The 72,089-nt window shown below is 39.0% G+C and overlaps 4 protein-coding genes and 1 long non-coding RNA gene across 5 annotated transcripts; 2 read left to right on the forward strand and 3 right to left on the reverse strand.

The window, feature by feature from the left end:
- Positions 1–5,126: 5,126 nt before the first annotated feature.
- Positions 5,127–5,495, reverse strand: LOC138887643 (uncharacterized). The gene has a single exon (XM_070169411.1). It carries the CDS (start codon positions 5,493–5,495, stop codon positions 5,127–5,129), a length of 369 nt encoding a protein of 122 aa, XP_070025512.1.
- Positions 5,496–34,607: 29,112 nt separating this feature from the next.
- On the reverse strand, positions 34,608–35,060 carry LOC138887644 (secreted RxLR effector protein 78-like). Its single transcript, XM_070169412.1, has one exon. The coding sequence runs from the start codon at positions 35,058–35,060 to the stop codon at positions 34,608–34,610; it is 453 nt and encodes a 150-aa protein (XP_070025513.1).
- A 589-nt stretch (positions 35,061–35,649) lies between these two features.
- On the forward strand, positions 35,650–38,058 carry LOC104210430 (uncharacterized). Its single transcript, XR_011405827.1, has 2 exons — positions 35,650–35,972; positions 36,182–38,058. It is a non-coding gene; the product is annotated as an uncharacterized lncRNA (long non-coding RNA).
- Positions 38,059–46,949: 8,891 nt separating this feature from the next.
- On the reverse strand, positions 46,950–47,513 carry LOC138887645 (uncharacterized). Its single transcript, XM_070169413.1, has one exon. It carries the CDS (start codon positions 47,511–47,513, stop codon positions 46,950–46,952), a length of 564 nt encoding a protein of 187 aa, XP_070025514.1.
- Positions 47,514–52,809: 5,296 nt separating this feature from the next.
- Positions 52,810–56,522, forward strand: LOC104210434 (protein BEARSKIN2). The gene is made up of 3 exons (XM_070168564.1): positions 52,810–53,176; positions 54,359–54,636; positions 55,827–56,522. Exons 1-3 carry the CDS (start codon positions 53,014–53,016, stop codon positions 56,406–56,408), a joined length of 1,023 nt encoding a protein of 340 aa, XP_070024665.1. The 5' UTR covers positions 52,810–53,013; the 3' UTR covers positions 56,409–56,522.
- The last annotated feature ends 15,567 nt before the right edge of the window (positions 56,523–72,089 follow it).

Here is a 72,089-nt window from a genome sequence, read left to right on the forward strand (position 1 = left end):
AACAGAGTAAACAGGGAAAGGGGTGCTGGGAAACAGTTACAGAGTTAAGGACTTCACACAAAGGGGTTCAGGGATTGGGGATTGCAAAGAGCCTATGCACTTAGGCATTAGTTAATTCTGGGCATGCACAACAATAAGGAGTGTTGTTATGCTTACAAAATCAACCAGAATACACAATCACATAATGGTAACATAGAGGTTATGATCCCAAGGGAATCACGTTTGAGTCATAGACAGCAATACTTAATACTGTCATGCCTCAAACAAACCATCAGTATCAAACACATTGGGGTAGGGGATTAGGACACATAATAAATTCAAAATAGGTATAAGGAAATTACAGCATGCTAAATTAAGTACTGGGCTAAACACAAGCAGTAGGCAAACAAGAAGGCAAACGTATTAAGTAAACATATTATTATGGCACTGAAATCTTAATCAGAACATACCAATCCAAAGAAGCAAAATATAGTAAAAGCAGGTAGCAGGACTTTGAAGACAGGCCATAGTACAAGTAGCAAGAGAGAATATTTTGAGTGTAAGCGATTTCAGAAATAAGTCTATTTTTTTCCTATGTTAATGAAAGAGCAGGGTATTTATAGTTTGAAGACAGACAGAAAATAAGGCAAGGATCATAGTTTAGCAGTAATTATGGAACTATGTACCAATTAAAATCAAATCACTACAAGGACTTCCTATAATTAAGGAGTTAAAATCAAACGGTAATGGGCAGAAAACATTTAAGAAAAGAAATCAAGTAAGCATCATGTGCAGAGTAGACAATTAGGGGTAAGTGCATAGAGGTTTAATTAAGGAAAGAATCTTTGAGATACTCGGTTTGCCAAATAAGGTAAGAAAACAAAGTAAAGTTGAAGCATATGGAGACAATCGAAAATCAGTACATAGCAAATCAGGGAGTCAAGGATTTCAAAATCACTTATTTAAGGAGAGTGACATGGGTTCACAAGAAGAAACAAGTAAACCAAGTTAAATACAAGAGAATCGAAAGTCTAAGGGGAAGTTTTCAAACCAATTCAAAAAAAAACAGGGAAATCAGTAAAACAAGGAAAGAATCAATTACACGAGTGCAATCATAATTACACGGGAGGTTTGAAATCAGTCCAAAAATTGAAGGTCATTTTAGAGGGGAATTTAGCATATAAAAGAGTGCATAAACATTAGGCATGTGAGACTGAACTTGTGACAAAGAGAATAACAATCACAAAATCAGTAGATAGTGAATTATCGCAACATGGTCGTCACATAGGTCAACTTAGTAATAGGTAAAGAGGGTATCAGAAGCATGCAAAAGTCCGGGTAAAAAGATTTTTTCTGAAAAACATAGTCTAGTTTCAATGCTTGCAAGAAACCAAATCACATAGAGAAACAGAAGTTGAAACAAAAAAGACTTCTAATCCAGTCGAGCTAATTCAAACAGATGGAGCAGTTTTCAGAAGTTCGAATAGGTCCAGAGAAATTAGGGTGTTGAAATTAATCGAATTCAGAGCATGACGAACAAGTAAATCACGTAGCAAGTAGTCTCAGGACTCGAATGAACCCAAAATTTTAGGGTTTTCACCATCAATCGAGTTCTAGAGTTGAAAAGCAAGTAAATCGGACAAATAATAACAAAATAGATTCAGAATTCTCAAAAGGTCAAAACCCTTAACATGCAAACTCGAGTAAAAGAACAACATAAGGAAACACAGTAGAACATATTAGAAAATCATAGAAAGCTTCGAAATAACTTAACAGAAACTCAAATCGGAAAAGGTAAGGGTTCTTAAAGGTAGAGTTTTGAAAGAAACCTTGAGAGCTTTTAAAAGTTTAGAGTAAACACAGATCTAAAACAGATCTAAAGAAATCGAAAGAACCTCAAAGGTTAGGGTTTTAGAAGAACCCCAAATGGTGAGAAAGGCTTGGAAACCATCGATCTAAGTAGGAGAAGTCAATAGTCCGGCGTGAATAGCCATGGCTGGCCGGAGCAAAGTCAAAGATGACCGAAGACAGCCATAAGAATTGAAATCGACCATGGTCTGGACCGAGCTTTCCCAATTTGGCCTTGAAACCATAGTACTCGAACACATAGAAGCCAAGGGAAGTGGATACAAGCCTCCAATGGCTTTGGAGGCCATGGATTTGGGAGATTTTTAGGTGGTAATTGAGGGTGGCGGCTAGGGCTTGAGAGGGGATTGAGAGACGATTGAGAGAGAAGGGGGGTCATAGGCAGTTGTGGGCGAGAAATGGTTAGGGTTTGGGGGTAGTTGGGAATTAATTTAGGAAAGGGTTGGTAGTGGTCGTTGATCATTTTGATCAACGGCCTGGATTGAATGGGTAGATAGGGGATCCGGGCGGGTTGTTCTAATTGGGTCGTGGTTCGGGTATGGCTAGGATTTGGGCTGGGTAATTGGGTTTAAAATTGGGGTTCAATTTAGGCTATGATTGAAACACAATTGGGCTATATTTTAAATAGCCACTCTTCGCTTATTTATTTTATAAAAATAATAGAATAATATCTGAAAATAAATTAAAGCTACTAATATGATTAATAACACATAATTGTCAAATTAAAATATCGGACCTAATTTTTATAGACCTAATGTAATTAATCTAAAAGAGGCTAATGTTGCAATTATATGCAATTTAACTTTAAAAATACTAAATAAGTTTGTAAAAATATGCAAAAATTACATTAGCTATATTTTAGTATAAATATGAGAGTCTAATAAATGAATCACCAAAAATAATAATTTTAGTAATAATTATTGGGTTTTTTCTAGATAAGATAGGGCAATAAATTGATTTAAAAATCTTTAAAAATTAATAAATAATAATAAAACATTTGGACATACTTATATATTCATACATATACTATTTTGAAAGTATTTTGCATATTAAAAATATATAGGGAAAAATTGGGTATCAACAGCTGCCCCTCTTTACCCGGGAAGAATGAAAGAGTTGTCGGGTAAAGACATGATGGTCAATTTTGACCGAACGAAATAGTTTGAGGAGACTTAGGCCGTGCTCTGGCTTCTGAGCTACCTACATATCCCTGGTCTTACAGGAATCAGGTCATATGTAGTTTAGGATCCGTCGGCGGAGTATGCCGATGGAGACTTTTCAAGAACGGACGCAATATTAATGACGGGGTGAATGGTTGAAGTCTGATAGGGCTGCAGGAACTGGAGCGGGATCGCTCCTGCCGAGACGGTCATTGCTCGCCGGATTTCCTGCAAATAAGCAATACAAGCATATATGGTGTGTAATTTAAACATGATGCACATTCCTGTCTGACCATGAATGTTGTCTTTGGACAGTTAGGATGACGTCCTTAGACCGTGATGTCCTGGGCCATGAAGCATATAATAAAGGATTCGCAGGCCATGAAATGACGCTCTCGAGCTATAAGAATGATGCCTCCGAACCATGATGCCTTTGAATAATGATATGCAAAAGATTGAAAGGGGTCCTCAAGCCATGGCATGGTGTTTTCGGGCTATGAAAATGGTGCCTCTGAACAATGACGCCTTCGGATAATTTGGCGATCTTTCAGCTCATGAGATACAGTATTTGGCGATCTTTCAGCCTATGCAATGCATGAGGTGGCGATCTTTCAACCGTGCAAAATGTAGAGGTGGAGATCTTTCAACCATGCAAATGTAGAGGCGGCGATCTTTCAGCCATGCAAATGTAGAGGCAGTGATCTTTCAGCTATGCAAATGTAGAGGTGGCGATCTTTCAGCCATACAAATGTAAATAAAGTGGCAATCTTTCAGCCATGCAAGCATAAATAAGACGGTGATCTTTCATCCATGCAAATGTAAATAAAGTGGCAATCTTTCAGCCATGCAAATGCAGATAGAGGTAGAGCCTAACCTTGGAAGGCAGAATGGTAGCCTTATGCGATGCAGAAATGCAGATGGAGACAGCGCTTAGTCTCGGAAGGCAGAATGGTAGCCTTATGCAATGCAAGAAGGCAGATGGAGACAAAGCTTAGTCTCGGAAGGCAGAATGGTAGCCTTATGCAATGAAGAAATGCAGATGGAGACAGAGGTTAGTCTTGGAAGGCAGAATGGTAGCCTTATACAATGCAGCAATGTAGATGGAGACAGAGCTTAGTCTCGGAAGGTAAAATGGTATCCCTATACAATGCAGAAATGCAGATGGAGACAGTGCTTAGTCTCGACAGGCAGAATAGTAGACTTATGCAAAAAATAAGATAACAAATGGTAATAGAGCTTTCTTAGCTTATAGCAGATTGCGATATTGTGACTACTGGGGATATTGTGCCTGCTGGGGACACTGTTGTGTGCGGATAGCATCTATGAGTAAGTGCAATGGTTCTAAGAGTTGTATTCCTGAACAGTGTTTGTCTCGTGAGTGTATAGTATATTTGATGATTTTGTAATTCAAGTGCCTGCATCCAAAGAAAAATTGTGAGTTTTGTAAAAAGGGGGCTGTTAGTTCGTATCCCCCGCTGGCTCTGCTTGACCTTCTCGGCTTTGAACTGGTGATACTATATGTATCATTGGGGTAGTGTTGTTAAACAAGGCAATTTCAGTAATAGACATGCATGATTTAGTAAAAATATGACATAATAATAATAATAATTTTTTAGATGAACCGATAACTGTGACGTGGTTCAGGACATTGCAACCTCTCTTGCTACGGAATTTTGAGGGTCCTCCTCAAAATTCTGCCCCAGTTTAATGGGTTAATGTTTTTGATTGTTGCTTGCGATGATTGGCTGAAATCAACTTCGGAATTTCGAGGGTCCTCCTCAAAATTCCTCAGTTTCCAATTGCGGGGGAAATTGGAAATTTTATTGAATTGTGACCGAACCCATAGGGCTGCCTACGTATCCCCTCTTAAATGGGAATCAGGTCAGGCGTAGTTCAGTTTACATCATATAAAGGAAGCATAAGATTATACATAGTAATGCTTGACTGTATCTGAGTTGATCGGCTTCGGCCAAACTTCTCCGTCCATTTCTGCAAATATGAGGGCTCCTCCTGTCAGGACCCGGTGAACCATGTACGGACCCTGCCAGTTGGGAGAGAACTTCCCTTTGGCTCCTCTTGATGCGGGAAAATCTTCTTTAACACCAGTTGCCTCGGTGTGAACTATCTCATCTTGACTCTTTTGTTGAAGGCTCTGGACATTCTGTTCTGATAAAGTTGACCATGACAGACTACATTTATTCTTTTCCCGTCTATAAGGGCTAGTTGCCCATAATGACTTTCCACCCACTCTGCGTCATCAAGCTCAGCTTCATGTATGATCCTTAGGGAAAGAATTTCTACTTCGGTGGGAATGACGACTTTTGTACCATAAACCATAATATAGGGGGTTGCCCCAAGTGATGTGCAGACTGTGGTGCGATACCCCAATAGAGCAAATGACAACTTCTCGTACCACTTTTTATTCTTATCTATCGTTTTCCTCAATATCTTCTTGATATTCTTGTTGGCGTCCTCGACAGCTCCATTCATCTGAGGTCTGTAGGTTGTAGAATTCTTATGCCTGATCTTGAAAGTTTCACACATGGATTTCATCAAGTCACTGTTGAGGTTGGAGCCATTATCGATAATGATTGATTCTGGAATCCCGAATCGACAAATAATGTGGTCGCGGACAAAGTCTTCCACGACTTTCTTAGTCACTACTCTGTAAGATGCTGCTTCAACCCATTTGTTGAAATAGTCGATTGCTACTAGGATAAACCTATGCCCATTGGAGGCGGCATGCTCGATTGGTCCAATAACATCTATTCCCCAAGCGGCGAACGGCCATGGTGAGCTTGTTGTATTAAGCTGGTTTGGAGGTACCTTTATCATGTCTACATGTATCTGGCAGTGGTGGCATTTTCGGACATACTGGATGCAGTCCGTTTCCATGGTCATCCAAAATAACCAGCTCGGAGTATCTTCTTTGCTAAGACAAAGCCATTCATATGTGGATCACAGGTCCCAGCGTGAATTTGCTCTAGTAGCCTGGATGCTTCCCTTGCGTCAACACACCTTAGCAATCCCAAATCAGGAGTCCTCCTATACAGGATTCCTCCACTGTGGAAACTTTTGTTGGACAACCTCCAAAGGGTGCGTTTCTGAGTAGGATTTGCAAGTTCTGGGTATTCTCCCCTTGCCAAATATTTCTTGATGTCATGAAACCAAGGCTTTCCGTCAGCTTCTTCTTCAACATGGGCACAATAAGTGGGCTGATCATGGATCTTTACTGGAATGGGATCAATGAAGTTCTTGTCTGGATGTTGTATCATGGATGACAAGGTAGCTAATGCATCGGCGAACTCATTCTAGATTCTATGAACATGCTGGAATTCCGTCTTTATAAACCTCTTTCTCAATTCATGTACATGATGCAGATACGGGAGTATCTTGGAGTTCTTGGTTGCCCATTCTTCTCGTACCTGATGTATAAGCAAGTCTGAATCTCCAATCACTAGCAATTCTTGAATGTTCATGTCGATGGACATCTTGATCCTTAAGATGCAAGCTTCGTATTCGGCCATATTGTTGGTGCACGGGAATCTGAGATTGGCAGACACCGGGTAATGTTGACCGGTTTTCGATACTAGGACTGCTCCTATGCCAACTCCTTTGAAATTTGCTGCTCCATCGAAAAACAGTCTCCAACCATCATAGGATTCTGCAATGTCTTCTCCTATGAGCGATACCTCTTCGTCGGGAAAATACATTTTCAGGGGTTCGTATTCTCCGTCCACGAGATTTTCAACAAGGTGATATGCTAGTGCATGTCCCTTGATTGCCTTCTGAGTCACGTAGACAATGTCAAATTCACTCAATAGGATTTGCCACTTGGCTAGCTTGCCAGTGGGCATGGGCTTCTGAAAGATGTACTTCAAAGGATCCATCCTTGATATGAGATATGTAGTGTAAGCACAGAAGTAGTGCCTCAGCTTCTGAGCTACCTAAGTCAAAGCATAGCAGGTGCGTTTTAATAGAGAATATCGGGCATCGTACGGGGTGAACTTCTTACTGAGATAATAAATGGCCCGCTCCTTAATCCCTATTTCATCATGCTGCCCCAAAATGCAACCGAAAGCTCCATCCAATACTGCAAGGTAGAGTAATAAAGGTCTACCTGGCTCGGGCGGGACCAAGGAGGGTGGTGTCAACAGGTATTCCTTGATTTTGTTGAAAGCTTTTTGGCAGTCATCAGTCCATTTGGTAGCGGCGTCTTTCTTTAACATCTTAAAGATTGGCTCACAGATAACTGTAGATTGTGCTATGAACTGGCTGATGTAATTGAGTCTCCCCAAGAAATTCATCACGCCCTTCTTATTTTTTGGCGGTGGCAATTCTTGAATAGCTTTGACCTTTGATGGATCTAGTTCTATTCCTTGGAGACTCATAATAAACCCAAGTAGTTTTCCGGCAGGAACCCCAAATGCACATTTTGCGGGATTTAGTTTCAGGTTGTACCTTCGCAATCTATTGAAAAACTTCCTCAAATCTTCCATGTGATCAGTGGCTTTTTTGGACTTGATAGTAACATCATCTACGTACACCTATATCTCCTTGTGTATCATATCATGGAAAATGGTAGTCATGGACCTCATGTAGGTGGCCCCTGCATTCTTTAACCCAAACGGCATCATCTTGTAACAGTATATTCCCTACGGCGTAATGAAAGCCGTTTTCTCAGCATATTCTTCATCCATCCAGATCTGATGATACCCAGAGAAATAATCTACAAATGATTGCAACTCATGCTTGGCACAATTGTCAATCAGGATGTGAATGTTTGGCAAGGGGAAGTCATCTTTCGGACTAGCCCGGTTGAGATCCCGGTAGTCGATACAGACTCTGACCTTCCTGTCCTTCTTTGGTACTGGCAAGATGTTGGCTAACTATGTCGGGTATTCTACTACCCTGAGAGCCTTAGCTTTGACCTGCTTAGTGACCTCTTCCTTGATTTTCAGACTCATATCAGGCTTGAATTTCCTGAGCTTTTGCTTTACCGGCGGTTATGTTGGATCAGTTGGCAGTTTGTGAGCCAAAATAGACGTACTTAGACCAGTCATGTCATCATACGACCAGGCGAATATGTCCTCATATTCCCTTAGAAATTCTGTGTATTGCTTCTTTTCTGATGGTGATAAGTGGACGTTGATTCGTGTTTCTTTGACGTTTTCTACATTTCCTAGGTTGACAACTTCTGTTACACCCTATATTTGTGCACATGAAAGTACGCCATAAATAAATTAATAAGAGCCCGGAAGCAAGGTGTCACGTCCCGCAGTATTATATTACGATAATGTTATGCTCTGCAGTAATATGTTACGATAATGTCACCTTGTAGTATTACATTACAGTGATGTTACGCTTCGTAGTAATAAGTTACGACAATGTTGCACCCTGCAGTATTGTACATTGAATTTGTCGTAAGGTAATTGACATCAGTCCAAGGAAAAGATTATTTGGGGATTATAAGGATTGTAAGTGATGAATAAATTCGTGAAGGTGAGAAGGGAAGCAAGTCGAAGAAAATGAATTTTCGTCCAAGTTTGGCATTTTGAGATAAAATATGGCCCGAGCTAAAATACGCAGTATTTATGAACTAGTACTATGTAAGGTACCATATGACCATGGTAGTATAACATATAAAATATATATGAAGTATTTTAGTAATAAATAGAATTTTAAGTAATTTGGGGTAATTTTTAAATTATGCGGGTAATAGATTAATTACCGGGTAACGAAACATTACCCGTTTAACTAATAAGTGGTTAAATATTTATAATTATTTTCAAGTCCATAACGTGGCAGCCAATACAAAAACAACAAAATGACTCATGGCCCAAATTGAAAGGTGGCAACAAATCTGTACACATGATTCTGTGCCCCAAAGATTATAATTCCTAAATTCTTTGATGGCCACTAATTTTGTTAGTGACTCTATGATAGGTAAAGTAGGAATCAATTTTAATAATTTATAAATTCTAGTATAGTACTTCTGAAACAGATAATCTTCAATCAAGGATTGTTGCTAAAGCACTGCTGTAAATATAGGAATCTGTCTTCTCCAAAAATCAATATTTTTTGTTTATGGCTTAATGATCTCTCACTTTCACGTATTGGGTCTATGGAGGAACTTTTGTGGGTTCAATTCTTAGATCTCAGCAACTACCAACTTCAGTCACTTGAAAATGCAACTAGCTCTTTAATATGCTAATACAAGAATGTGGAAATGGTTAGAACGATTAGATATCTCTTTCATGGATTAAAATAACACACGATGGAGCATTTAATTTCCTAGCATCTTAAGTTAATGTGTGATTTTGCGATACTAAGGGAATACGGTGCAATTTTCCCAAGAATATCATACGGTTATTCCACACTCCAGGTATGTTAAGGCTAAGCTCTTCTTTCATTTGGCATGATCTTATCATTACATTCATATCCCAGAATTTACGTATATTTTGCTAGTTTCGCAAATTGCGTATATTTTCCTAGTATTGTAAGTTATAATATTCTCCTTATCGGGACTTCATATTCAGTTGAGTATTTCCTTCTTCCAGTCAAGAGAGCAGAGAGTTTATATATATACAATATTAAAAGTATTTTCATTACCATCGGGCTATAATCGATGGGCAGGCCCCTATTGGGCAACCTCTGATCAGATGGTAAGTTATATGACGATCCTACTGTGGCCAAGCGCTTATGAGCAAGCCAAGTTGGTCGAGATAAAGAGCCTAGTATGGTCGAGTGCTTATGAGCAAGCCTACTACGGCAGAGCAGATATATATGTATACCGAGCCTTACTGGGCCGGACAACTATTTTACTTACTATATTGAGAGAATTGAATCAATATCAGCAGGTAAGCATATCATCAGATTATCTTTGACTTCCAGCTACTTGCAGCTATTATATTATCAGTTTAGTTTCAGCTTTCAGTATGTTGCCTTACATACTCAGTACATTATTTCCTACTGACGTCCCTTTTCTGGGGGCGCTGCATTTCATGCGTGTAGGTCAGACAGACAGATGAGTAGGCCTCTTCAATAAGTGTTTCCCGAGCTCAGCTTGATCGGTAAGCTCCATGTCTTTCGGAGTTTCCGGGTCTAGAGCCTTATGTATATCTTGTATATATACGTATATATGTCATGAGTAGGTCAGATAGTCGTTCCGATCATAGTATATCCATTAGTAGAGGCTTGTAGACATATCTTGTCAGTTAGTGCAGTATGTTGGGCTTTCAGGCCTTGTATGTATATTTGGTTGGTTTGTCAGTTGTAATAAATATGACGGCCTTGTTGGCCAAGCTTTATATTCATATTTAGTCAGCATTCAATGTCGTCTTGCAATGTGGCCCATGGCCAAAAGTATGACATCATATGTTCAGATTCCCTTAGTTGCAAGTTAGTACGCAAAGATAGGTACGGCACCGGGTGCCGGTCTCGCTCCCCCAAGTTCGGGGAGTGACAAAAGTGGTATTAGAGCAGTTTTGTCCTAGGGAATCTACAAGCCGTGTCTAGTAGAGCCTTGTTTATAGGTGTGTCATGCACCACACTTATAAGCAGGAGGCTACAGGGCATTTAGGATTGTCACTCTTACTTCTTACTCTAGATCGTGTGGTAAAGCTCACTTATAAGAATTCAAATTTCGAAATTCTATTTTATTTGTAATAAGACGATGCCTACATTCAGAAAGACGATCTATAAGGGATATAGTTATGGAAGTGTTGAGTTAGAGGAACTCGATTTTGCATCTTGCTTATGATGAGTAAATATGAGATCTTCGGCAGATCATGTGTGTACTAAGGAGCTTTAAGGAAAGAATACTTATCCACTCTACGATAAAAAAAGAATAACAGAATCGGAAGTTAGATACAAGTTTCAACAAGTAAAAGAAGCAAGATGAAGAAGGGTACGAGGCGCCCAGTTAATGGAGGTTAACAACGTTTATAATGAGGCAGAGGAATATAAGATTTTTGAGTTATATTCAACAGTAACAGAGGTATATACAATTGGTCGCACCCATTCCAGATATGCCCTATGGATATTAATAGAAGTAGTATAAGAAGATTTGATATATGAATTGTTTCTGTCAGTTGACCTTTCCGAAGGATATTGCAAGTGTTGTAAGAGATCTCCTAGTGAGACACTCAGATGGTACACTTTAAAATAGTGCAGCCAGATATGAGTACTACAAAGACATGCACTATAAGCCTTGAAGGGATACATATTACCTTAGTGTGGATCGCGTCCCTAGTAAAGCAAGAACGTTAAGTAACTTGAAGAGCCACTAGATAGAGCAAAGGAAATCTAAAAGCGAAAGAATATCATATTGAAGTTTTCACAAGAAAAGGGATATGTAGAAATATCAGCAGAGTAATGAGAAGAGAGATAAGGAAGCATTATGAATAAGGTGTGATACATAGATGAAAATGGTAGACTGTTACAGAACCTATAATCAAATGAAGGAAGAGATGAAAGGTGATAGGCCTTAAGACAACAAAAGAGTATAGGCCATAAGGTTATATCCTCATTTCGAGAAATAAGTTCGTGACTCCAACGCGACTACCAAAGGGGAGAGTTAATCACCAGAGTAATAGAAATCAGTATGGACTGGTAAACAAGATAAACTAAACATGACTTAGGGACTGAGTGACTGATGATAGTCGCCATCATAAGAATTTCAGATTTTGTTCCGCCAATAATATAATGGATGACAAAAGAAGATTCATGAGAAATTCCGAGAATGGTCATTCAGAAAGATGCTTCCCTACAGCAAGCAATGCGAGAAAAGTTCAGCTTAAGGGACTGTATGTGCCAGTTATACTAACTGTCACCTTCGCGAGTAAGGAAATTTGTTATCCTTGGTACAAAAGGATTACTGCATGGTGAGTAAGGTTCATGGATGATGTGAAAGGATGTCAAAGATGAAAAGGTGAAACATCTATAGGCAGGTCGTCGTAGCTCCAACTCTTAGTACTCCCCTAAAAGGGGGAATATAGAATGATAAAGGAAGAATGCGATAAAAATGAGAAAGGGATGAGATTGCACTTATTCGAATCCTACAGTTATGCTATGATTCCATAATGTTACGTAAGCACGATGTTAGAAAAAGGAAGTAAGGTTTCTTGCACGGAAGGTTATTGATAAAGAAGGAGCTAGTGCAAGAGGTAAGTTAGACAACGAAAATGACCTTAGAGAGTTTACGGCGAATATGTATATGAGAATATGTCGATGAGTAGTTAGTATTTGATTCAGAAAGAGCCTAGTCATGGCAGGACAAGAAGTTACAGACAAATCAGCAGATCATGCAAGGTAAATGTAGTAAACCCCAACATGGAGATTTCATCCTCGCAGTAATGTTGTTATAATACTTAAGATATATTCAGATAGGAGTCAGGGTAGTTAAAGGTACCGTATGAATGTTACGGGAATAAAAAAGAGTGCCACTGGGGAGACAGTCAAAATATCAGTTCAGAAGCAACCCTATAAGTGCAAGGGCATGGAGGTAAGCAACTACGTATAATTATAAGGAAGGAAAGGCATCAAAAGGTCCATAAAAAGCTTACAACTTTACAGGAATCAAGGGTTCTCCCCAGGTACTATAACGAAAGACTAGCTGAGGAAATAAGGAAAAAGACTTCAACCTAACCACAACGACCTAAAGAGGAAAGGGTCGTGTAACAACAGTCTCACAATAACATTGTAAGCACTCTAAAGGAAAGTGGCCCCTACCGTGGATACTGAACGGGAAGAAAAATTAAAAGTAATATTTAAAGGTCATATGACTTGCACGAAAACTCTAGCATGCGTGGGAACTAAGATAGGCTACGTATGCACGCAACAAGGGGCAGAAAGACTAGGAAAAGTAATAGCTTACGTTGAAAGAAAGCTAATATGGAACAAAAGAATTAAGCCCAGGACATGGACAAAGGATTAAATTGTTAGAAGATTGTATCATAGATATTCCATAACTCCAATGAAAGGCTAAGGTAATAAATAATATCATGAACCACAGATTGGAAGATAGCTTAAGGCGACATAAAGGCCAATCAGAAGAAGGAGGAAACTAAAGAGTTACATCACTCAAGTAAAAAGTTTGATTATTCGACCCAGAAAAATAGAAACATCGTGATCGAGAACATTGCAAGATCTCTCTTAAAATCAGAGGTATGAAAAAGATAGAAGACGTGATGTGAGGCTTTAAGGAAAGTAAGGTAAAGGTGAACAATGTATGAGATACTCAAAAACAGAAGGTTGAGGATATTCCATACTTGGGATAGAAGGCTAGAAGCGCGAGGATTCAATATCCAGGAATGATAGCGGCATCGTTAGTGGCATATCTTCTAGTCAGTGATTTCTGGGTATCAAAAGGTCTAGTTAAGAAAGTAAAGAAGAGTTAGAGACGATGTGATGTCTCGCTTGATGTTCTGAAATAACACAAGGAAATTCAAGCAAGTTGAAGGAAGATTACGAGTAGTATAAATAGATATGTATAGGTCACAAGCTAAAGTATAGTAAAGCGATAAAGTTTTATGACAGGATGTAAGAACAAGAAAAGGCGAGTGAGAAGGTGACTAGAATGGATTAGTCCTCAAGATTAGGCCCATGAAAACAAGGGATCTAATGGATTCTCTATGTTATACAAAGCTCACTATAGCCTTAATGAACTCAAAGGAGAATAAAATTAATAGCATTTAGAAGGAATGAAATGCTGACCTGGTAATAAAATGAGGGTATAATTGTGATAGATAAAGGATGACATTGGACCTTTCGATTAAGTAAAGAATTGAAGAGGATTTCATGAATTCTACGGGATTAAAATACCCACATAAGGTGAATCACATTAGGATACTATAAAATACGGTTATGGAAGTATAGTATCGCTCCTAAGTGGATCAGTCTAACTACTCCAGGTGCCCCCGATGAGACATGGGCCCTAGCGGTAATGTATTACGTAAGAAGTTTCAAGTCTTCAAATGGTAGGTTGTAGAAAAACATTAAAGTGGGTAAAAGTTGCAAAGTACGAGATGAGATTGGGCCATCAGTCTTAAGATGAACAGTGATGAAGAAGCCTTAAAGGATTTAGCTTTATGCATATAAGATAAACAACAAGAGTAACATGGAGTTCAGTAGCAGACTTCAGTAACAATAAATCGAATTAAGAATTATGGTATAGTATGGCCTACTTAGATATAGTAAAGCTAATGATGCCCAGAGGGACAGCTTGACATAATTTTGTATATGTTCATAAAGTGAAGCCTAAAGATTGGCTAAAAGCTGGAGGAAAGAGAAGAGAAGAGTCGCATAGGCGCACATACAAAGTTAGAGTCGTAAAAATTGCATGATAGAAGGTAGCAACAATTACAAGATCAGAAGAATTCTGACTACAAGTCGTGGTATGAGAAAGAGGCTTAAAAGGGGGGAATACCCTAGCTTTTAGACTTATTCACAAAACAGTTACCTAGATGGAAAAAGGACTACTAAAGTATTCGCAAGAGCTATGGGATATGAGGACGATAAGCACATCAGTCAACATTCGAGGATGAATGTTCCAAAGGGGGGAATGATGTTACACCCCATATTTTCGCACATGAAAGTATGCCATAAATAAATTAATGAGAGCTCGGAAGCGAGGTGTCACGTCCCGCAGTATTATATTACGACAATGTTATGCTCTGCAGTAATATGTTACGATGATTTCACCCTGTAGTATTATATTACGGTGATGTTACGCTTCGCAGTAATAAGTTACGACAATGATGCACCCTGTAGTATTGTACATTGAATTTGTTGTAAGGTAATTGACATCAGTCCAAGGAAAAGATTATTCGAAGATTATAAGAATTGTAAGTGATGAATAAATTCGTGAAGGTGAGAAGGGAAGCAACTCGAAGAAAATGAATTTTCGTCCAAGTTTGGCATTTTGGGATAAAATATGGCCCGAGCTAAAATACGCAGTATTTATGAACTAGTACCCTGTAAGGTGCCATATGAGCACGGTAGTATAACATATAAAATAGATATGAAGTATTTTAGTAATAAATAGAATTTTAAGTAATGTGGGGTAATTTTTAAATTATACGGGTAATAAATTAATTACCGGGTAACGAAACATTACCCGGTTAACTAATAAGTGGATAAAAATTTATAATTATTTCCAAGTCCATAACGTGGCAGCCAATACAAAAATAACAAAATGACTCATGACCCAAATTGAAAGGTAGCAACAAATCTGTACACATGATTCCATGCACCAAAGATTATAATTCCTAAATTATTTGATGACCACTAATTTAATTAGTGACTTTGTAATAGGTAAAGTAGGAATCAATTTTAATAATTTAGAAATTCTAGTATAGTACTTCTGAAACAGATAATCTCCAATCAAGGATTGTTGATAAAGCACTGCTGTAAATATAGGAATCCGTCTTCTCCAAAAATCAATAACTTTTGTCTATGGCTTAATGATCTCTCACTTTCACGTATTGGGTCTATGGAGGAACTTTTGTGGGTTCAATTCTTAGATCTCAGCAACAACCAACTTCAGTCACTTGAAGATGTAACTAGCTCTTTAATATGCTAATACAAGAACGTGGAAATGGTTAGAACGATTAGATATCTCTTTCATGGATTAAAATAACACACGATGGAGCATTTAATTTCCTAGCATCTTAAGTTAACGTGTGATTTTGCGATACTAAGGGAATACAGTGTAATTTTCCCAAGAATATCATACGGTTATTCCACACTCCAGGTATGTTAAGGCTAAGCTCTTCTTTCATTTGGCATGATCTCATCATTACATTCATATCCCGGAATTTACGTATATTTTTCTAGTTTCGCAAATTGCATATATTTTTCTAGTATTGTAAGTTATAATATTCTCTTTATCGGGAATTCATATTCAGTTGAGTATTTCCTTCTTCCAGTCAAGAGAGTAGAGAGTTTATATATATATAGTATTAAAAGTATTTTCATTACCATCGAGCTATAATCGATGGGCAGGCCCCTATTGGGCAACCTCTGATCAGATGGTAAGTTATAGGACGATCCTACTGTGGCCGAGCGCTTATGAGCGAGCCCAGTTGGTCGAGATACAGAGCCTAGTATGGCCGAGCGCTTATGATCGAGCCTACTATGGCAAAGCAGATATATATGTATACCGAGCCTTATAGGGTCAGACAACTATTTTACTTACTATATTGAGAGAATTGAATCAGTATCAGCAGGTAAGCATATCTTCAAATTATCTTTGACTTCCAGGTACTTGCAGTTATTATATTATTAGTTCAGTTTCAGCTTTCAGTATATTGCCTTACATACTCAGTACATTATTTCGTACTGACGTCCCTTTTCTAGGGGCGCTGCATTTCATGCGTGCAGGTCAGACAGACAGACGAGTAGGCCTCTTCAATAAGTGTTGCTCGAGCTCAACTTGATCGGTAAGCTCCATGCCTTTCGGAGTTTCCGGGTCTAGAGCCTTATGTATATCTTGTATATATACGTATATATGTCATGATTAGGTCGAATAGCCGTTCCGATCACAGTATATCCATTAGTAGAGGCTTGTAGATGTATCTTGTCAGTTAGTGCAGTATGTTGGGCTTTCAGGCCTTGTGTGTATATTTGGTTGGTTTGTCAGTTGTAATTAATATGACGAACTTGTTGGGCAAGCTTTATATTCATATTTATTCAGCATTCGTTGTCGTCTTGCAATGTGGCCCATGGCCAAAAGTATGACATCATATCTTCAGAGTCCCTTAGTTGCAAGTTGGTACGCAAGGATAGGTAAGACACTGGGTGTAGGTCTCGCTCCCTCAAGTTCGGGGTGTGACAACTTCTGTTTCGTCTAGGTTGGACTTAGGTCTGTTCTCGAAATTATCTACTTCTTTAACAATCTCTTCTGGTATGTCATCTTCCTCTGAATCTATTTCCATTTGTTGCGTTGTCTCGTTGCATGTCACAGTCATCGGTTCATCAAGATAAGTAATAGTAATGTTGTATAAGTAAAGTAATGAATGAAAATGATAGTAATAAGTGTTGATTCATAAGAAAAGTCAAAATGCTTTGATAAATTGCATAATAATTGTTTTGAACATTGGAGATATTATTGTAGGAATTGAAAACATGCGAAAAATAAAAATCTTTTAGTAAATCAAAACAGTGCTTGTTTTAGCCTTGCTACCCCGAGGCTCGTCGGGCCTTGGTTGTTCTGATGGTCCAGTTATTGAGGCATGCTCCTCTTCTTATAGCCTATACAGAAGGGCCTTCCTCCCCTCCTCCTCGAGAACAACACAACAATCTATGTCATTGTCCTCTTAGAACAAGTTTTTCACAGCTGTCAGTGCTTCCTCTTCTTCTGACCCGTAGATAACATTAGCCGGTTGGAAAGTCTGCTCCAAATGTGGTATTGGCTGCTCCAGCGGATAGTAAGGACCGCGCCATGGTGGCGACCAGTTGTTGAATTCCTCCCAGGTGTACTCATATCCTAGACCGAAGTAGTGCCATGCTTCTTGAGCTTTATGGGCTTAGCGATTCCTTGGAGGTTCTTGCCGAGCCCTTTGCCAGGTTCGTACCCACTCCAATTCAGTATACTCTCGATATTGTTATACCACCATTTGTCTTTGTCAATAGCATTTACCCGTCCGATATAATGGTAAGTCTCTCCTCCCAGCTTCTTTCACCCCTCGATTGATGGAATGGTCTAGCAACTGTATATAGGATTGTTACCATCACCGTGAATGATCACTTCCTGGTGATTCCATTCAAACTTTACTGCCTGATGCAGTGTTGATGCTACGGCTCCGGCATCATGAATCCATGGCCGTCCCAATAGTATATTGTAAGATACAGGCACGTCTATCACCTGGAAATCAACATCGAACCAAGTTGTCCCCATTTGCAGATACAGACTAATCTCCCCAATGGTGGACCTTTGGGAACCGTCGAAAGCTTTCACCTTGATGGCTTCATCCTTTATCTCATGCAGTCCCTTACCCAACTTCTTGAGTGTTACCAGTGGACAAATGTTGAGACTAGAACCCCCATCAATCAGGATCCTGGTGATGAAGTAGTCCTCATACTGCACAGTGATGTGCAGTGCTTTATTGTGTCCCAACCCTTCAGGCGGTAGCTCATCTACATGAAAAGTAATTTTGTGACTTTCAAATACCTGTCCTACCATGTTGGCCATTTCCTCGCCAGTGATGTTGTTTGGCACGTATGCTTCACTCAGCACCTTCAACAGAGAATTCTTGTGTGCCTCAGAATTTTGTAGCAACGCAAGTATGGAGATCTGTGCAGGTGTTTTGTTCAACTGGTCGATGACCGAGTATTCCTTGGCCTGTATCTTTCTCCAAAGATCATATGGACCCGTCTCAATGATGGGAGATCTATTGGAGGCCTGCTTGCTTGACTCAGCTGGGTGTTCCGGGGTATATGTCCTACCAATTCTCGTCATACCCTATGCGGCAACAGTTTTCTCGAACCTAACCTTGCCTTTCCTCCTTGCCTCAGCTGTATTGTCCCATGGTATAGCCTTTGTGTGGAATGGTGTCATGGTTGACATTGTCACTGGGATCGGCCTGGCTATCTTTACTCCGAATGGAGCATGGGCCTGGGGTGGAAAAACTGCAACTTCGAATGGCGTAGGTACATTCGCTGGAGACATAAATTCGACCTCAATTAGCACTGGTGTCTTTGCAGATGGCGTTGTTCCAAACTCAAGTGGCACGGACATATTTACCTCGGTGTTCCCCGAGGGTTGGATCTGGACCACGATCGGATTAAGAGTAAATATTGGCTTTTTTGGGTCATCACCTTCTGCGATCAACCCAATAGACCCCGCGGGATCCCAATCATCCTCTATTTCAATCATATGAATGCCTCCACCCTTATGGTCTGGCATAGGGTTGTTGCGGACATTCGGAGCGGGTTCCTTTGCCACAATAACTTTGTTGTCAATCAGAGCCTAGATCTTGTCTTTCAAAGAACGACATTCGTCGATGGTGTGTCCTTTCATGCCGGAATGGTATGCACAGGATTTATTTAGATTAACCCACTGAGAAGGGTTCTCAGGAGTTATAGCAGGGATAGTGGTGACATAACCAGCAACCTTGAGTCTCTCGTATAATTGGTCAATATCAATGGTTGTATACTGTTTAGGAGGTCTACGGTCAAAATTTGGTCAAGGTCTAGGGAAGTTTTGGCGTGTAGAAGGTGATTGATAGTGGGATGGTTGAGCATTGTAGGCTTTATAAACATGTGCGGGTTGGAAATATCTGGGTGAAGTAGGCTGATATATGGGTGGTGGAGATGATTGATAAGTGGGTGGTGGAGTTTGGTAAGAGGATGAGGGTGCTTGGTAGTTTGGAGTAGGTTGATATGTGAGTGGAGGCATTGGATAGGTTTGGTATTTGATGGGAGATTTGGTTCTCTGTGCCACCATTACGGTTCCTACGTCCCTTTTCTTGGACACACCACCGGACTGTAAGGCCTTATTTGTAGCTTCCAAGGCCTCAAAGTTCATAACCATACTGCTTTTGATGCCCTTTTCGATCCTTTCGCCCAGCTTGATAATGTTAGAAAATTTGTGGCTCTCAATCATCATCAGCCTTTCATAATATTGCGAGTCCTGAGCCCGGAAAAAGAATTTGTTCATCTGTTCCTCTTCTAAGGTAGGTCTGACCTTAGTAGCTTCGAACCTCCTACGAGTAGCATACTCGCGAAACGTTTCTGTAGGTTTATTCTTTAGATTCTGAATGTAGAACACATCCGGCGCATTCTCCGTGTTGAACCTAAACCTATCTATAAAATCGGATGCCATGCCTACCCTACTTGACCACTTCTTGGATCTTGGATAATGTACCAAGATAGAGCATCTCCTTTCAGACTCCTCATGAAAAGCTTCATGCGGATTCTCTCGTCTTTCCCTACTCCAACCAGCTTGTCATAGTATGTTCTCAAATATACTCTTGGATCCCCTGTACCATCAAACATCTCGAACTTAGGAGGTTTGTACCCCTCGGGCAGTTTGACATTGGGCTGTATGCAAAGATCCTCATAGTTCAGCCCCTCAATTCCCTTGCTTCCTTCAATGCCTTGAGTCCGGCTAGTCAATTTCTTAAGTTCCTCAGCTAGGTTCCTAAAGAGCGAGTCTTTATCATCAGACTCAGGTGTGCTTGAGATGGGTTGAGTGGAGTGTGGTATTTTCTCCACGTAGATGGGGGTGTTATGATGGGTGTGGAAGTGGTCATTTGTGGAGTTTTGGGGTTTCGGGATGAGCAGTAGAGTATTGTTGGAAGTATGGCAGGTGTTGTAGTGGCGGTGAGGATCGGGATGGTTTTGTGTCTTCGGGATATTTTGTGGAGGTGTGGGGTTCTGAGCATTTGGGAAATTGACATCTGGAGCGGTGAGGGAAAATGACAGATTTGCTAGATTCCGAACCTGATCAAGTTCTTCTTGGAATTTCAGTAGCTTTTGTTCGAGTTGGGATGCATTTTCTTTGGAAACTGAGTATCGTGACCGTGAGTGACCTCTACCCTTTCAGTTGAGTTCTCCTTTCTGGCATTGTTCAAATCTTCCATCTTCCCTTTGTTCTTGTTTTTGACAGGACTGAGAGGAGGAGTGGGTGGAGGGCCCCTGGATCTCGTGGAATAAGATGATGTTGCCAGAGTGCACGAACTAACCTTTGGGGAGGGTAATAATAAAACAAAAGTAAAAATAAAAAGGTAACAAGTTAGCGAGGAATATAAGAAAATTTTGCGATATTTAAACACATAGTGCAAGAATGTAAATCGTTTCCTAATTTGGGGGACCTCTTTGTGCCCGAGGTAGGCCTAGAGACAAATTGATTTGGAGAACTTAAAATGCTAAATGCCTCATTTTATTGATAAAACTAGACGGATCCCAAATCGACACTAGAAAAATAGGAAATAAAAATCACTAATGGTCATTGGCCTTATTACATTTTATAAAGCGAAAAGAAAAACTCCTATCTATTTGGTCCCAGAAGGACCTTCCTCAGGTTGAATGCTCTCGTTGATCAAATCCTCCAGCTCGCGTAGGTTCACCAGTAAAAATGTCTTTGCCAGGTGTTCTCCTTCATTTTCCTCAGCGTTCTGGCAGTCGGCGACTCTCTTCCCCACATTTCCTTCCAATTCCAGCAGATTGTATTCTAGATATTCCAAGTTTTCGCTAGCTTTGGCGGCCCTCTCTTTCCACTCATTGATTTGGTCATTTGATGGAAGACTCCTCCACCAGTCTAGAAAAAGTGAGGGTGTGCTAACCATACCGAAGCTGGGGACCTCATTCTTCATTTTCTGCAAAACAAAAGGGTTAAGACCATACCCCCACCAGACTCGACTATTTAATATCAACAATTAGCATGAAGAATTTAGTTCTCCAAATAAATGCACAGAACGTGGTGACGTCCGTTTAGGTTCAGGGAAACCCAGTGGGCTTTGGTCAAGGCTATCTTAAAAGGTCATTATGTGGACAACATAACTGACCCGGCTAGGTTTGACCATGATGCATGCACAGTTTAAATAGAGTAAGGTTTCTATGGGGTTTTAGACTGGTACCCTTGAGCGGACAACTCAAGGGGAAAAGGCACAGAACCATCGACTACACCATTGATCGACTGGTTTTACCGCAAATATACCTTTTCCGGATTTAGTGGTGATAATATTAGAATAGCGTAACCACTCATTATAAGCGTTGCTATGGTATTTGTTTGGCACGAGTGGAATATGATGTTGAGCATGATTATACAATAATTAAAAATACGTTGGCATGTATTTTCATGTTAAGAAAGTAGTAAATACAGAAGTTTCATAATTTAAAGCAATAAAGGAGGAAACAAAAAGAGAAGTCAGTTTTGCAATTGAATGCTTAAAAGAAATAAACAAGTAATTGCACATAAAAAGGTATAAATCCACAATAATAGTCTGAAATGGTAAAAGCCTAAAGATCCAAGCAGAGTCGACATGCTGTCGTGCCCCCCTTTTCTTTCCTAAGCGGAAATCGGGTTCATGGCATTTTTGGTATGGGACAACTCTTTTCCTTTTGGGAAAGGGTTTGCAATTTTGAAGAATCGCCACCTAATGATTAGGGTGCATTAGGACACCAAAAGAGTTCGATTTGAATAACCAGAGACAGGGTAAGGGCTTGAAATTATTCTAAAGGGGAAGGTGTTAGGCACCCCTCAGAATCCATTAGTGTGATTCCCAGCCAGACAATTATTGTAAATTGAGGTGCCATTAACATATAAGCAAATAAGGCTCAAATAATAAGGGATTTCAACACATAATGGTTTGAAAGTAATCAAGTTTTGAAAGAACAATTAGAAAAGCTGATTTTTTAGAATAAGGAGTTAAATTGCTTAAAGAATAAAGAATAAAGGAAAGGGGGTCCTAGGTTTATTAAAAAATATGGATCACCCCACACAATGTCCGGTAATCACTCCTCAATGAGGGGCTACACGTGACATTATCGCGTGGTCATCATATCCATATATACCCTTCCCACCCCGTTAAGGTATTAAAGCGCGGATTGGTCTCGATTACTTATTGCAAGCTATTACCCGTCCCATTCTTATCAAACCCGAAGGCACTTAGGACTACTAATCCTAAAAGGGAGGGATGTTGGGCTTATTTGGAGTTTCAAAGGTAAAACTTCTAAGGCGACATACAAAACACATATTGCATATGAAACAAGAAACACATAAGCATATAGGCTCAAGTATACCTCCTCAAACAAACACATAAAGTGGCACGTCTTACACATATTGCTTAGGTCTGATTGAAAAGCATTAAAGATGAGGGAGATGATATTATTGAGGCAGTTTTAGTTTATTGCATAACTCAGATAAGAAGTCCGAATCAGGCCTGCCTGCTGGTTGTAGTGATTAACAAATTTATACAGTTATGATTCTAAGGTTTGCCTAAGTGTTTAGATGAGGTCCTATAGGCATGATATCTACTGAATTTAAAAGGTGATGAGATAGTAGAAGCTTGAAATAAATTATTCGAAATCCTATAAGCATGCTTGTTAAACCTTGTAAAGCGAGGGAATTAGGTTATTAAGAGAAGCAAAATGAACAAAAAAACTGAACTGGTTACAGGTTCTGTAGGTGATAGTATCTACTATTACTGACTTTAATTCCTAGGAGCATGTTATCTAACATTGACTGCGAATGACAGCGAATCAGATTGATTTAAGAAACCCTTATATGCATGATTTCTATGCATTACTCGTTTTAAACCTTATAGGCATGGCATCTAAATGAAGTTTGAATATGCAGAATTAAAAGTACCCTATAGGCAGGTTTCTACATGAAGTTCAAATATGTAGAAATTAAAACACCTTATAGGTATGTTTTCTACCCTTGTATGCATAGTTACCCAACCCGTTTCACTAGCCAACCCCAAGTATTTATTACAACTTATTACAAACCAAAATAACAAATTACATCAGAACAGAAAAATACAAAGAAAGTACAACCAGAGGAGGCCTGATTCTTGACTTCCTCTCTGAGTTATGAGATAAACCAACTCAAAGACCATTGATCCAAAGACTTTCTCCAATTTTAGTGTGTCAGAGTTCCCTAAGAGACTCAATAGGACTACGGGAGTGCTCACGCCCAAACAGTATTATCAGAATAGGGACAAGTGCAGTGTGGAAGTGCCAGCCCTCAAGTGTCCAAGTTCAGAGGGAGCTCATGGGTCCCAATGCAAGGCTCACAAGAGGGAGGGAAGAACTTAAGTCTAAGAGAGAGTGTAGGTGAAGAAATAGAGTAAAGAAGCGGGAAAGAGGTGTTGGGAAGTAGTTACAGAGTTAAGGACTTCACACAAAGGGGTTCAAGGATTGGGGATTGAAAAGAGCCTATGCACTTAGGCATTAGTTAATTCTGGGCATGCACAGCAATAAGGAGTGTTGTTATGCTTATAAAATCAACCAGAATACACAATCACATAATGGTAACATAGAGGTTATGATCCCAGGGGAATCACGTTTGAGTCATAGACAGCAATACTTAATAATGCCATGCCTCAAACAAACCATCAGTATCAAACATATTGGGGTAGGGGTTTAGGACACGTAATAGATTCAAAAGAGGTAGAAGGAAATTACAGCATGCTAAATTAAGTACTGGGCTAAACACAAACAGCATGCCAACAAGAAGGAAAAAGTATTAAGTAAACATATTGTTATGGTGCTGAAATCTTAATCAGAACATACCAGTCCAAAGAAGCAAAATATAGTAAAAGCAGGTAGCAGGACTTTGAAGACAGGCCGCAGTACAAGTAGCAAGAGAGAATATTTTAAGTTTAAGTGATTTCAGAACTAAGTCTATTTTTTTCTATGTTAATGAAAGAGCAGGGTATTTATAGTTTGAAGACAGGCATAAAATAAGGCAAGGATCATAGTTTAGCAGTAATTATGGAACTATGTACCAATTAAAATCAAATCAGTATAAGGACTTCCTTTAATTAAGGAGTTAAAATCAAACGGTAATGGGCAGAAAATATTTAAGGAAAGAAATAAAGTAAGCATCATGTGCAGAGTAGACAATTAGGGGTAAGTGCATAGAGGTTTAATTAAGGAAAGAATCTTTGAGATACTCGGTTTGCCAAATAAGGTAAGAAAACAAAGTAAAGTTGAAGCATATGGAGACAATCGAAAATCAGTACAAAGCAAATCAAGGAGTTAAGGATTTCAAAATTACTAATTTAAGGAGAGTGACATGGGTTCCCAAGAATAAACAAGTAAACGAAGTTAAAGACAAGAGAATCGAAAGTCTAAGGGGAAGTTTTCAAAACAATTCAAAAAAAAACAGAAAATCAGTAAAACAAGGAAAGAATCAATTACACGAGTGCAATCAGAATTACACGGGAGGTTTGAAATCAGTCCAAAATTGAAGGTCATTTTAGAGGGGAATTTAGCATATAAAAGAGTGCATAAACATTAGGCATGCGAGGCTGAACTTGTGACAAAGAGAATAACAATCACAAAATCAGTAGATAGTGAATTATCGCAATATGGTAGTCACATAGGTCAACTTAGTAATAGGGAAAGAGGGTATCAGAAGCATGCAAAAGTCCGGGTAAAAAGACTTTTTCTGAAAAACATAGTCTAGTTTCAATGCTTGCAAGAAACCAAATCACATAGACTAACAGAAGTTGAAACAAAAAAGACTTCGAATCCAGTCGAGATAATTCAAACAGATGGAGCAGTTTTCAGAAGTTCGAATAGGTCCAGAGAAATTAGGGTTTTGAATTTAATCGAATTCAGAGCATGACGAACAAGTAAATCACATATCAAGTAGTCTCAGGACTCGAATGAACCCAAAATTTTAGAGTTTTCACCATCAATCGAGTTCTAGAAATGAAAAGCAAGTAAATCGGACAAATACTAACAAATAGATTCAGAAATCTCAAAAGGTCAAAACCCTTAACATGCAAACTCGAGTAAAAGAACAACATAAGGAAACACAGTAGAACATGTTAGAAAATTAGATAAAGCTTCGAAATAACTTAACAGAAACTCAAATCGGAAAAGGTAAGGGTTCTTGAAGGTAGAGTTTTGAAAGAAACCTTGAGAAAGCGTTTAAAAGTTTAGAGTAAACACAGATCTAAAACAGATCTAAATAAATCGGAAAAACCTCAAAGGTTAGGGTTTCAGAAGAACCCCAGATGGTGAGAAAAGCTTGGAAACCATCGATCTAAGCAGGAGAAGTCAAGAGTCCGGCTTGAATAGCCATGGCTGGCCGGAGCAAAGTCAAAGATGACCGGAGACAACCATAAGAACTGGAATCGACTAAGGTCTGGACCGAGCTTTCCCGATCTGGCCTTGAAACCATAGTACTCGAACACATAGAAGCCAAGGGAAGTGGATACAGGCCTCTAATGACTTCGGAGGCCATGGATTTGGGAGATTTTCAGGTGGTAATTGAGGGCGGAAGCTAGGGTTTGAGAGGTGATTGAGAGAGAAGGGGGGTTCAGAGGTGGCTGTGGGCGAGAAACGGTTATGGTTTGGGGGTAGTTGGGAATTAATTTAGGAAAGGGTTGGTGGTGGTCGTTGATCATTTTGATCAACGGCCTGGATTGAATGGGTAGGTAAAGGATCCGGGTGGGTTGTTCTAATTGGGTCGTGGGTCGGGTATGGTTAGAATTTGGGCTGGGTAATTGGGTTTAAAATTGGTTTTCAATTCAGGCTACGATTGAAACACAATTGGGCTATATTTTAAATAGCCACTCTTCCCTTATTTATTTTATAAAAATAGTAGAGTAGTTTTTGGAAATAAATTAAAGGTACTAAAATGATTAATAACACATAATTGTCAAATTAAAAATATTGGACCCAATTTTATAGACCTAAATGTAATTAATCTAAAAGAGGCTAATGTTGCAATTATATGCAATTTAGCTTTAAAAATACTAAATAAGTTTGTAAAAATATGCAAAAATTACATTAGCTATATTTTAATATAAATATGAGAGTCCAATAAATGAATCACCAAAAATAATAATTTTGGGAATAATTAATGGATTTTTTCTGGATAAGATAGGGCAATAAATTGATTTATAAATCTTTAAAAATTAAGAAAAAATAATAAAATATTTGGACATACTTATATATGTATACATATGCTATTTTGAAAGTATTTTGCATATTAAAAATATATAGGAAAAATTGGGTATCAATAACTTTATCTAACATTGGGAATTAAGTGTGGGGTAGTGATAATTATCTATAAATGTATATTATAATGTATTACTTGCCTTATATTTTAGTATTTTAATGATAATATGTGCTACTTTTGGGCTTAATTGAGTCGTTTTTACGTGTGGGATCAGTAAAGGATGGAAACGAGTGAAGGTTGCACACAAGGATGTCAAAAATAAACAAAAAGAGCACGAAAAGCTAAAAATCACACAAGGCCAGGAATTAGGTGCTAGGGGCCAGGCAACACTTTGGCTCCAGGCGAGGTACATCAAGTGTTAAGCCTCGCGTCGCAAGATTTGGAGCGTGCCCTAGGCCAGGCCTCGCGAGCTGTGAGGCTTGAGGCCTGAACCCTTTCCCAGTCCATGCATTAAACGTTTCTCACTTGGTTTGCACTTGGGACTCCGACCCTACCCTATAAATACCTCTTAAACGTGATTAGTGAGGGGTTGATCAATTTTCAAAGGCGGCAAAGGCTTAAAAACACAAACGGAGCACGAAATTCGTTGAATCTTTCATTTTTTTATCTAGTATTAATTGCTTCTATGTTTAAAATTAATGCTTTGATTGTTGTCATGAACATGAGTGGCTAAGAACCTCATTATTCCGGGGTTATGGGTTGTTATTGAGTATTGTAGTTTGACGATTGATAATTTTTCTTCAGCTATCATATTAATTTGCTTATCCAATCTTTCACTTAATTATTTTATTGTGTAGCTAACATTAGAATACTATATACAAATTTATAGTTGACCTCGAAAGTGAGAACAATAGATTGCATATAAGATTAAATAGAGTAAGTTCTTGAATCCGGGCATCGGAGAATGGCTTCGCGATTAGGATAGACATATTCTACTTGTCTTACTTGGTTATTTCCGCAGGAAATATACATACATTCCTGTTAATTCGAATTCTATAGACATATAGTATTAGGTTGGCTTGAATAGGCGAGCAAAGCATCGAAAGAACTTTGCGAGTATAATAAATCCTGCTAACCAGTAAATTAGATAAATCAACATCAACAACATACTCAGTATAATCCCACAAGTGGAGTCTAGGAAGGATAATGTATACGCAGATCTTACCCCTACCTGGCGAGATAGAGAGGTTGTTTCCAATAGACCCTCAGCTCAAGAAAAGGTGAAAAGAGAGAAATGAAGAAGATAAAAAGAAAGAGGAAGAAGAAAGAAAGAATAGGGGGACAAGAGACGATAAGGAAAGGGGAAAAAGACAACAACAACAACAACAACAACAACAACAACAACAACAACAAGTAAAAGAAAAAAAAATAGCATCAAATAGTAACAAACTGGAATAAATTAGATAAATCAAGTAATTAAATCAACCGGAAGAACACAATAAGAAAGACATTATTCCCACAACCCCAGAATATTCATCTCATGAATTCTTCCTAAGTGTTTGCGTGTTTGTGTTGCACCTTTGAATTTCTTGCTTGTTTAGTAATTTTGCAGTAATTTTAGCAGTAAAAATCACAATCATCTTCTTCACACCACTTGAGCAGTAAACTTACAAGTAGTTTAGATTGGACGAGAGTTAATCATAAATACTCGCGGGACGATACTTTCTCATTGCTTTATTACTTGTCGACCGGGTATACTTGCGTGTGCGTTTGGACCCAATACACATATACTTGTGTATGTGTTTGGCCTCTAACAACTATAATTTTAAGTTCAGTTTTTGTTTTTGTTTTTTTTTTTTTTTTTTTTTTTTTTGTATAGGTAATGCCATTCATCTTTAGAGAGAAAAACCGAAATTATCTTCGATTTGACCAAGACAAGTCATTCACATAGTTTAGTATAAAGAAAGCACAAGGTTCTTGTAACCTAACGCTAATAGGAATGAACGTTCGCCAGATTTCAACAATTAATTCCTCTCCTTCCTTCCTGGAAATTTAAATATTCTAAAACAAAAATGTCAACTTTAGATCATGTGTTGTATCCTCTATTTAAGGGGAAAGAACGACAGATAGAAAACTTAAATAATATTCAGACTCCCGACTAAATAAATCAGTATTCAGTAATACACTGTCATGCATGCACAAGACCTTGCGTGACACGGAGCAGCACCTATCTTCCTGACACCTGTAATCAAATTTCAACCCCTAGCCACAACTGTGAATTTTTTCCCACTCGGTAGTACGACATTCACATTGGGATCAATTAAATTCAAATTCACATCAATAAAAGTTTGACATTGATAATAAAACACTTCTTAATAAAGATGACTTCATATCTGATACTTCAATTAAATTTTTAATTAAGAATAAAGGTCTTATTACTACACCACAATCCTATTAGTTAGACTCTAAACTGACATATTACATTAATATCTGCATATAAGTATTTAAAAGATTCATGATCTACATATTGTCATGAACCGAACTATATATTACGGCCTTATAGGTTTTTTTTAAGATTAAAGGAGTGTCGAATACCGTTCCATACGAATTAGTCGATTAATTTTGGATCAAACATACATATCTAGCAGTAAGTGTTGGGTTTAAAACGTATATTTCTTCTATTCCGTTTTATATGATTAGTATTATTTTTTGGAGATAAGAGCTTTTTTCACTCAAATTCTTCAAACATGCTAAGTATTTTGAATTCTTAAAAATAGTGATCAATAGTACCTTTACTTAAATTTTGGATATGAAATTTAGTTTAAAAAAAGAATTAATGATCAAAAGCAAATTAAATTGACTATCACGGATTTGACATTGTACAAAAAACTTTATAAGCATTCTTTTTTGGAAGATCACTAGATATGCAAAAGATATCAATTTGTTTTGAATTGCATGACCATCTAATCTAGAGGTTAAATTATTACGGGTGATGCATTTTTTTTTAAACTATATTTACCATGTCCCTTAGGTATGAGCCCAATTCTTTTTTACGGACTCCAAATATAGAAATATTTTCTAATAATGAATGGTGGCCAAACTTAATTAATTCAGTACATTTGTGTGTCAGGAGCGAATGTAGCATTATAGAATGAGTTCAATTGAATCGATAACTTTTAACGCGGAGCATAAATTTGTGTGTAAAAATTCATTAAATTATAACAAATAATAAAAATAAACCCATAACTTTGAAAATATAACGGGTTCAATAGTAAGATGTCATTTTGATTGGGATAATAAGTTATCCCAGAATTATAATGACGGAATTATAATAGAAAATCAAATAGTGATAAATTATTTAGTGGATATTTTTATTGGGAGGTGTTTGATTCATTGGACTAAAAATGAAATATACATGATATAATATAAATTATGTGTTTGGTGAATACGAGATTAGTCGGGATAAACATTTATTTTTAATTTTAATCATAAAATTTCAAAAGATTTTGAGGAAGAACCTTGAAAAAGGACATCTTTATCATTATAGTATTTTGTCCTTGGATTAAGTAATATCGGGATGTCTATCCCACTCTTAATGTGGGATAGAATAATATCACAATTTGGTATAAATTAATCCTAAGATTGTTAATTTCGAATTCAAAAATCCAAATAAATGAGGGATAAAATAATACCCGAATTATTATCTCTTATCTTACCAACCAAACCACCTCTAAAAACCTTAATAAGGTTAAACCTAAAAAGTTTGAGTTTTGGACCGTTTCTGCTGTCTCTTATGATATCAAACTTACATTGTTAGAGAGCAACGATTCACTTAATATATTCTTTGACAAAATCCTTGCCCAGCTTAACTAAAACTTCATTGGTAATTAAGACTTGCTCAACACTATAAACCTAAACATCATAGAAAAAGGGAAGAAAGAAAAAACTTTGCAACTATATACAGGTTATACATGCTCATAAGCTTTGACTTGGAACGAGAGTTTATTAGAAGACCGACAAGAATTATGATGGAGTGGTAACTGGTAAGTACTCTTTTATTTTTAATTAAATTTTATGGATTCAAGTCCTGAGTGACTGGGTATAAAGCCGCCTACGTTAGGAGTGCTCTAGCTACCCAACGTGTAAATTTTCTGTGTGAGTCCAAATTTAATCGGACCCCAATATACAGGGGCGGCCCAACAAGCTTTGTGGCCTATAGTCAAACTTTTGTGAGGGGCCTTAATTTTTTTAAAAAAAATATATTTATTTATTTGAAGTCTATTTTTCTAGTGTTTCTTAGATACGAAGTTATTAATAATTTTCTTATAATCAATAACTCCTAATAAGTCTTTTTTAATTGTATATAACTAATTTATTTAATATTTCTTGAGACATTCATAATCTTAGGTAAGATTTTATCAATTTTAATTTCGAAAACTTCTTTCCACTGAAGCGAAGGTAAAAAGAGTTATTAACATTATTTCATAAGCAATATAGGCATTGGAAAAAGAATCAAATCTTTTTATTTGACCGAGTGTATCAATTAAATCGCTATCTTCTAATTGCACTATGTTCCTTAATACTTTTAATTCTGAAAATAAATCTAAACCATCAATATCGCATTGATTATTATGCTTTAAGGAACATTCAAGATTAAGGCAATATTTTTTCAATTTTTTATCATGTAGTGATCTTAATTTTTATCGCTAAATAGAAAACCAAAAATATTTTCATATGCTTCGAATTGTTCAAATCTATTTTGAAATAGCTTTGTCTACTATGTATAAAGTAATCAACTCCAAAGGACTGTTCGAAAGATTTTATTGTTAATATTCTCATCAAATTGTTACTTCCTATATATCACACGTTTCTCACGAAATTCAGATTCGATATTTATTTCAAGTACAATTTTCTTGATAGAAATCATAGCAGATGCAAATCTCTCTTCTCTATACTTGTTAAAGAAAGAAATCAAATTTTTCCACTTCAGAGAACCTTTTCTAAAACTTATACATAGCTTATTAGGTGCAACAAAAAATGAGGCCCCTATAAATGTGGGGCCTAAAGCAGTTGTTTTATTTGATTTATGAAAGGGTCGTCCCTGCCAATACAATGAATAGAAAACAAAAAATATATATATGCTTTGACTTTAGACGAGAGTTCATTAGAGCTAAGTATCTGATTTGAGAACAGATTGAAGGGGTAATAAATGAACAGAAAGGAGGCGTAAAGTTGAATCAATCTGAAACTTCCTTAAGGTCGTCTCCTAACATGTGCGAAGCCCAAACTATGGCGACTGCATCTCCAACTGTTCAGTACCCCTTAGTCTAAACCTTTGCCGCTTTATCATTTATACAATATTGATTATTCAAAAATCATGATAATAATGCATAATTAAATATGGGCCGTCCTATTGAATTTTGTATTTCCCGAGAAGGTTTGTAGTTGTTTCTCCCCAAAGATTGCTTAAAGAACAATCAAATATCCCATAATTTCCTTCCTCGGGATCGTTTATTTCTTAGAATAGTAGAGATAATTCAGGTTCGAAGTGGCAAAAACGACGCGTTTATGCAGCAAGTGGAGTACAAGAGAATTGAATAAATCAAATATGCAGGGCATTTTCGGGTAAAACTAATAGTCTGAACCAACTGAATATTCTTAGGTTATTGGTATCGAGTTATTGGATTAGTGGTTCAGTAACAATTTAGTATTATTTAGCTATTGGATTATCGATTCGGGATTTGATTTGTTCAATTTTATCAATAATTTAACAGATAACCCAATAAGCTTTACTAAAATTACAATTTTACCTTAGATATATAACGCCAAGACCTTCAGAGATTAGTATATGTGGTTATTACGTGTAAGTTGGCTGAAGAGTAGGCAGAGATGCTTACAACAACAACAACAAAAAAAAAACTCAATTGAATCCCACAAGTGGGGTTTGGGGACAGTAGTATGTACACAGACCTTATCCTTATCTTGCGATGGTAGAGAGGCTATTTCTGGTAGGCCCTCGGCTCAAAAGAAAGATGAAAAACAGAACAACAAATAGTAATAGAAATCTATGACTATGAAAATATAAGATTAACACTAGTACTACTGGTATGGATAAGAAAAACGCTCGACTATTTAACCTTCTACCCAAATCCTCGACCACCACACCCTCTTATAGAAGGTCATGTCCTCGGTGAGCTGAAGCATCACCATATCTTGCCTAGTCACGTCTCAACAATATTTATTTGGTCTACCTCTACCTCTCCTAAGAACCACCAAAGCCAACCTCTCGCACTTCGTCACTGGGGTATTAGGACCGAAAAAGGTTAGGTGTCATGCGGAAGCTAGCAGAGCAAACCTTGAACAACGATAAATCATGCAACAAAGAGAGATATACCAAATTTACTATATAAAAAAGAGTACAAAATATCGAGAGAACAACCTCACGAAGAGGTAAACACAAGTGACACACTAACACTTATCCTGTAAAGTTCTCCCGCTAAACACGACTCTCAAACCCCATATGGCTATATTGTAAATGCTACTGAATGAGAAGGTCGGATCTTCAATATATAGAACTCCAAACCTTTTCCTACAAGAAAAGGGACTATCCAAATATGGAAGAATTATATTTTCCTTCTAGGAAAAGAAAAACCCAATTATGGTAAATATGTTGTCATTTCCTTCATGAGATAGGAAAACCAATTATGGTAAGAAAATCTGGACAAACACCTACCAATTCTCCCACTTGGCCTGAATTTTCTGATAAAATAAACTTGATCCACCTTCCTTACATATCCTTCAACATGTTGCATCTCCAAATCTCCACCACAAAGTTTGTCTCAACGTGCGTACCTCGCCGGTCAAATTTCTCAGACAAAAATTATGATTATCATCAAATAGGTTGCGGCTAGAACTAAACTCGCCAAGATGAACCTGTCTTGAACCTCGCTCTGATACCACTTGTTAGGACTAAAAAAAGGTCAGGTGTCATGCGGAAGCTAGCAGAGCAAACCTTGAACAACAATAAATCATACAACAAAGAGAAATATACCAAAGGAGACACAAATATGTAACGTGGTTCGATCAATTGATCTACATCCACAGCGGAGATGAGCAGTCCACTATATAAAAAAGAGTAAAAAAATATCGAGAGAACAACCTTACGAAGAGGCAAACACAAGTGACACATTAACACTTGTCCTGTAAAGTTCTCCTCCTAAACACGACTCTCAAACCCCATATGGTTACATTGTGAATGCTACAGAATGAGAAGGACGGATCTTCAATTTATAGAACTCCAAACCTTTTTCTACAAGAAAAGAGACTAGCCAAATATGGAAGAATTATATTTTGCTTCTAGGAAAATAAAAACTCAATTATGATAAATATATTGTCCTTTCCTTCATGAGATAGGAAAACCAATTATGATAAGAAAATCTGGACAAACACCTAACATAGGGTATATGTGCTTCTCCTCTTTACATGCCCAAATCATCTTAACATTGCTTCTCGCATCTTGCCCTCCATAAGGGTCACGCCCATATTGTCCCAAATAACTTCATCCTTAATCTCATCTATCCTGGTATGCTCGAACATCCATCTCAATATTCTCATCTCTATTGCATTCATCTTATGGATATGGGAGTTCTTGACTGGCCAACACTCTATCCCATACAATATAGTCGTCTAATCATCGCTCTGTGTAACTTACCTTTAAGTTTTGGTGGCACATTCTTATCACATAAAATACCGAAAGCGAGCCTCAATTTCGTCTACCCCGCTCCGAAACAATGTATGACATCCTTGTCAATCTTCCCATTTTCTTGGTTCACTGACCCAAGGTACTTGAAACTTCCTCTCTTAGGGATGACTTATGTGTCAAGCTTCACGTCTTTGTCCGCTTTATTAGTCACATCACTGAACTTGCACTCTAAGTATTTTATCTTGGTCCTTCTTAACTTGAAACCTTTAGACTCCAAGGTCTTCATCCAAACATCCAACCTCGCATTAACACCACCTCACGTCTCATCAATTAGTACAATGTCATTTGCAAATAACATGCACCATGGCACCTCCCCTTGAATGTGACGCATTAGTGCATTTATTGCCAAGGCAAATAAAAATAGGCTGATAGATGATCCTTGGTGCAACCCCATCACAACTGAAAAATTTTCTGATTCTCCTCCTACTGACCTCACCTGAGTCTTAGCTCCATCATACATGTCCTTAATCCTCGTAATGTATGCAATAACACCTCTAACCTCTAAACATCTCCACATAACCTCCCTCGAAACTTTGTCGTATGCCTTTTCTAAGTCGATAAACATCATATGTAAGTCCCTCTTCCTCTCCCTGTACTGCTCCATCAATCCCCGAACAAGGTGAATAGCTTTCTTAGTTGAATGCCCTGGCATGAATCCAAACTTGTTCTCGAAAATAGACATACTACTCCTCACCCTCAACCCCACCATCATCTCCCAAACTCTCATAGTATGACTTAGTAGCTGATACCTCTTATAGTTATTATAGTTTTTTATATCACCATTGTTCTTATAAAAAAGGATCATCGTATTCCAAACTCCATTCCTCAGGCATCTTCTCCTTCCTAAAAATGATACTGAATAATCCAGTGAGCCACTCCAAGCCTGCCTTCCCCCCCCCCCCCCCCGTTTTTCAAAATTCCATTAGAATTTTATATGGCCATGTCGCTCTTCCCCTGCTCATCCTTCGAATATCCCTCTCGATCTCTTCAACTCTTATACGCCTACAATACTCAAAGTTTTCACGACTCTCAGAGTGCTCCAAATTACCCAATACAATGTCTATGTTCCTTTATTATTTCATGTGTTTATGGAAGTATCTCTGCCATCTTCGTCGAATATGTTCCTATTCCATCAAATTTGTAACACTTTTAGTTTCTATTCTTCTTCGGGACCACCACAATATTGGCTAACCAGTTCGGATATTTGACCCTCCAAATTGACCTAACCTTTAGCAATTTGGAGACTTCATCTTCAATTAATTTATTTCGAAGTGATATGAATTCCTTATCAGTTTGACCAGAAAATAATAATGGTCCATGTTGAGTTTATGACATTACTTCTAATGGTATACCTTTCATGTCAGCATGGGACCAGAAAAATAATTTGCTTTAGCTCGTAAAAGTTCAATAAGTTTACCTTTGATTTGGGGTCGAGTCTCAAGCCCATATAAACCTTTTTTCCAGAAAATAATGAAGAGGATGGTTGCATCTAAATCTTTTCTATCTGACTTGGTGACATTTGGTTCTTCGAGATTTGTTGATCGTATCCGGACCCTCTGGGACCCCTTGTTCAGCTACGTCTGAACTTTTGTTCTGTTGAAATAGTTGAGGGTTCAATAAGGTTTGGTGACCCCTGCTACTTTAATTTCTATTCAGTATTCCCATTTTGGCAAGTTTGTAAGAGTCATTGAGTTGTATTATCAGGCTACTCTTTGCTCTCCTTTAATTTCCCTAATTCTTTACTTATATGAGAATTTTATTACCTGGTATAACATAGATGGTACTGCATCCATATAGTGAATCCATGATCTTCCCGTGATGATATTACAGGCCATCTCTCCAGCTATCACCTGGAATGGGTATCGTTGATTACACCTTTTGGGAAGGTTGCAAGGTAATTTTCCTGTGCATTATTTTGTTATAGTTGTTGAATCCCAAAAAGTAGAGGCACCTTCGGAACGATCTTTTTCATTAGATAAATCTCTACGACACGTAATTGGCTTACATTTATGGAGCAACGTGGGTCAATAAAAATACATTTAACATCAGCATTCAAAACTTTTAATATGATTACCAGTGCATCATGATGCAGAAATATTAGGCCATCTGTATCCTCATCGCCAAAAGTAATTTTATCCCTGATTAATATTTTTGTGCTCCATTTTTCATGTGTGATTGACACATTGGAATACTTTTTAGCAGTTGCGTATGTGGCGCCGCTTACCTTTGCTCATTAGGAGATGACATAAATTGTGCGTTTGAGCGATAGAGCTAGGGGTGGCTCTTCATATTTTTGATTCTTAAAGAAGGTTTGATTCCCCTTATCGATTAATAGTTCCTTGAGATATTCCTTCTTGATGAGATATGCCAGATCATGCTATAAAGCCTTACAATTTACGGTCTTATGTCGGTCATAATTGTGATTGTCACACCAAAATTCATGACTTTTTTTTCTAGAATCTGTTCTCATATCTTTGGGCCATATAACTTTGTCTCCTACTTCTCTCGTTGCAACTACTAGCTCGAAAGGGCTAACACTAAAGTTGTAATTAACAAGATTTGGCACAATTGCTCATTTACTTTCTCGTGACGATACAACATTATTCTTTTGGTTAGTACCTCTATTATCCCGGCCTATTTCCAATCTCGGCTCATCTCAGATTCTTGCCAAGAACTACTAACTCTTTGAATTTCTTCGATCAGACTCTACTCTCTATGTGTTGTCTCTGATTGATCATTGTAGTATTGTCTCCCTATCCTACTGTTAGATTTGACTGGTAGCGGATTATCTTCTTTCCTGTCAGAGTTTGGTACTATATTGATAATATACGTCTCTCCAGTCCATTGTGGAGAATCCTTGGAGGCTGCCCTTTAACATCCTAGTAGCCTCCAAACTGATTTCATTCACATTATTGGCAAAAGTCAACACAACCTAGTTATGACTCTATTAACAACATCATTATTTTGAAATTAGTCTAAAGTCTCAGAGTATCTCTGTGCATCTTTGCTGAATTTTGAAGATATATTTGATCCACTTTCTTACTTTTTGGGCTTTGGTGTGTGCCTTAATGCAGGAATCTACAAGTTCTACAAAAGAACAAATTTAGTTTTCAAGCAAGAGTGAATACTGGGTTAATGCTCCCTTTGTGAGCATTTCTCCAAACACTTCGACCAGCACCGACTTGATTTTTTATTTTGTCAAGTCATTTCCTTTGATTTCACTAGTGTAGGTCATGACATGATTCCGAGGAGCTGAAGTCCCATCAAATTTGGCAAGCATTAGCATCCTGAACTTCTTGGGTATAGGCAGGGAAGCAGGTCACGACTTTCAAGGTTGTTGAGAGTATCTTTCTATATTTATCCCTTTGAGCGTTGGGTGGAGCCCCCAGTATTCTTCAATCCCTTGTTCTGCTCTCTGTTTCAACAAAGCTTCCTGCAAAGACAAAATAAAACATTACAGTTCTAAAGTACTAGTGGTACCGATACCTTGTCCAGTGTTACCGGTTCCCACACCTCTAGACCACAATTCTTTGGTAACTTTGGAACTCTGTAGTGCGTCATTTGTTGTTCCTTTATCCAGTTCTACCGTTAGAGATGCAGGTGATCCTGTGTTTCATGTTCCTAGCTAGAGCCAATATTACCACACTGATCTACTTGTTCCAAGCATGTTGTTGAATTTACCTAAGTCCAATTGAATCCTTTCATCCTCTTCATTTGCAGTTCTTTGGGTTGGTGTTAATGTTGATTTCGTTGGGATTGATATGAATTTTGTGATGATGATAACCTACTTTTATTTTCAGCCATGATGTGTCACAAACAATAAAGAGAAAATCAATCAAAGGATCAGAAAAACTTTGGAATAATTATGCAGTTGCTTGGGCCCCACGATGGGCGCAAACTATTTAACCTAAAATCTATTTCATAGGCTAAGCAATATAACTTATATTTTTATGCCACAACCAATTAAACCAAAATATCTGTCACGACCCAAACTGATGGGTCGCGACGGGTGCCGGAGTCCTACCTGTCAAACACCCCTAAACATGTGTCTAAGCTATAAACCTGAATAATATTTGTTGAATTACGAGAATAATGTACATAAAAGAAATCTACCCAAAAAGGCATATATACATGTACGTACAACATACGTAGGGCGAGCCGACAAGGCTATAATAGACAACTATACATCTCAAAACTGGAAGCCGGCAAGGCCACATACTATCCAACTAGACATACTGTCTACAGACCTCTAATAGAAACATAACTGTACAAAGATGGGACTGAGCCACGTCATACCCATATATATACAAACGTATCGTATCAAAATCAAAAGCAGCTCCGGATTAAGTGGAGCACGCCAACTCTCGCTGATCAGGAATCCTAAGAAAGGGGATTGTCAGCTTGCCTACCTGCACCTGTGAGCATGAAACACAGGCCCCGTGAAATAGGGCGTCAGTACGAAAAATGTACTGAGTATGTAAGGCATGAAAATTAGTACGTAAAAGACATAGATGAAACATGGAATATAGAAACACATCTTTAAATTTGAATAACTTTGTAAAATTCTGAAACGTTTATAATGGCATGCACGTGCGTATAAATATCGTGCCATGCATAGGTATGGGTGTACATAATATCATCAAGCTGATAAGGGCATCCCATCATATCGTCTCGGCCACTGTGGGCAACATCATCAACATATACCAGCTGATCAGGTGGTGGTGCGTATATAACGCCGTAACCTTTTCCCATATCCCATATACATATATTTACATATATACGCGTATATAACGCCATCTGGTCACGGGTCAATGCACATGTATAATTGAGTGAAATACATTAAAAATACGTAATAATCTCAATATTCCTTCCGAATAAACTTCTTCAACTGTGTACTATTTTGAGACCCATGAACAGAAGATAGTAAAAATATTCTCATGGGGAATCAAGAATATAGACACCCCTAATATCTCTATGAATAGAGTAATTTATGGAAACTGTGTGTTTGCTCGTTTCTTCAGTATAATTTGGACCATGCCAAAAGAAAGAAGGTCGGGCCTTATCATACCTGGAGTAGGAAAAATTCCATGTACTATTCTTGACGAAGATTGCACAGTACTCTTCTAGAACCACAAAATTCCACGTTACTACTATTCCAACAAATCCTTTTTGTTAAAGCCTCTTTTTTTGGAACGAAGACTATCTTTTGTGTTTAACGTTTTCTTGAATCTTTAAGAAGGAAATGTTTCTTTCTCATGTATTTGGACTTAAGAATGAATGAAGATAAGACAGTATTTAACCATTTCTTGAATCCTTTTAAGAAGGAAATGTTTTTGATCTTATTTGGACCTAAGAATGAAATGAAGATAAGACTTATTCAAGTCTTATGTTAGTTAGATTTTAATTTGGCTATAGGTAGCCACATGTCATAGATGACTTATAAGTCATTCTTACCCTTATGGAATTTTTGCCACATTTTTGGAGTGAGATTTTCATTAATTATTATCCACTTATTAGTTAACTAGGTAATATTTCATTACCCGGTAATTAATCAATTACCCGCATAATTTAAAAATTATCATAAATTACTTAAAAATTCTATTTATTTTTTAAAATGCTTCATATATACTTTATATATTATACTACCAAGGTCATATGGTACCTTGCATAGTACTAGTTCATAATTATCGGGTATTATTGCTCGACCTGTATTTTATTCCAAATTGGCCACTTGTAACGAAACTCATTTTCTTTAATCCGTGTACCCCTTTATCCTTCATAATGCTTATTTATCGCTTGTTATAAATAGCGTAAGTACATTAACGTCAAGATGATCTCATCCCCGAGTCTACGTCGTTAACCGAAAACGAAACTTTTAACGTACGAAATCGCAAGATGTAACATCTTTCCCCCTTAGAAACATTCGTCCTCGAATGTTCAACTCCCCATGATCTATATAACTTTGGCAAGGTCGCCTCTGTAACAACACCACTACTAACTCTCCCCGTAGAAGCTTAATGACCCAACGACACACAGGACCATAATTATGAATACCGACAATGGCTTCACATGACCAACGACAATATCCAACACAAGAATTTATACATGCACTTTAAGGTTATGACGTCTCAGTCGGACCCTTCTCTAGAGGAAGAAATATGTAGGGATATCTAGACTTCATGTCTTCCTCGACCTCCCAAGTCATTTCTTCCACATTGTTGTTCCTCCAAAGTACTTTCACGGAGGCTATCTCCTTATTCCATAGCTTGCGTATTTGTCGGTCTACAATGGCAACTGGAATTTTCTCATATGACAAGTCCTCTGTAATCTGTACATCATTCGTGGGTACCACTCGGGTAGGATCGTCAATGCACTTCCATAACATAGATACGTGAAAAATCGGATGGCCAGACTCTAGCTCCGAGGGCAATTCTAACTCATAAGCTACTTGGTCCACTCTCCGAATGATCCTATAAGGCCCAATATACAGTGGGTTAAGTTTGCCTTTCTTGCCAAACTTCATCACACCCTTCATAGGTGACACATTTAAGAATACCCAGTCATCAACCCCGAACTCTAAATCTCATCGCCGCACATCGGAATATGACTTTTCCTTTTTTAGGGCTTGCTAAACCAGGTCTAGCCCATATAATCCATATTCTCTAACATCAAACCACCCTATAGGCGACCTACACTTCCGTCCGTAAAGAGCTTCGTATGGAGCCATCTGAATGCTGGAATGGTAACTATTATTATATGCAAACTCAGTAAGTGGCAGATGATCATCCCAGCTACCCTTGAAGTCTACTACACAAGTTCGTAACATATCCTCCAGTGTATGAATAGTACGCTCAGCCTGCCCGTCTCTCTGGGGATGAAATGTTGTACTAAGACTTACTTGAGTCCCCAATCATTTTTGGAAGGACCTCCAGAAGTTAGTTGTAAATTGAGCTCCTCTATCCGAGATAAAAGACATAGGGACACCATGCAGTCGTACTATCTCCTTGATATAAAGCCTCGCATAATTTTCTGAGGGATATGTAGTTCTACGGGCAGAAAATGGGCTACTTTGTAAGCCTATCAATAATAACCCATATCGAATCGAACTTACGCTGGGTACGAGGTAAGCCTACGATGAAGTTCATATTGATTACTTCCCATTTCCAAGTCGGAATCCCCATAGCTTGCAATAACCCATTGGGTTTCTGATGCTCAATTTTTAACCTACTGATAGTTAGGACACTGAGCAACAAACTCTGCTATATTCTTTTTCACTTCGCCCCACCAATACACTTCCCTGATATCATGATACATCTTTGTTGCTCCTGGATGGATAGAATAACGGGAATAGTGAGTTTCTCCCATAACCTGGCGATGCAGCCCTGCAACATTAGGCACACATAATCGTCCTTGATATCTGAGGACTCCATCTTCTGTAATTTCAAATGGCATCTTCTCCTTCTGAAGGGTGGTATCCCTATAATGAACTAACACAAGATCCTCGTACTGGCGTTCCTTTACTTCAATTACTAAAGAGGATGTTGTTGTATCCTGAAGAGTAATCCCAACGTCACCTGAGTCCAGTAACCGAACTCCATGACTAGCTAGCTGATGAACCTCATGGGCTATTCCCCTCTTTTCTGGCTATAAATACGATAGGCTACTCATAGATCTACGGCTGAGGGCGTTAGTTACTATGTTTGCCTTCCCCGGATGGTATAAAATATCAACGTCATAGTCTTTAAGTAGCTCTAACCATCTCCTTTGACATAGATTCAATTCCTTTTGCTTGAAGATGTACCGGAGGCTCTTTGATCCACATAGACATCAACATGAATGCCATACAAGTAGTGCCTCCACATCTTTAGTGTATGAATCACCGCGGCTAACTCTAAATCATGGGTCGGGTAGTTCTTCTCGTGCTTTCTTAGTTGTCTAGAAGCATAAGACACAACCTTACCATGCTGCATCAGTACACAACCCAATCCAATGGCTGAAGGGTCGCAATAAATAACATAACCATCGGTCCCTTCTGGGAGTGTTAGAACCGGTGTTGAAGTTAATCTGTCCTTTAATGCCTGGGAACTCTGTTTGCAAGCATCGGTCCATTAGAACTTGGATCCCTTCTGGGTTAACTTTTATGGGTATTCTAATCTTTCACAATTCATGAAATTCCCCTTTTCAAAGGCCCAAACTTCATCCTTTATTTATCACAACTACGCCCTTACTCCATTACCAGGGCAGTATTTCATCTATTCCAAATGTTACTAGTCTTAGACTCCTTTGAGTTCATTTAGGCTATACTGAGTCTTCAATAACTTAGAGAAACCATCAGCTCTCTTATGAGCTTAACCTCAAGGACTTATCCATTCTCGTCACATTTTTGCTCATCTTTTCTTATCTTTCCTCGTGTCTTCCTAAAACCTTGTCGCTCCACCATACTTTAACTTACGACCTACACATATCTATTTATACTTGTTCGCAACCTTCCTTCAACTTACTTGCATCATATATTTCCTTATGTTATTTTGGATCATCAAGCGAGACACCACATACCACTTTGGTCAAAGATTCTAAAAGAGAAAAAAATTTCGTTACAGGTTTCCTGTAATAGCCTGCCAAACGAAGAAGCTACGAACCTCTATCGGTGTTGTGGGTCTAGGCCAAGTCTTTACTGCCTTAATCTTTTGTGTATCCACCCGGATGCCTTCACCCGAAATGATATGCCCAAGGAAAGCTACAGAGTTCAATCAGAATTCACATTTAGAGAGTTTTGCATACAACTTCCCTTTTTGTAGAACTCTGAGCACCGTACGCAAGTGATCTGCATGCTCAACCTTTGAACGAGAATATACCAATATAGATATCATCGATAAATACAATTATGAACAGATCTAAAAAGAGCATGAACTGACGGTTTATCAAATCCATAATGTTGGGGCATTTGTCAAACCGAATGACATAACACAAAACTCAAAGTGCTCGTATCTAGTCCTGAATGCTGTCTTTAGAATATCTTCCTTCTTAACCCTTACTTGATGGTGTCCGAACCTCAAGTCTATCTTTGAAAAACACTTGGCACCTTGAAATTGATCAAACAAATCATCAATCCTCGGGAGTGGGGTACTTATTATTGATCTTTACCTTATCCTACTGTCTATAATAAATACATATCCGTAAGGAACCATCTTTCTTCCTCAAAAATAACATAGGTGCTCCCCATGGTAATGTACTAGGCCTAATAAAACCTTTTTCAAGTAGATCCTTTAGTTATTCCTTCAACTCTTTTAGTTCTGTGGGGGACATTCTATAGGGAGGAATAGATATTGGATGCGTATCCGGTAGTAGGTCAATAACAACTCAATTTCTCACTCTGGCGGAAGATCCTAAAGTTCATCGGGGGAAACATCGGGAAACTCCTTAGCCACAGGAAAGGACTGTGGTTGGTAACTCTACTTCCACATCCCAAACCCGGACTCAGTGATAATTATGGTCCTTTCTGATCATCTTTCTTGACTTGAGATTAGGAGATAAATTTACCTCTTGGCGATGCCGTATCACCTTTCCATTCTAAAACAGGCTCCCATAGGAACTGAAATCAAACCACCTTTGATCTACACTTGATTTTAGCATAACAAAAGGCCAACCAATCCATACCTATTATGATATCAAGTTCTACCCAACCGAACACCGCGTATCTTATCCTTGTTTATTATCAAATCTATCACGGGCCATTTCGGGCCATATCCATATATATAGGTAACAATATTAAAATATAACTTGCACGAATAATTTACAAAAAGGTTTATATACATAGGGGTCGACTAGGCCGTAGACATGTCATACCCAAACTATATACAGGATAATGTGTGCAAAACCTCTAAGTAGGCATAACCACAATATATATACAAGTCGGGACGGGGCTTCCTACGTCCTCATAAAACAACCTAAGACATTTAGAACCCTAACTTGGTAATATTCCAAGAAGAGATAGAACTCACCAACCAAAAACTAACACTTGGAGGAAGTCTACAGCAGAGGGTCCTTGCCTCGTCCTATATAAGAACCTCGATCGAACACACTTCAGAGAAGAATCTTTATGTCCTTATCAGTTACCTTCCTCCTCTTGGCCCGGCTACTATCTTCTTCCTCTACGTATCCCATAACATACACCAATGAACCTTGATTGACGAACTCCCAAGACTGTGGACTATCCAGAACCTCAGAAGAGCTGGTGTCTGCAAATATCTTGACATAGTTTTGAGCCTGAGGGAATCCCGGTTGTGCCAATCCATGCACTACTCCTATCATACCCTGGTCAATGGGCTGTGAAACTAAAGACCTTGGTGAGGTTGGAACTCCTCTCACCCCATCTACTACCGGAGTGGTCGAAACAGCTCGAACAAATGACTCAGATGGATCCTTCTCAATAGAACCCATGATTTCCGATGGGTCCGAATCCATAGTATAACTTATATCTCTTTCCAACACCTTTGTAGCCTTCTGACCCGTGCTAGTGGCTGTAGTCTTCGGAGGCATCGCTAAAAACGTAACACATCGTTAGGAATATAAATCCTTATATCGCACAATTTAAGATAAAAAGAGAGGATAACATCTTATATGTCACGTAGCCTCCTATTTATAAGTATGGTGCACAACACACCCATAAACAAGACTCTACTAGACACGGTCTGTAGACAACTCTAGGACAGAACTGCTCTAATACCACTTTTGTCACGACCCAAATCGATGGTCCGCGATGGATAATCGGGTCCTACCTGTCAAACACCACTAAATATGTGTCTAAACTATAAACCTGAATAATATCTGCTGAATTATGAGAATAATGAACATGAAGGAAATCTGCCCAAAAAGGCATATATACATGTACGTACAACATACGTAGGGCGAGCCGACAAGGCTATAATAGACAACTATACATCTCAAAACTGGAAGCCGGCAAGGCCACATACTATCCAACTAGACATACTGTCTACAGACCTCTAATAGAAACATAACTGTACAAAGATGGGACTGAGCCACGTCATACCCATATATATACAAACGTATCGTATCAAAATCAAAAGCAGCTCCGGATTAAGTGGAGCACGCCAACTCTCGCTGATCAGGAATCCTAAGAAAGGGGATTGTCAGCTTGCCTACCTGCACCTGTGAGCATGAAACACAGGCCCCGTGAAATAGGGCGTCAGTAGAAAAATGTACTGAGTATGTAAGGCATGAAAATTAGTACGTAAAAGACATAGATGAAACATGGAATATAGAAACACATCTTTAAATTTGAATAACTTTGTAAAATTCTGAAACGTTTATAATGGCATGCACGTGCGTATAAATATCGTGCCATGCATAGGTATGGGTGTACATAATATCATCAAGCTGATAAGGGCATCCCATCATATCGTCTCGGCCACTGTGGGCAACATCATCAACATATACCAGCTGATCAGGTGGTGGTGCGTATATAACGCCGTAACCTTTTCCCATATCCCATATACATATATTTACATATATACGCGTATATAACGCCATCTGGTCACGGGTCAATGCACATGTATAATTGAGTGAAATACATTAAAAATACGTAATAATCTCAATATTCCTTCCGAATAAACTTCTTCAACTGTGTACTATTTTGAGACCCATGAACAGAAGATAGTAAAAATATTCTCATGGGGAATCAAGAATATAGACACCCCTAATATCTCTATGATAAGACTTATTCAAGTCTTATGTTAGTTAGATTTTAATTTGTCTATAAGTAGCCCATATGGCATAGATGACTTATGAGTCATTCTTAGCCTTGTGGCATTTGTGCCACATTTTTGGAGTGAGAGTTTTGTTAATTGTTATCCACTTATTAATTAACTGGATAATGTATCGTTACCCAGTAATTAAGCAATTACCTGCATAATTTAAAAATTACCACAAATTACTTAAAATTCTATTTATTTTTTAAAATACTTCATATATACTTTATATATTATACTATCGTGGTCATATGGTACCTTGGATGTACTAGTTCATAATTATTGGGCATTATCACTCGACCCGTATTTTATTCTAAATTGGTCACTTTCAACGAAACTCATTTTCTTTAATCTGTGTACCCCTTTATCCTTCATAACACTTATTTATCGCTTGTTATAAATAGCGTAAGTACGTTAACGTCAAGATGATCTCATCCCCGAGTCTACGTCGGTTAACCGAAGACGAAACTTTTAACGTACGAAAATGCAATATGTAACAATATCTAAACCATTGTTGATACGGATATGATGAAACTAATGTAATAAACTTAACAAGCTAAATAGTTGAACAAAATAGACGATGGATAAGAGAAAGAGATTCTTATTGAGTGATCCAAGCCTTGAATTGCTAAAGCAATGAGCACAATAAATCTCCTATAGTTACAATATAATGCGGTGAAGAATTTTTTTTATTAATTCATTACCTCTGATCTATTACATGCTTTCTTCTCAGTTCTTCTTTCATTTTATCTTATCTCTTTCTGTATATATACTCTACCTATACATTTTTCTATTCCATCAAACACTAGTAACTCTATCTATCTAGTCTTCTAACTCTGCAGCAGTTTCTCAATCCAGTCTCTTTCTTTAACACGTGTTTTGCTACTCAAGTATGTTCTCTTCCTCAATCTACACTCTTGCTTAATCAGGCTCAGCATATATGCGGTGGTAGGTATCTTGAGGTCCCATACAACATTGTCTCTAGCCTTCGATATGCAGTATAGCAGGGTAGCTAGTATAGCGATGATAATTTCCCTGCATCTCTTTCCTTTGATTAGTCTGCATCTCATCCAATTCAACACCCCATGTAAGCACTGTTTGGAGAATGCACATTCAAAGAATAGGTGTTGGATGGTCTCCTCTTGTGTTCCACATATTGGGCATCTATCATCTTGGTTTATGCCCATATGGTATAATCTAGCTTTTTTCAGCAATCTTTGGTACATACTGAGCCAGCAAATAAAACTGTGCTTAGGTAGGTTCAATCTGTTCCACACCCATCTTCCCCATGGCCAGACTTCCTTTTCTCCCATTCTACATAGGTAACCCTCCTTAATTATGTACTGTCCATTGGCACTTCCCCAATCATTCTGATTAAATCCAGGAGCAAACATCTCTCTAATCATGCAGATTTTCTTCCAATACCAGCAAGCATCATTGGGGCATTTGTACTGCCACCAGTTATTCCCCTTTAGGTAGATACTGTTGATTCATTTCACCCATAGATTGTCAGATTTTTTAGCAATATTTCATACATTTAGCAATTACAGCTTCATCCCATTTTATTATGTCAGTTATCCCCAGTCCTCCTTTATGTTTAATCCGACACACTAAGTCTCATGCTACTAATGGTGGCTTGTGTGTGACTACTTTCCCATCCCATATGAAATTCCTTGACATAGTTGTTATTCCCTTAAGCACTTATTTTGGTAGTAAGAAAATGGTTGACCAATACCTATGTAGGTGTAGTAGTACTGAATTGACTAGTTGTACTCTCCCTGCATCAGATAGATGCCTTGTACCCCAACTTTAATTCTAACTGCTATCTTATCCATGAGTACCTCATAATCCATTTTAGATATTCTCTTAGCTGATATAGGCACTTCAAAATACCTAAATGGTAGGCTCCCTTTCTGATATCCTGTCATTTCCATCAAATCCTTCTGACTTTAGACTGGCATATTGACACTGAAGATGTTTGACTTGATGGCATTTGTAGATAGGCCTGAGGTATTAGAGAATGTTTTCAGTCCCCTCAATAAAAGAAGCACTGATTGGAAATTTCCCTTATAAATAACAGTACATCATCTGCAAAACACAAATGGTTCAATTTCAAACTCTTACACTTAGTGTGGTACCCAAATCCCTCCCGCTGTGCTACTACATTCATTATTCTCATGAAATATTCCATGCATATGACAAATAGCAATAAGGATATTGGGTCTCCTTGCCTAAGTTCCCTTTCCCCTTTTATTTTCCCATACAGTCCTCTATTGATTGTTGTTGTTTACTGCACTGCAGTTATGCACTTCATAATCCATTTGATGAATTGTTGTGAAAATTTTAATGCATGCAACATCTCTGCTACAAACTCCCATTCTACTGTGTCATAGGCTTTCCTTAAGTCTATTTTGATGAGGCACCTACTAGTAGTTTGTTTTCTGTTATAGAGTCTTAGCAAATCTTGACAAATTAAGATATTTTGGACAATTGTTCTACCAGCCACAAAAGCACTTTAGTTTGGAGAAATGATTTCTGGTAGAATTTGCTTCAACCTATTTGTTAACATCTTTGACACCACCTTACAAATAGTATTCCAACAATTTATGGGTCTGTAATCAGTAACTATGTCTGCATGATCTGATTTTGGAACTAGTGTCAGCATTGTGCTATTCCATGATTTAAATATATTTCCTGACTTGAAGAATTCCATTACTCCTGCTTCAAAATCTTCCTTAATTATCTCCCAACAATCTTTGAAAAACTGGCTCCCATAGCCATCTAACCCAGGTGTTTTATCCTCTGCTATTTCCCAAAGAGCTTGTTTCATTTTTGCCCTTGTAAATTCTTCCACCAGCATACCTCTTTGTTCAGCTAAGACAACAGGACCTTGTTTGACAGTAGGATTGCATACCCTCATTCTGTTTCTAGACTTAGTACCAATCAAAGAAGTGTAATACTCCACAAAAGCTTCAGCGATACCTTCCATATCATTTCTGGTATCCCCTGCCTTATCCTTTATAGTGAATATTTTGTTAGCATTTCTCCTAGTTTTCAGCATACTATGAAAAAATTTGGTATCCATATCCCCTGAATTCAACCAATGGATTTTGCACTTCTGCTTGAGGTATTGATTCCTTGCCAAGTTCCAGTGTAGAAATTGCTTAGCTAGTTGTATCTCTTTATTTATCAGCCTTATATTTAATGGATCTTTCTGCAGCTCCCTTTGACACTCCTCTAATTCTTCCTTTGCCTGTTCAGCTTTGCCTTCTATATCTCTAAATTGAGCTTTATTGATTCCTTATAATGTAGCTTTAAGTCTATTTAGCTTCCCTACCAATTTGTACAGCATTGTTCCTGCACTTCTCCTCTTCCAGTTATTTTCCACTTGTTTATAGAAATCTGTAGCTTGGCTCCACATATTAAAGTATCTATATGTGCTGGCATTTTTTAGGCCCCTTATCCTAGTTAATCATAGTTGGGCATTAATTCATAAGGCCTTCATTACCAAAATGAACCTATGATCTAGGTAATTTGGTTACCCAATCTCTATTTACCAGTACCCTGTCAATTCTGCTATATACCCGATTAGTATCTCCATGTGTGTTGTTCCAAGTAAAGAAGGAACCAAATGATCTGAGCTCCTATAGTGAACATCTTCCTACACACTCCTTGAAATCCTTTATTTCTGAAATTGTGATTGGGCTTCCTATCCTTTCATCTCTATGCAGGACACAATTGAAATCCCTCATAACTGCCCATGATTCATTGGTTACGCCATGGATTTATTCCAGTTCCTGCCATAATGTTCTTCTTAGAGCTTGATCATTGAACCCATACACTAAAGTTAGCTTAAACTTATGTTGAGTCCCCCTGTGTTCCACCTCACAATACATTATTTGAGCTTATACACCAGTGATATTCACATTAAAAATGTTTGGTTTCGATAGCACCCAGATTCTCCCACCCGGATGATGTGCTAAATTGTGACTAAAAGACCATCTATTACAAAGATTGGCAGAAGCCATATATATTGTTTGTCTCTTAATCTTTGTCTCCAGGAGTCCAAACAAGCCTACTTTAGCATTGTGCAGATACATATTCACCTCTCTCTGCTTATCCTGCCTATTTAGACCCCTCACATTCCAAAATTCCAATTTATCCATTTGTGGGAGGGATTGTAACTCCTCTCCCAGTTCCTGGACCGATCCCTGTTCTCCTTTTTATTCCCTTTTGATGGCTAGTTACAGTCATTAAGCTTTCCTTTCTTTGGTGGATACCTTCTCCATGTGTAGGACCTTTAGACTTGTTGATCCTTTCTGCTGATATTTGATTATCTTCATTTGCAATCTCATCTGCATTATGCTCTTCTAATGATCTTCTAAGGTGGCAAACGAGTTACTCACTGGTGTGATAACTTGTTTCTCTACAACTTGTCTTTGCTTTAGCATATCATTTTGTTCTAGCTTCTCCCATTCTTGTACTGGTTTTGCTATCTGCTCTTTTCCCTTCACTGGCTTCCATTCTTTTTTTGCTTGTTCCACTTGTGGCTTTTATTGTAATCTCCTACACTATTGTTCTATGTGGCCAAATATCTTACAATGCTCACACATTGTAGGTTTTCACTCATATTCTACTTTTTGTTCAATTATTTGCCCCACTTTATTTTCAAACAACACTAATTCTGGATACGTTTTGCTCAATGGTACCTCTACCATTACCCTTGCATACATGAGCTTCTCTTTCATCATTGTTGCAGTATTTGCCTTCACAGGTTTCTCCACCAACCCATCTATTTTTGTTAGAGCTGCTTGCCCCCAGTATTTCAGATCTAAATCCACTAATCTGATCCATATAGGCACCTGCTCTACCATTCTATAGTTTATCTCCATTCCAGGTTTCCATGGCTTTACCACTACTGATTTCCTATCAAATATCTGCATTCCCCCTTCAATTGCCTTTGTACGCCCTTCTATGTTGTGAAATCTAACCATAAACACTCTTTTTTTATTTGTGCTACCTTATCCACCCCCAATGTGTATCATATGCGCTTTAAATATCCCTCTACAACTGTTAAAGGAGGATTCCACCCCAGTACAAAGCACACAACTGCGGTTTGCTAGTATTATCTCTTCTTTTACATTTTCCATAGTGATTTTGACATTTGCAGTTGAATTAGTTTCACCTTCTAGATCAAATCCCTCAGCTATTGGTGCACTTCTTACTACCTTACTCCATGATTTCAAATTTGTAGCTAGGGTATGAGATTTACCTATGGATTTCTCCTCTGTTTTAGCCTGTTCTGCCCACGATTGCTTCCTTGTAGACAGTGCTTGATCACTAGTGCCCATTTGCATAGTTAATTGGGTAATTGTCGTCGGTGTCGCCATTGGTGTTACCATTGATGGTCCTACCATAGTTGATTGCTTCAATTCCAGTGGAATTATTCCTTGTAGCACATTTACACTCCTGGTTTTTTTGCGTCTTCAATTTGTGGGATTGCTCTCGTGCCAAAATTCCTCTGTTGATACTCAGTCCCTGCTTTCCCTCTCCCTCCAGTCTGTTGCTTCTTCACCATCCAGCCTTAGCAGAGAGAAGCTTTCATTCTAGAGAGAGAAAGTTCAGATGATAGATTGAAGTAGTACAAAATAATGCTTGTAGTAAAAATCAGTGTAAAATAGAATCATCCTAATTGTGGGGTAATGGGGTAATTTATAGGATAACCTAAGTGTAACTTCCCTTAATAATTCTTCCAACTGTATTGTAGCCATCTATCGTGCTTTAATAAAGAGTCCTAGATATCTCGGAGTCTGTTGGTGCGTGGGATACATTTATCACTACTAATCCTAGGTACGAGTTGCTCCGGAATGGACTTGTCCGGTGATCTGCTCCTCGATCTTCTATATTTGATCTAGAGGACTCCAGCTGACTAGGAACTTCTTGCCACGTGTTGATTCCTATGTTGGCCGCGCGTATGATATATTTTTTACCAGTACAAGGATGTAATTAGTCAATTCTTCTTGTGGTTGATATTGTTCTGCTAATTTTAAAGCCTTTTTATATATCAGGTGGTCTCTCGTATCTATGCTCATGAAAGAGTAATTTCTTTAATTTCTCTATAATTTCTACTAAATTCTTAATGTCTTTTTTAAGATTTCTATTTGTTTTGTAGCACTAGCTACTAATTCAATTGTCTTTACTTTGAGAAAACTTTTAAAACTTATGAACCAAAGCATATCATAAACACATTTCCATGGATATGAAATAAAGAAATTAAGGGTAACAAATTAAATTGCTTCTAAATATATAAATGTATTATTATTTTTAATCCAAATTAAAAAGGAAAGTACACTTCTAAATAATGTATCCATTGCAACCAAATTCAACAGGCAAAAAGAAAGGTAATTGCATGTATTTGTCCAGTCTAAAAGTCCTTGAAAAGACGTGGGCATATTTCCTAGAGGTGATATTGAGATATCGTGGAAAGTGAATAAGAATGAACATTTTTTATTTTATATAGCAAAGAGTTAGGGGGGGAAATAAAATCAACGTATGAAGAAAAGAGTGTGCATACTTCAATCTCTACATATGCGCGTGGAGAAGGCCAACCCAACGAGTAGGGGATAAAGCGTAGCAAATACTTGAGGTTCAGTCTCAATTCCACTAACTTGCAGTTTACGTTAGCTTTAAGCTTTGGCGCCGGCGTCGTGACCGGTCGTTAACTTTCTCCCCTCACAAGACCTCGTTGACAGTTGAGAGAAGCGCATATATAAGCTCATTTCAAGCAATATAAAGAAAGATGATCACATTTTCTAAGGAAAGATTTATTCTTGGAGTCAACTTATAAAGAAACGAGTTCTGAATCAAGAGACTTTGAGGGAACAAGGATCGATCATGGCTACATCTAGTGGCGGTGTTCCGCCGGGCTTCCGATTCCATCCGACGGACGAAGAGCTTCTTCATTACTACTTGAAGAAGAAAATTTCGTTTCAGAAGTTTGACATGGAAGTTATCAGAGAGGTCGACTTGAATAAGATTGAGCCCTGGGATTTGCAAGGTACAACTTTTCTATTTTATCATTTTACCCTCCTAATACTTATAGTTTAAATTCCAGGACAACTTAGAAACAAATTAAGTGGTGATAGAAAGGATAAGCGACTATGTTTCAAAAATAGAATTAAGCCCTGGCTGAATGGTACAGGGCATAACGAACATGTCTCAGCTCAAATATAGTCTTGACATGTTGGAATTTTGATCCTCCCGTTATTTTGAATGGATTAAGAATCACTTTAGCATAGTCGTCATGGCAGCCCGGTGCACTAAGTTTCTGCTATGCACAGGTCCGGGGAAAGGCCGGACCACAAGGTCATCACAAGATAATATTTTTAGGGGTCGTTTGGTTAGAAAACAAATTATCACATGATTAATTATTCCGGGATTAGTTATCTCATCCTCCTATAGGAATAAAAAACACTACAATCATCGAATAACTAATCCCGGAATTAGTTATACCACGATTTTACCCCAACCATAGTGGGATATACTCAACTCAAATTTAATCTCGAAACTAATTATCCCTTTATCCCTCATACCAAACGAGCCCTTACTTTTCATTTTGGCTTCTTGTATGTTTTTCAGGATCAAAGGCATGAAAATCATATCTTAGGCACACTATTATTAGTTTATTGATTTGAAATTTGAGATCAAAGGTGGTTTTTGGTGGAAATTTTCTTGAAGTCTTGCAAAATATTTTCAAATCATGTTTGTTTTATTATCCAAAGAAGTTTTCGCAAAAGTTTTTGAAAAATATATAACTGTTTTCTTGAAGAAATGATTTGATGTATTTTCCAAAGAACATTTATATTTCCACTCACAACGTAACATACTCACAAGTCTACAGAAAACTATATCTATTCAAACAAGTCTTTTCGTGCATAAATTTTTATTTTCGACAAAAAAATTAAAGTACTTTTTCCAAAAGTTGTCCAAATTGTCTAGTAAGCTCAAAATGTTTAATTTTATCTTTCAAATTTCAGTTTGCGTCCATGCAAACTACTACGGTAAGATATATAGTTATTATTAACTCGTTTGCTCCCTGAGGCACCAATATTTTCTATAATCTAGACGAGCTCGTAAGGATTCGGGAGTTATTCTTATACATCGTTCCCTAGTTAGGAAGAAAAGAATTCTCATAGCGAATATTATGTGTTTGTTATTCAAGCAATATTCATGTGTGCAGAGAAGTGCAAGATTGGATCAACTCCACAGAATGAGTGGTACTTTTTCAGCCACAAGGACAGAAAGTATCCGACAGGATCAAGGACAAACCGAGCAACAAATGCAGGGTTTTGGAAGGCCACAGGGAGGGACAAATGCATAAGGAATACCTTCAAGAAGATAGGTATGAGGAAAACCCTAGTTTTCTACAGAGGAAGAGCTCCCCATGGCCAAAAGACTGACTGGATCATGCATGAGTACAGGCTTGAAGATGCTGATGACCCTCAAGGAAATCAAAGTGTAAGTCGCTCTCCCTTTTTGATTCCCCCCCCCCCCCAAAATAAAATAACTACTAATTAAAACTTGGCTCGGATTACTGGCTTTTGCCCATGACTCCCTTCTCACCGGGCCAGTGGCAGGATTAACCCTAACGGGATCAAAAGGGAAAAAGTTAAAAAGATTATAGCTAGTGGGAATAGAATCAATGACCTTATAAAAGTTTTGAATCCTCTTAACTACTAAGTTATGCTTTTAAATTATGTCAAGATATATATATATATATATATATATATAGGTAAAAAAGAAATTATGTCTTCGGCGGAGGGGGTTCGAGTGAACACTCTTCCACCCTTAAATCTGCCCTGCACCGGGCCACCGCTCATTGGCAACAAAAAAATAAATAGATTTCGAGCTTAGTCAATTGAAAAGAATCAGATCCGCACTCAAAAGTGTGCCCTTTCTTTGGTAATTTTAAACTTTTAAATGAAGTTATACTAAAATCTCTTCTTAAAGACATTCAAAATAGTCTAGGAGAAGGGCAGATGGGCCCGGAAGCGGAGGATGGGAATTGTGCCTTCACATCCTTAACCCCCCACCCCCCAATTTTTTTTTAATACGTAACAAAATGAAATACAGAAAGCCAGAGTACTGGTCAAAGCGGGGGAATCATTTAACGAATTTAAGTATGGGGGTATATGTCAATAAGTCAACTGCATGCATGCAACTTTGGAAAGCAATGGTAACATCTGTCCAGTTGGGCATAACATCAGTGGTAAAAAATTTACCGCGATTCAAAGTTATAGTAATTCAAACTCATATTACTATATAAAGATTGAATTGTAACTTTTGTCCAAAAATAGGAAGCTAGATTACTTGTTAAAGCCTGAGGTATTCCTCAATATAATTGGAACCTTTTGAAGTCTAACATGTCAATTGCATGCACGCATGTTTATAGTGGAAACGATTAAAGTATCTTATCTGTTTATCATAGGTTTAACAGGCAAATAGAAAACATAACTGGAAAGAAAAAGGTAATCAATGAGATCCGAGCTCGTAATAAAGTCTTGATTTTCATGGATAACCGATACTCTTTCCAGCTTTCTGTACTCCAGAAAATAGATTCAAACATATATATACTCCTATCCCAATTTAATATCTTTCTTTATATTCAGTAACAATTTAAGTTTGTTCCATGTAAAACGCGCATGCAGGATGATGGCTGGGTGATTTGCAGAGTTTTCAAGAAGAAACATTTATTCAAAGGTGGAAACGAAGGGGGTGGGGCAACCTCATCAGATCAAATGAACAGCACATCAAGCCACCAATCTCGCGTCTTCAACAGCCAATATCTACTACAACAGCAGGGCGGCCATGGCCTAAACTATTCCCATATCCCCTTAGCTTTGCCACAATATAATTCTCACCTCCAACTTCAACCTCAAAACTTCATTCCTAACAAGCCATTGGGCTATCATGACTTCTCAGCACTCCCTACTTCTGATCATCAGTCGCCCCTTATGGTGAAGCAATTAATGTCGAGCGCCGATAGCGGCTGCAGCGACCAGAACCTCCCTTACCAGCCGGAAGTTGGAAGTAGTTGTGAGCATCACCAGAATTTGAATGAATGGGGAATGATAGCCAGTTCCCACGGCCAGCTCGCACACGGACAGGAGGATGATGATTCAGCCAAAAATGCAGGGGTCAGGTTTGATGATGCAAATGCATCCTCCATGAGTCAAATCAATCAGCTTTCCCTGCGCGGGGAGATGGATTTCTGGGGTTACACTAAATAACAACGCCATACCCATTTATACTTTCCATCTGGATTCTCAAATGTAAAAGTAGACCTAGTTACTATACTATTATTTGCTCGCTCTACCCGCTATTTACATGATTAAAAAACGGGTAAGTGATAGTCCCAACATTATTTGCATTATAATATATTACAATCAATATTCTTGAATGTCCACAATTTACTCTACGTGCATTATCAATTTCAAAAATGATTGATATGGTCACGTATTTGTTCCTGTACTATTTGATTTTGGAGAAAGAAACTGAATTTTCTCCCCAATTCACGTTTTTACCGGATATATATAGGGTGTCCTATTTTAACTTACCATAGTTAATACCTAAACCCCCTTTAACAATCAACTTTTTGTGCGTTACCCTGTGAATATAGGTGACAAAATAGTTAAAAGTTATCGGGTTATGCTGGCATTAATTAGGAAGTGAGACCCTATGTTGAAAAAGTCATCGGGTTATGCCGACATCAACTAGGGAGTGGGACTCTATGTTGGAAAAGTCATCGGATTATGCCGACATCAACTAGGGAGTGAGATCCTATGTTGGAAAATTATCGGATTATGCCGACATCAACTAGGGAGTGAGACCCTATGTTGGAAAAGTCATTGGGTTATGTCGTCATCAACTAGGGAGTGGGACCATATGTTGGAAAAGTCATCGGGTTATGCCAGCATCAACTAGGGAGTGGGACCCTATGTTGGAAAAGTCACCGGGTTATGCCGACATCAACGAGGGAGTGGGACCCTATGTTGGAAAAGACGCAGCTAGGGATTGGAGACCCTATACTACCATACAACAACAACAAACCCAGTTTGATCTCAGCAGGTAGGGTCTTGGGAGGATAGTATGTACGCAGACCTTACCCCTACCTAATACAAGTAGAGAGACTGTTTCCAATAGACCCTCGGCTCAGGAAGGGCAGACCCTATACTACCATGATTTTGAATTTTCTTCTTCTTTTTCTTTTTTTTCTTCATTTTCATCATCATTTTTTCCTCTCTTTTTTCTAATTTCATAGAATGAGTAAATGCGGGAAAGAATTTTGGAGGAGACTTCCCTTTTTGGAGTTTTTACTGCAAAGCTGTTTTTTAGCTCTTGCGCAATTTCTTTTTGGTAGCACCTGCTTCCTGCAAGGTTGCTTGTGCATTGCACCTGTTTCCTATTTTTCAAACAAAGAACAATTTATCAATTTGAAACGGTGGTTGGTTTTGTAGCTTGGTTATTTCAACCACTTGATCTTGGTCGGCTCTTTTGATGATACTTTCAACTACAACTAGTTGTTTCTTGAAGACCGATTTCATTTTTGACCCCGGAGAAACTTTGGCTTTCCAAACTTTACCATGACTGTTGGTCTGTAGGACTCAACCTTTTCGACTTTATTTTGCTTCTGTAGGCCTTTCCCTCCTGACTTGCTTTTTTTCTTTTCTTATTTTTTTTTAGGAGCGTTGGGGAACTTTTGACTCCTCAAACTTTGTTGCAACGACTAGTCGCGTGGGACTTAACCTTTTTTAACTTTATTTCGCCTTCATAGGCCTTTCATTTCTGGCTTCTTTCTCCCAATTTCAATTTCAGAGCATTTTGAGTACCTTGGCTTTTTAAACCTTTGCCAAGACGGTTAGCCACGTGGGACTTAACCTTTTCAACTTCATTTGCCTTTATAGGCACTTCAATTTGATTTTCTCCTTCCAAGAGTTTTTATTTCAATGTATCGGCCGCCATGGCCAGTCGAGGTGGACTTGATGCCCCTGACGAGGCTGGGTGCCTTTTTGCACATTAACTCGTGTCAAATGAGAACCATGTAAATTAGTCGTACCATCCTTTCTTTGTCTTAGTTTCGGAACAGAGTTAGACTAAAAAGGGATTCAAAGAAAACAAATAATGGAATGGAAAATGAGTTTAAAACAATAAGTGTCCCTTTCGGGGAAAGGAAAGAAGGACTTATCTAGAGTACATGCGGACTTCAATGAATATAACATGCCTTTTGGACTGGATGCATGACCCGTGTAAACCATCTGACTCTTAGAAATTCATCACAACTTTTGCTTCCAAACCGAAAAACCTTGCCAAGGACTGTGCCGATGCCAATGGCTGCGAGGATCTTTTTTTTCGAGCAGTGGCGCCCTTTGCGGCTATTCACCAGGTGACCTCTCTCATTTCTCTTCTCACTGTCGTCTTATAGTGCTCTTTGCGAGTTTTCACTAACAAGACTCTCTCATTTTTAATTTTTTGCTTACTGTCGTCTCACGGTGCCCATGTGGGTATTCACCAATAAGACTCACTCATTTTATTTCTCTCATTTTGATTGCATCGGATCCAAGTGTCACACCTCCTTTTTCGCCCTCGCGAGGGGTGAAGGAGTTTTTCCAATTAAAGGACAATCGAAACGGGATTTGTTTATTTGTTTCAGAGTCGCCACTTGGGAGATTTAGGGTGTCCCAAGTCACCAATTTAATCCCGAATCGAGGAAAAGAATGACTCTGTATTACAGTCCGCGAACCAGAAATTCGGATAAGGAATTCTGTTAACCCGGGAGAAGGTGTTAGGCATTCCCGAGTTCCGTGGTTCTAGCACGGTCGTTCAACTGTCATATTCGGCTTGATTATCTGATTTTATACAAATATGAACTTATGTGCAGATTTTAACTCTTTACCGCTTTCATTATTATTATTATTATCTTACAGGGAATTGCAACGTTGTGAAAATGTGTCTCGAACCGCGTCACAATCAATGTACCCGTGGTCGTCGACATACTTTGACTCCGTTGAGATTTGGATTTGGGTCACATAAATGTGCACCCGAGTTTAAAAAGATAACATTATTAAATATGCGCCTAAAGCGATTAGCGTATTATTATTTTGGGTAAGGCCGTGGAGTTCGCTAAGCGGCCTATCCCGAGTTCTAAGTAATTAACACATACATTTTTTGTGAGGGCCCCGCAATCTGTGCGTTTTTTTTGGCGAGGCTCGTCTCATTTTTATGTAAAAGGTCGTCCTATAGTGACTATGTTTTCTATTTTGTTTGCATCTAAAATAAATGAAAAAGGTCCTACTTTATTTACATACCTATGAGTTATTATAGTTAAGTTTCAAATGTGATTTGTTGAAAGAGGGACGTGATACGAGCAGTCCATTTGGCAATTATGGGCCCAGGCCCAGCGCACACTGTATGGACTGGTCCTGGGCCATTTCCTTTCCGATAAGGGCCTGTTAATTCATTTGACTCAGGCCCAACATTTATAAGGCTGAAATGGGAACCGGTGTTATTTTATTCTAACGGTATTGTTGCAATTTATAACGAGGCAGCCTACTAAATGAAGTGAGATTAACTAGCAATGGATAGTTCAGCACTTAACATGCGTTAGAAGATATGATAACCATAAACATAGCTAAAATTCAAGATATTTCTTACTACACTATCACCTTTTTTATCTACCAGCATACATACACAGTATGATATTAAGTTGCCCTACATGACGTTTAGTTATACATGATGGCTACCTTCATTATCCTAATAGAAGATGTGAACTATTATACACAACTTAATGTTCAATATACAGACTATGTATGATTCAAAAAAACAACTTCAACTCTTCCTTTTTTGTATTCATGTTTCAACTTTCAGCTTACATTGACAGTGTATCAGTGGTGTACCTGGTATTGAGAAAAGCAAAAGAAGAAAAGAATGATCAGTGGAAGCAGTAACATACACAGCAACAGCAGCAACAAGAGAAGCAGCACTCAGCAGCAAACAACCCAGCCGGTAGATGTTTAAAACCAATACAAACCCAGCAAGAAAATCCAATAATAACCAGTAGGAGGAAACAACAACAGATTTAAACCAAGCAGAAGACCAGTGAACTACCAGACCAACAGAAAACCCAAAACAACTCAGCTGAAATAGTGTTCAATCAAGTATTTGCAGCCCAGCAACATCAAAACAAATACAGGCTAACATAGAAGGAAACAGATGCAGAAAAGCAGTAGCTTCTGATTGTTATGGTCGAAAAAAACCAGCACACTCTTAACTCTTTATTACTCTGAAACAGACTATCCTCTAAAGGTTGGAAGACCTTTATTGTTTTTGCTTTTCTGTTCTCTCTCACTTAAAACTGTCCAGCCTCTAAACCTAACTGTCCAGCCTTAAAACCAATTTTTTCCTTTCCTTCCAGAATTAATCCTCTCTCCAAAATCCTCCCCTTCAAACAGTCCTCAATGAGCCTGTTTATAGGCCAGCAATGGCAAGCCCCTAGGCTGCCTCCCCACTCTGCCCATACCCCTTAAACTAATCAAAATGACCATGATATTCCTGACAGACTCCCCATACCGCATGCTTTTCTCCTTTTTTAATCAAAGTTATGGGTGTTTAACATATTTTAATCAACCTCCCCCATGCCATTTAATCTTGTTCCCCACTATTGCATTAGTTTAATCCTATTTCAGTACCCTATTGTCAGCCCAACTTAAACTAAACATTTCTGATCTTTTCAAACCCCCAAACTAACCCTGTTAAACCCCGATTATTATTGTATTACCCTACTGCAGCAGTAGGACATTTTGAACTTCTGAAAGTTCAAATTCAAAGCTGCCCTAAACTGAGTTCTAGTTATTGCATTACAGTTACAAACCATTCACAGATAATGTCAAACAATCCGATAAACGACAATGATTTGATCCATCATATGAAGCTATACGAATCAGAATATTTGAACATTTAGTCCTATAAAACTAGTCGACGACATTTATCTAATCGACTATACTAATTATAACATCGAACAAACAGTCGATCAAACAAACAACACAAATAGGGCATCAACTGTCTTTGACAATTTTGCACGACACAGGGAAACTACAGGCATTATCGATTCGACGATATTAATCAAATTGAAATATGTATATCACTATACGTATTCAAACAGAAACAGAATAACAATCGACCGAATAAAAGGTCTTACAGAGATGGAGAACAACTGACAGAAAATCCCAGAAATAAACAAACAAACTAATTAACCATGCCGATAAACTAAAATAAACTAAAACAAACAACAGAAAAGGAAAAGTGAACTTACTCTGAAAAGCTTAAACACAGACGACCCAGGTCCGAGATGGATTTGCCCTTTTGAGGTCGAACAGATCTTAATCGAGGTGTTCTCGACCGAGAACACTTCGATTAAGGTCTATTAGACCCCAACCTTCCGTTTAATCTAACCGGATTCCAAAAATTCTTGTGTTCTAGGGTTCGAACAGTCAGATTTGGGGTTTTGGGATTTGTGGGTAGATTCGGACCAAACCAAGCTTGGTTTGGTCACAAGTGAGGCTAGGGTAATGGCTGGTGTGAATCTGGGGTGGGTTGGTGTTGATCGGGGTTTTGCTCGAACCCTCAAACGAAGATTCGAGGCGATGGGGAATGATTCGAGACAAGGGGGTAACAGATCCGTGTTCAGGGTGGTGAGGTGCATCAGGGGTGTTACTTTGGTAGTCACCAGCGTCGTTGCCGCCGGGTTCACGGTGAGAGTGCACAGGGGCGGCTAGGGTTGGGAGGTCTAGGTTTGGGTTTGGGTTTGGGACGATGAAGGGGGGTGTTCAGATGGGGGCGTGGGGTAAGAGTTTGAGTTTATATACGTAGTGGGTGGTTAGATCCTGGCCGTTGGATGAAGTGAGATCGAGGGCCATGATCTTTCACTTAATGAGGAACGGTGTCGTTCCACCTAAAAGGAGGTTGGGCTGGTCCGGGGTTGAACGGTTCGGGAATATGGGAATGGCCTGAGGCCGTTGGATGGGATTGGGTTAACGGTTGAGATTAGACGGCCCTATACGGCGTCGTTTGGGTAAGTGATTGGCCTGATCTAGGCCGTTCCTCTGAATCAATCAACGGCTCAAAAGGGTGATGCCAATACGACGCCATTTGGGGCGTCTCTAAGAAGACCTGGTTTGGACTGGGTCGTTGCAAGTTGGTTTGGGCCTGATTTTTAAATTTTGGCCCAAATTCGATATTTTCCTTCTTTACAACTAGACAAAATTCCTAGAAACCAAAATTAAACACACAAATATTAATTAATATCCCACAACAAATATCACACGAATTAAAACATTTTAGTAAAATTACGATGACAACAAAATGCATATTTTTGTGATTTTCGCTTTTAAATAACCAAATTATAATCAACTCGTTCCTAAATGTACCAATTATTCCTAAATGCATGCAACATATATTTTTTTGTATTTTCTAACTATAGCGAGGTGAGCATTTACGGACAGAACAATTATCAAGATGTCACATAAATCCTCAAAATTGTACCCGAAGGTAACTTGTTTTATTTCTTTTCCGATTTCTTTTGGAGTAGCTTCCGTGAAGCAAAAATCACGTGCTCACAACTGCCTCTCTTTGTCCGAAAACTCAAAGAGTTTTCGTGCAAAGATAAAGTGAGCAGATACGAGCGATTTTTGCCCTGTTGGAGTACCCTGTGTGAAGCATTTTTTGAGAAAGATTTAACCGAACCTTTGCTTCAAAGGTTTCCTACATATCCCTGGCTAAAGGGGAATCAGGTTAATGTAGTTCGGGAAGTTTTGGTAGCTAGGACTACTATGGGACTACAATGTTACTGCTGTTGCATGCTACTACCACTGCTTACCGATCTCCTTGTTACACCGTGCTTAAAAGAAAACAAGAAGCTAGGCTAGACTACGGATCATGAGATCCCATCTATCTTCAACTTGTTCTTGTTGCCTTGCTTTCTTGTCGGCTTGTGTTTCTTCCGGTGCTTTTCTTCCGAGAACTTGGGGATGACACTGGCCTTTTGCTTTTCTGAATACCAGTTTTCCTCATTTTGTTCGGTCCGCTGGGGATATGGCTTTCTTCATTAAGCTTTTCGGCGGTTCCTCTAGGGATACGGCTCTCTTCATCAGATTTGTTATGCTGGGCATAATTTAATGTTCACAGGCCGCTTCTTTCAAGACGCGTCTTTTCTTCCTTTTGACTCATGCGCTTGAATTTGTGCTGGGACCTCTTGTTGCCACCTTCTGCTTTCCGGTGCTGGGGATTTTTATTGTTTCCCGCTGGAGATTCCTGTTGTAACCTTCTGCCTTCCGGTGGGGTTACTGATTTCAAGATCTGAAGTATAAGACTCAAAAGTATTCCTCTCGTTATACGGGTGGGCGCCTGAATGCAAAAATATGAAATGTATGCCCGCATTATACTGGTAGGCGACCTAGAACATGAAAATCAGAAATGTATGCCCGCATTATACTGGTGGGCGACCTAGAACATGAAATGAAAACACAGAAATGTATTCCCGCATTATACCGGTGGGCGACCTAGAACATGAAATGAACTTACAAAAATGTATTCCCGCATTATACTGGTGGGCGACCTAGAACATGAAATGAACACAGAAAAGTATTCCCGCATTATACTGGTGGGCGACCTAGAACATGAAATGAACTTACAAAAATGTATTCCCGCATTATACTGGTGGGCGACCTAGAACATGAAATGAACACAGAAAAGTATCCCCGCATTATACTGGTGGGCGACCTAGAACATGAAATGAAAAGACAAAAATGTATTCCCGCATTATACTGGTGGGCGACCTAGAACATGAAATGAACTTACAAAAATGTATTCCCGCATTATACTGTGTATTCCCACATTATACTGGTGGGCGACCTAGAACATGAAATGAAAACAGAAAAGTATTCCCGCATTATACTAGTGGGCGACCTAGAACATGAAATCAGAAATGTATGCCCGCATTATACTGGTGGGCGACCTAGAACATGAAATCAGAAATGTATGCCCGCATTATACTGGTGGGCGACCTAGAACATGAAAATCATAAATACATGCCCGCATTATACTGGTGGGCGACCTAGAACATGAAATCAGAAATGTATGCCCACATTATACTGGTGGGCGACCTAGAACATGAAAATCAGAAAGGCATGCCCGCATTATATTGGTGGACGACCTAGAACATGAACTTACAAAAATGTATTCCCGCATTATACTGGTGGGCGACCTAGAACATGAAATGAAAACAGAAAAGTATTCCCGCATTATACTGGTGGGCGACCTAGAACATGAAATAAAAAGACAAAAATGTATTCCCGCATTATACTAGTGGGCGACCTAGAACATGAAATGAACACAGAAAAATATTCCCGCATTATACTGGTGGGCGACCTAGGACATGAAATGAAAAGACAGAAATGTATTCCCGCATTATACTAGTGGGCGACCTAGAACATGAAAATCAGAAATGCATGCCCGCATTATACTGGTGGGCGACCTATTTAATTAAGACATAAAAATATTTGAGTTTGCTTCCTCGTTCCTCCGAGAAATTTTGACAATGGCAGAAAATTTCCTGCCCCGATTTTGGTGACCTTCCTTGTGGCGTGTCCTTCTGCCATCATCAATCTTTATTTTCCTATAGAAATCAAAGAGAATCTTGTTAGTTTTAACACGGTGAGTGATCGTGTCACTCCTGCTGGGGGATGATTGTTCCTTTCTCTTTCCCTTGCTCTGTGCTCCCAAAACCTGGTTGGGGGATAAAGTTGCTTGCTGGGGATGATATGTGTGCTGGGGATGAATTTCTGCTGGGGATGGTTTTCCATTTATCCCTTCCCCGCTCTTTTGTTTCACAACATGCTGTGGGTGTCTCCTTCAACTTCAAAACTACTCCCTTATTTATTTTCTCACAGCCCTGCAGGACATAACATGTTATCACCTGGGGATAACGTTGTTGAGGATAGGATGGTTAGGGTTATCTTGCTGCGGATTAATTCCCTTTTCTTCCTTTTCCCTTTTCGTGGTGTTTGACCACCTTGGACCTTGGTCCGTAATCTATCGCAGTTCTTGCTGGGGATCTTTTGGAACTTGGTCCACAAGTCCTTCAACCGTCGTTTTCTTCATGTTCCCCTTATCTTTCTAAGCTAGTTTGTCATTTGGTTTTGCAACGAACGCCTTCCGTCCTATTGCCTTGGCTTTGGCCTGTGCCCTTCGCACTTTGCTTTGTACCATTTTGGCCCCTGGTAGTAAACTCTGAAAAGTCCTTCTCAAAACAAATTTCTGGAAAAGTCTTTTAGACAAAGAAACGAAAAAGATAGAAAAGAGAAAAATCTTTCTGAACAAATGCTGGGGGATGAAGAAGAAAAGGAAAGAACTTATCTGGATGGTATGACTGGTCCCTATGATCATGTCGTGCATTACGGATTACCTGACCCAATCTATTTGTATCAATCAATCTGCCTGATGGCCTTACTTGCTGGGGATAAATAGGTGCCCACCTCTTCGCAAATGCGGATCCTTCTTGCCAATGTATCTTGTCGTCTTATAGTGTCCTTCGAGGGATTTTCACTAATAAGACTCTCTCTTTTATCTCAGATCTCGTCGCCTTATGGTTCCTGTGAAGGTTTTCACTGATAAGACTCTCTCCTTTTATCTCTCTTATCTTTCGTCGCCTTATGGTGCCTGCGAAGGTTTTCACCGATTAAGACTCTCTCATTTTATCTTTCAACAGGGTATTGGAGTGTTGCCGATGTGACTCTCTCTTTCGAAGATTCTTTTCGGTCATCAATTCATTTCCAATTTATGACCCTCTTCTTTGCTGGAGATCAGCGTATTATTCTTGGCTTCCATTGGCCTGACTTGGCAACTCTGAGTTATTGATCGGGAGATCTTTTTGGACATCAATGTTGGTTTTGTGTGTCAAATTTTTTAACGTAACTTTGATGGGTGAAAGGTTACAACTCTTGGAATCAAACCCTTTTTGGAGATTCAAAAAAAACATAACTCCTGCCCCAGTTTTCTTGCTTGGGGAATTTTATATTTACACTATGTTGAGCTAATGAACATTATGCACACTATGCACACTATGGTGCACTATGACCGAGCCGTGAGGCGCCTACGTATCCTCTTTGAGGAATCAGGTCAAACGTAGTTCCTGCGTTCCTTTGTTTTTCTTATGATCTTTATCTTGTTTTCATTTTTCTTTTAATTTCTTTTCTTTTTATTTCATATCTTTTTCCCATTAGTGATTCCAAAAGAGGGGTATGAAAGAATAACTAAGGCTCAAAGGGGGGAAGCAAAGATTAAAAGTGTTTGGATAGAAGAAAGAATTGTCTACGTCATTTCATTATCCAATAAGTACCAAATACAAACAAACGAACCAATAACTACCATAATCAAAGAAATTACGCATAATATCTTTTGGATGCATCAGAATTGATAGGCATGTCGACACATCTTCCCTCGATATCTGTTAGACATAAAGCACCGTTGGACAACACTCTGGTCACGATATAAGGCCCTTGCCAATTTGGGGCGAACTTGCCTTTTGCTTCGACCTGATGCGGGAGGATCAATTTCAATACTTGTTGCCCTACTTCAAATTTTCTAGGGTGCACCTTCTTATTGTATGCTCTTGCCATTCTTTTCTGATACAACTGGCCATGACACACTGCTGCCAACCTTTTTTCATCTATTAAGTTTAGCTGCTCTAGTTGAGCTTTGACCCATTCATCATCGTCAATCCCGGCTTCAGCGACAATTCGGAGGGATGGAATTTCAACCTCCGCTGGTATTACTGCTTCAGTTCCGTATACCAACAAATAAGGAGTTGCACCTATGGAAGTCTGGACTGTAGTGCGATAACCCAACAAAGCAAAGGGTAGTTTCTCGTGCCATTGTCTAGATCTTTCCACCATCTTCCGCAGTATCTTCTTGATGTTCTTATTGGCTGCTTCGACCGCTCCATTCGCCTTAGGACGATATGAGGTGGAATTGCAGTGTGTAATCTTAAACTGTTGGCATACCTCTCTCATCAGATTGCTGTTAAGATTTGCACCATTATCCGTGATGATTACTTTTGGGACCCCAAATCTGCAGATGATATGGGAGTGAACAAAATCCACCACTGCCTTCTTAGTTACCGACTTGAAAGTTTTAGCTTCAACCCACTTGGTGAAGTAGTCGATGGTCACCAGAATGAACCTATGGCCGTTGGTTGCTGTCGGCTCAATAGGCCCAATGACATCCATCCCCCATGCGACAAATGGCCATGGTGCTGACATTGTATGCAATTCTGTCGGCGGAGAATGAATCAGATCTCCATGTATCTGACACTGATGGCATTTCCTCATGAAAGTGATACAGTCATGCTCCATAGTGAGCCAATAGTACCCTGCTCGAAGAATATTCTTTGCCAATACATATCCGCTCATATGTGGCCCACAAACTCCAGCATGCACCTCTGCCATAACTGTCGTGGCTTGACCGGCGTCTATACATCTTAGCAATCCCAAGTCTGGGGTTCTTCTGTACAACACTCCTCCACTGAGGAAGAAACCATTTGACAAACGCCGAAGGGCTCTTTTTTGGTCCCCAGTGGCCTGCTCCGGATATATCCCCATCTTGAGGTACTCCTTTATGTCATAAAACCATGGCTCGCCATCTACTTCCTCTTGTACCGCGTTGCAATAAGCATGCTGATCACGAACCTGGATGTGCAAAGGGTTAACATACATTTTATCGGGGTGGTGCAACATTGATGCTAAGGTGGCCAATGCATCGGCAACCTCGTTATGAACTCTCGGGATATGTCTGAATTCCACTGATCGAAATTGCTTGCTCAGATCGTGCAAACATTGTCGATATGGTATGAGTTTCAAATCCCGTGTTTCCCACTCACCCTGAATCTGATGCACCAGGAGGTTCGAGTCTCCCAAGACCAAAACGTCCTGGACATTCATGTCTGCAGCTAGTCGCAGACCCAAAATGCATGCTTCATACTCGGCCATGTTGTTGGTACAATAGAAGCGTAGCTGAGCTGTAACAGGATAATGACGTCCTGTTTCAGAAATGAGTACTGCTCCTATTCCAACCCCTTTCGCGTTTGCGGCTCCATCAAAGAAAAGCTTCCAGCTTGGTTCCTCGGTTAATTCCAGCTCACCTGTGTGCATTACTTCCTCGTCTGGGAAATACGTCCTCAAAGGCTCGTATTCTTCATCAACGGGATTCTCAGCCAAGTGATCGGCCAGCGCTTGGGCTTTCATGGCCGTCCTCGTCACGTAGACGATATCAAACTCTGTGAGCAAAATTTGCCATTTTGCTAACTTCCCTGTAGGCATAGGTTTCTGGAAAATATACTTTAATGGGTCCAAACGGGAGATGAGATAAGTAGTATACGAACACAAGTAGTGCTTCAACTTCTGAGCCACCCAAGTTAGGGCGCAACATGTCCTCTCGAGTTGAGTGTACTTGACCTCATACACTGTGAACTTCTTGCTAAGATAATAAATGGCCTACTCTTTCCTTCCTGTAACGTCGTATTGCCCCAGCACTCAACCAAACGAATTTTCTAGGGCCGTCAGATAAAGAATTAATGGCCTCCCTGGCTCAGGTGGAACCAACACAGGTGGATTAGACAGATACCCTTTAATCTGGTCGAAAGCCTCTTGACACTCCGTCGTCTAGTCTACCGCGGCGTCTTTCTTCAGCAGCCGAAATATGGGTTCACAAGTCGCCGTGAGTTGAGCGATGAACCTACTGATGTAATTTAGTCTCCCCAACAGACTCATTACCTCTGTTTTGTTCTTTGGCGGTGGTAAATCTTGGATGGATCCAATTCAATACCCCGTCGACTGACGATGAATCCTAACAGCTTTCCTGATGGAACCCCAAAGGCGCATTTGGCTGGGTTGAGCTTAATATCATACCTTCGAAGTCTTTGAAAAAATCTCCTTAAGTCTGCTACATGGTCTTCCTGACGCCAAGACTTTATGATCACATCATCTACGTACACTTCAATTTCTTTGTGTATCATGTCGTGAAACACAGTAGTCATTGCTCGCATGTACGTTGCCCCAGCATTCTTCAGTCCGAATGGCATTACCTAGTAGCAGTAAGTTCCCCATGGTGTAATGAAAGTTGTCTTTTCCACATCTTCTTCATCCATTAAGATCTGATGATATCCTGCATAGTAGTCCACAAAGGATCTGATCTCGCGCCCAGCGCAATTATCGATCAGGATATGGATGTTGGGCAATGGAAAATTATCCTTAGGACTTGCTTTGTTGAGATTGCAGTAGTCGACGCATACCCTGATTTTCCCATCCTTCTTCGGCACTGGTACCATATTGGCCAACCAATCGGGATATCGAGTGACCCGAATAACCTTCGCCTGTAGCTGCTTAATCACCTCTTCTTTGATCTTCACACTCATCTCTGTTTTAAATTTCCTCAGCTTTTGCTTGATCGGAGGGTATGCCGGGTCAGTGGGCAATTTGTGAACCACTAGATTGGTACTTAATCCCAGCATATCATCATATGACCATGCAAAAACATCTTTGAACTCCATGAGGGTTTTGATTAATTCCTCCCTGACGTTTGGCTCAATATGGATGTTGATTTTGGTTTCTTTGACATTATCTGCGTCCCCTAGATTCACAGCCTCGGTGTCATTTAGATTAGGCTTGGGTTTCTCTTGGCATAGTTCTCAGTTTATTTCTTCGAAGGCTTCATCCTCGTCATATTCAGACTCATCGTCATAACCGATCTCTTGTATAATTAAGTCGGAGTCAGATTGATTTATTAGACTAGGTCGAAGATCCGCTGTGCATGCCATGTCATTAGAACCAGTAAAAAGAGAACTGTTCAGAAATAAAAAGAACAAAACAAAATTAAAATGAGACAAGAGAAGAGAATTTTATTAAAATTACGGGATAACAGGGTTCACACTTTTACAAAACAAAATGAGATTTGGATTACACCCTGGAATAATCCGAAACAAGAAAGCAAAAATCAAAGCCTACTACCAGGACTCCCCCGGATAGGAAGAGAAGTAACCGTCCAATTGTTGGTTTTGGCCCCAGGCCCCACGAACTGTATGTCTGCTCTGCTAGAACCCTCTCCAACTTCTACCATATTGACATCAGCGAACAGCCTTTCGAAACTCTGATTCAAATCCCCGTCCATCCCAATCAATGGTCCGAGAATTTTTGGGACCGGTGACCCCTTGGCACTTGCTCTAATAAAGGATCTTAAGAGACGCGGTATCGGTTTGGGAAGAAACCAAACTCTCTTCTTCATTTTACGCGCTCGCTTTACATCTGCCGCAGTCGGTTTGAACCCCAGTCCAAAGGTCTCCAAATTCTTGGGCAAGGGGATAGGTTGGACAATCCCCTGAAGCTCAGCCCCCAGGCCTTTTCCCGGCACAAACCCATTACCCAACATTTCTGAAACCATCATGACCATTGCGGGAGCTACCCTAGGGTGCTGAATGATCTCACCCTCGGGAATCTTGCTTGCCGATACTGTGTCGAAAATCTGGTAAACCCAGGGACCTTTATCATCATTGGTCTCTATGAAGGGCACAATGGCGCCTCCCTTGGTGCATGCAGTGTCCTCGCTGTACAACACTATCCCTTGTCTATCCCACTCGAACTTGACCATTTGATGCAAGGTGGATGGCACTACTTTAGCTGCGTAGATCCATGGTCGTCCCAACAGAAGGTTATAAGATACTGCGACGTCTAATACTTGGAACTCCATGGTAAACTATACCAGACCGATGGTCAGCTCAAGTATAATATCCCCCACGGTGGCTGTCCCACTTCCGTCAAACCCTCGGACGCAAATGCTGTTCTTGTGGATTCTTCCGTGGTCGATCTTTAACTGGTTCAGGGTGGATAATGGACAAATATTGGCACTTGAGCCGTTATCCACCAATGCCCTAGTAACTGCCGAATCTTCATATTTGATAGTTAAGTAGAGAGTTTTATTATGTTCCGTGCCCTCCACTGGCAGATCATCATCTGAGAATGTTACCCTGTTCACCTCAAAAATTTTGTTGGCAATCGTTTCAAGGTGGTTTACAGAAATCTCGTTGGGCACATGAGCTTCATTCAGTATCTTCATCAGGGCCCGACGATGTTCATCTGAATGGATCAGTAATGATAACAGCGAGATCTGGGCCGGTGTTTTCTTCAACTGTTCGACCACGGAGTAATCCTGCACTTTCATCTTCTTCAAGAATTCCTCAGCTTCTTCTTCTGACACAGGTTTCTTTGTTGCAGCTGGGTTGGGTCTTCTCAGCTCCACTGGAGCAAAACACCGTCCTGATCGAGTCAGTCCCTGCGCCTCACAACTATCCTCATCCACTTGTTTTCCCCTGTACATCACCACTGCCTTCTCATACTTCCAAGTCACGGCCTTGCTATCAATCATTGGCAATTGGACTACCGGTTTTATGGTGACCAGTTCCCTGTATACCCCTTTCAACACAACTGCGGGTGTGGGTGGTGTCCCTGATATTACCAATTTGGCTGGCTCTGGTTTCTTTGTTGCGGTGGACGGACTCTTTCCCAATATCACTACTGGCTTGACACCTTCCCCTTGCAACTATACCCCTGGTCTTACACCGGTCGATTCTTCTTTCGGAGCGGCTTGGATTGTCATTACTGTCTGTGAGGGTTTCTTTGGCTCTCCTCCCTCGTATACCAGCTCGATCATGTGAGCTTCGTGGTGTACTGGCAATGGGTTTTGGTTGATTTTGGGCGCCTCCGGCGTCTGAACTTCGATCTTATTGGCATCAATAAGATCTTGTATTGCATGCCTTAACTTCCAACACTTTTCGGTATCATGCCCCAGCATTCCTGAGCAGTACTCACAGC

Source organism: Nicotiana sylvestris, chromosome 3 (genome assembly GCF_000393655.2).
Source record: "Nicotiana sylvestris chromosome 3, ASM39365v2, whole genome shotgun sequence".
In the NCBI taxonomy this organism is placed as follows: domain Eukaryota; kingdom Viridiplantae; phylum Streptophyta; class Magnoliopsida; order Solanales; family Solanaceae; genus Nicotiana; species Nicotiana sylvestris.

Excerpts from the sequence above, each read along its gene's own strand:
- LOC138887643 (XM_070169411.1), bottom strand. The coding sequence starts at position 5,495 with ATGAATGGAGCTGTCGAGGACGCCAACAAGAATATCAAGAAGATATTG.
- LOC138887644 (XM_070169412.1), bottom strand. The coding sequence starts at position 35,060 with ATGGTGGGGTTGAGGGTGAGGAGTAGTATGTCTATTTTCGAGAACAAG.
- LOC138887645 (XM_070169413.1), bottom strand. The coding sequence starts at position 47,513 with ATGTTTGCTCCTGGATTTAATCAGAATGATTGGGGAAGTGCCAATGGA.
- LOC104210434 (XM_070168564.1), top strand. The coding sequence starts at position 53,014 with ATGGCTACATCTAGTGGCGGTGTTCCGCCGGGCTTCCGATTCCATCCG. Across the intron at positions 53,177-54,358 it reads TGAGCCCTGGGATTTGCAAG|AGAAGTGCAAGATTGGATCA; the intron begins GTACAACTTTTC and ends TCATGTGTGCAG. Across the intron at positions 54,637-55,826 it reads ACCCTCAAGGAAATCAAAGT|GATGATGGCTGGGTGATTTG; the intron begins GTAAGTCGCTCT and ends ACGCGCATGCAG.